Source organism: Hibiscus syriacus, unplaced genomic scaffold (genome assembly GCF_006381635.1).
Source record: "Hibiscus syriacus cultivar Baekdansim isolate YM2019G1 unplaced genomic scaffold, ASM638163v2 tig00002237_pilon, whole genome shotgun sequence".
Classification (NCBI taxonomy): Eukaryota; Viridiplantae; Streptophyta; class Magnoliopsida; order Malvales; family Malvaceae; genus Hibiscus; species Hibiscus syriacus.
The window spans coordinates 12120721-12192809 of NW_024061918.1; the positions used below are offsets into that span (position 1 = coordinate 12120721).

The 72089-nt window shown below is 33.4% G+C and overlaps 2 protein-coding genes across 2 annotated transcripts; one reads left to right on the forward strand and one right to left on the reverse strand.

Moving 5' to 3' along the window:
- Window positions 1-32685: 32685 nt before the first annotated feature.
- On the reverse strand, window positions 32686-33975 carry LOC120139678 (mitochondrial adenine nucleotide transporter ADNT1-like). Its single transcript, XM_039154841.1, has 4 exons — window positions 33857-33975; window positions 33613-33726; window positions 32991-33335; window positions 32686-32909 (listed from the first exon to the last, which is right to left on the reverse strand). Exons 1-4 carry the CDS (start codon window positions 33905-33907, stop codon window positions 32826-32828), a joined length of 594 nt encoding a protein of 197 aa, XP_039010772.1. The 5' UTR covers window positions 33908-33975; the 3' UTR covers window positions 32686-32825.
- Window positions 33976-56992: 23017 nt separating this feature from the next.
- LOC120140836 (protein trichome birefringence-like 23) lies at window positions 56993-59254 on the forward strand. The gene is made up of 3 exons (XM_039155824.1): window positions 56993-57206; window positions 57414-57691; window positions 58394-59254. The coding sequence occupies exons 1-3, from the start codon at window positions 56993-56995 to the stop codon at window positions 59252-59254; spliced, it is 1353 nt and encodes a 450-aa protein (XP_039011755.1).
- Window positions 59255-72089: the final 12835 nt, after the last annotated feature.

Here is a 72089-nt window from a genome sequence, read left to right on the forward strand (position 1 = left end):
GGGTTTAAGTATTATTTGACGTTTGTTGATGTATACTCGAGACACACGTGGATTTATTTTCTGCAAAATAAGGCTCAATCTATCGTGGTCTTTCAATTGTTTCAAAAATTTGTACTGAATTAATTTGGTGTTTCAATAAAAGTGATTCAAAGCGATTGGGGTAGAGAGGACAAGAGTTTATCTTGTTCTTTGCTGTAAGATAGAATCAATCACAGGCTTTCGTTCCCTCACACCTCTTAGTAAAATGGAGTTGTGGAGAGGAAGCACAGACATATCATTGAGTTGGCCCTAGTCTTGTTAGCTCAAGCGTCTATGCCTATACAATACTAGTTTTATACTGCCATGACTACAGTACACACCATTAATAGGCTGCCAACTACAGTATTAAATGATATATCACCCTGTGAAAAACTATTTGGGAGGAAACCTGATACACTTCAATGAGGGTGTTTGGGAGCAAATGTTTTCCCCATCTCAGGTTATTGCGGACTCATAAACTTGAATTCAGGTCTTAAGTATGCACCTTCTTGGGTTATAACTCGCAACACAAGGGATATTTGTGTCTTGCATCAACTGGAATGGTATATGATGTAAGGAAATTCTACCTTCTCGATTGATTGTGGATCTGGGAAGGAAGTAAAACAACCTGCATAAGTGAATGGCTCAAAACAGAAGGTTAAGAGTGGTATATGTAAAGGTGAATAGGTAGGCTATTTAATATTTGAGAGATGGTAGCGAAAGGATTTTTATTTGGCTATGGTTTTGGTTGATGAAATAATGGGATGGATGAGAGGATAGTATCTTAAATAATACTCAAAGAAGAACCAATGCCATAGAGAGCAAAGACTCACACTTTATATTCCTTCTTTAAGGGGTGGTATTAAGGACTTGGACCCACTATCTATATGGAGATAGGAACCACAAGTATCAAGGGGAAGGGGTTGATGCCACAAGTATTAAAATACTTGATAAGTCGATAAAAGTCACCATGACTTAAGAAAAGAGAATAATCTCACTTTAATTAATTAAAAAAGTCTGATTACAAATGAAATATGATCGCCTATTTATAGTTTTTAAAGGGTTTAGGCCGAATAAATACTTGATGGTTCGGCCAAGGTTGAAACCCCTTTGAAAATACACGATTTAAATGAAGATACATGCTCTTGGCCGAATGGTTATGTGTTGGTTCGGACCTAAGGATGTTTGAATGCATTTGGAAGTTATTTGGGCACCAAAATGAAGAGGAAAGAGTCTTTGGCCGAATAGGAAGCATCCCTTGGTGTTTTGGCACCAATTTGATGTCATATGGAGTGCACATGCTTGAATGATGCACATAGAAGCCTACTTGAATGCACATGGGTCTTCTTGCAATGCTTTGGTGAGGTTGCAACCATAGGATGATGCCTTGAAGTCTATGGAATGGAGATAGGCAACAAATAGGCGTGACTTAGCTTCAATCGTGCATCTAGGTGTCATGGTCTTCAATGGGCAGCAACTTGTCATGAAAGGTCACATGTGTAAAAGGTAGCCTTTCATCATTTGAGATACTTTCCATGTGTTTGAGCTGAAGATGAGCTGGCCATAGATAAATTACATGAAGATGAGTATTTGGTCAGCTCCTTGTGAAAAAAATACCTCTTGGGATGGCAACTCTTCACGAAAAGGTACGAATCCACAAAAATTGACCTAGACCATATTTTTAGTGCTCTGTTTGGTGGTAATGATGGTGAAACTCTCCAGCTAAAATGAGACCTCTAGCTAGCTCAAAAGTCCAGCTCAAGTCAGCTATGAGCTCGGGGTCAGCTGGCAACTTGGGCCCAAAATGATCTTGAACTATCTCGGAGTTGTCCTAGTCAAGTTTCCATAGCTCTTGGACTCCAATTCTAGCTTTTAGCTCCCATCATGTGGCCACCTATGTACCTACAAAAGAAAGCATAATATAAGCTAAGTATTTAAATTAAATAACTTATAATATAAAGATGTAGACTATAGGTTATAATAATAACTCATGCATCATATGTTAATGAATGAATATTATTATTATAAATATAGATTATATGCTTGAATATCAATCAATGATGCAAACCATATAATGATTGAATGCACATGTTATGATAAATCAAGTATAGTATAATCTGAAAATGTATGCTTATAATAATATATAGTGCATAAATAAGTAAATATAAGATAAAGTATGCTAGAACTCCCTTAGAACCAGATTTGAATAACATCCATGGTGTGATCAAGTCATGGAGAAAATTGGAGCAAGACAGGATCACATCATCCTCCCATTCTTTTGGGCGATTTGTCCTCAAATTGAAAGGTGACTTCTCCTTAGTGTCCTCCCATCCGATAGATACAACATGGATCTTTATGAAAATATTTTTTCATAAGTCATGTCCTTTGAATAAGTGCTTTGAATGTACATGACCTGAAAAGAAAGATAACTCTCATAAGTAAAGACACGATTGAATACAAATAAAGGAAAATTGTACTTTATGTTGGTGTTTGATGGTTGGTTAAAATCATGTCTGTTGAAGACATGTTGCTTTGAATGATCATGTCCCTTGGCATCCCAAAATTCATGTCCATTGGATCATGAAAATTCACAATTTTATGCTCTTAAAGGGTCACGTCTGTTAAGCCTTTATGATTCACGTCTCTTGGCTCTTTTCCTTGACAAATTGTGTCATTTAAATCATTTTTGCCATCACAAATTGATAAAATAATGCCACATACATGAATCAAATTGCTGCAAAATGAATCAAAATAAGTAAATGAAAAACTATTGACAAGATGAATGGACATATCAAACCAGGGTGGATGTTTAATTGGAGTTGGTTGTTGAATTCTTTTCATAATTGGCAATGCACTTGGAATGTCAACGAACACAACTCTTGGCACTTCAAAGAATGCTTCTTTTGGAACTTCAAATGGTATAACCTTTGAAATATCAAAAGACATATTTTGTGATTCACCAAAACTCATGATATTTGGTTCTTCAAAAGTCACATCTTTTAGTCCTCCAAAAGCCATGATTCTTGAATCATCTCCTCGAAAAGATATGTCTTTTGAATTTCCCTGTAAAACATAAGGAAAAATAGGAGAAGGAGTAAAGTTAGATAAAATTTGTTCAAAAGTCTCATCTTCTGCTCCAATCTCATTCCTCTCATTTTTAATTCCAATGTGTTCTTCATCCACTCTCTGATTTTCATCATTTTCAATGTTTTGTTCAATTTCAAATTGTATTCCTTCACTGCAACTTTCTTCCAAACGTTCTTCTTCAAGTTGCTCCTTCATTATTTTAATGCATTCCCTCAAGGTGTTTTGATCTTCATTTACTCGGCTAAAGGATAATGGGGTCAAGATGATTTTTCTTTTATTATGGTAGAATGAATACCGATTTGTGAATCCATCATACATTGCTCGTTTATCAAACTGCCACGGTCGACCGAAAAGAAGATGGCTTGAATTTATGGAAGCAACAACACAAAAGTCTTCATCTTCATATCTCCCAATTGAAAAGGGCACAAGTACTTGCTCTATGACTTCGAACTCTTCATCTTCATTTAATCCTTGCAAAACTTATGGGTTGGGATGTTTGAATGTTGTAAGTCCCAACTTCTTAACCATGTATGTGCTTGCAATGTTTGTACAACTTCCTCCGTCAATAGCTACAAGACACACTTTACCATCTACATATCAATGAGTGTGAAATGTGTTTGTTATTTGTTGTCTGTCCTCTAATGTTTGGAAAGATGGAAGATCACAAGGCATTGTTAGTAGAAAATAAAGAAAATTTAAGCCTTATCAGTGCACTCACAAAGCCTCACGAGTCACTCAAAGAAACTTGAATATCACTCAATCCGCTCATGTTTGTACTCTAGGACTTCAAGGCTTTTACTTGTCCTCTTCTGATCTCACACATGCTCAAGCCTTTCTCCTCTCGATTCTCTTTATCCCAAGTTCTAAATAACTTTACTCAAACTGTATCAAGTAACTTTTACTTGTTGTGCGTCGGCTGCAAAAAGGTTAGTAGGAATGGAAAGCAAAATATAATGAAAATGGTGGCTTAGAAATAGAAAGAAGAGAATAAAAGGGGTTACTTACACAAAGTCACTTCACAACCTTCTATCACCAAAATTAATTAAAAGGCTTACTTGAATGGCTTGGTGATGAGAATTTTTGTTGTGTGCTTTCAACTTTTCTTTATTTCTTTTCTTTATTTCTTTTCTTCTCTTCTTTTTATGAGTGCTTGATTTTTTTCTTCTTTTGGAGTGCTTCAATTTCTTTTGCTGATTTTTTTATTGCACTTCACTTGCACTTCTTTTTGTTGTTTTTGTTATTTTTGTTATTTTTTTTGTTGCACGTTGCTTCTTTCACCAAAGCTCTGATTAGCGCTTGATGTAAGACAATTCTACCTTTTCGATTGATTGTGGATCTAGAAGGAAGCAAAACACCCTACATAAGTGAATGGCTCAAAATAGATGGTTAAGGGTGGTAAATGTAAAGGTGAATAGGTAGGCTATTTAATATTTGAGAGATGGTAGCGAAATGATGTTGATTTGGCTATGGTTTTGGTTGATGAAACAATGGGATGGATGTGAGGATAATATCTTAAAGAATACTCAAAGAAGAACCAATGCTATAGAGAGCAAAGACCCAGACTTTATATTGCTTCTTTAAGGGGTGGTATTAAGGACTTAAACCCGCTATTTATATGGAGATAGGAACCACAAGTATCAAGGGGAAGGGGTTGACGCCACAAGTATTAAAATACTTGATAAGTCGATAAAAGTCACCAGGACTTAAGAAAAGAGAATAATCTCATTTTAACTAATTAAAAAGGTCTGATTACAAATGAAATATGATGGGCTATTTATAGTTTTCAAAGGGTTTAGGCCGAATAAACACTTGATGGTTCGGCCAAGGTTGAAACCCCTTTGAAAATACATGATTTTTGATGAAAATACAAGATTTAAATAAAGATAAATGCTCTTGGCCGAATGGTTATGTGTTGGTTCGGCCCTAAGGATGATTTGAATGCATTTGGAAGTTATATGGGCGCAAAAATGAAGAGGAAAGAGTCTTTGGCCGATATGAAGCATCCCTTGGTGTTTTGGCCAATTTGATGTCACATGGAGTGCACATGCTTGAGTGATGCACATGGGTCTTCTTGCAATGCTTTGGTGAGGTTGCAACCATAGGATGATGTCTTGAAGTCCATGGAATGGAGATAGGCAACAAATAGGCGTGACTTAGCTTCAATCGTGCATCTAGGTGTCATGGTCTTCAATGGGCAGCAACTTGTCATGAAAGGTCACATGTGTAGAAGGTAGCCTTTCATCATTTGAGATACTTTCCATGTGTTTGAGCTGAAGATGAGCTGGCCATAGATAAATTACATGAAGATGAGTATTTGGTCAGCTCCTTGTGAAAAAATACCTCTTGGGATGGCAACTCTTCACGAAAAGGTACGAATCCAAAAAAATTGACCTAGACCATATTTTTAGTGCTCTGTGTGGTGGTAATGATGGTGAAACTCTCCAGCTAAAATGAGACCTCTAGTAGCTCAAAAGTCTAGCTCAAGTCAGCTATGAGCTCGGGGTCAGCTGGCAACTTGGGCCCAAAATGATCTTGAACTATCTCGGAGTTGTCCTAGTCAAGTTTCCATAGCTCTTGGACTCCAATTCTAGCTTTAAGTTAGCTCCCATCATGTGGCCACCTATGTACCTACAAAAGAAAGCATAATATAAGCTAAGTATTTAAATTAAATAACTTATAATATAAAGATGTAGACTATAGGTTATAATAATAACTCATGCATCATATGTTAATGAATGAATATTATTATTATAAATATAGATTATATGCTTGAATATCAATCAATGATGCAAACCATATAATGAATGAATGCACATGTTATGATAATTCAAGTATAGTATAATCTGAAAATGTATGCTTATAATAATATATAGTGCATAAATAAGTAAATATAAGATAAAGTATGCTAGAACTCCCTTAGAACCAGATTTGAATAACATCCATGGTGTGATCAAGTCATGGAGAAAATTAGAGCAAGACAGGATCACATCAGTCTATGTGTCACATCAGTGGTCTTTGATGAATATGTGTTTCTATTTACAGGTCTAGGTAACAGGGTCCCTACAAGTGGCAGTGTAGTGTCTGGACCAGAATCAGCTGAGTTAGAGGTTGTAACTGATGTTCAGCAATTGCGAGCAATAACAGATGTTGTGGGAACTACTGATGAAATGCATGGCCCTGTGCAAAGTGCTTTAGAAAGCATGCAAGGTGCTTCAGAAAGTGAAACACTTGAAGTCACTGATGAGTATGTTCCTGCTGTGAACTCTGGTGATGTAGTGGTCTCTGATGATCAAACTGATGAGCACATTGATGGTGGTGTCGAGCAAGAACCTTTGGTTTCCAACACTGATGGTAGTGTTATGCAAGAATCCTTAGTGCCTAATGTGCCTGCTATAAACACTCATCCCATGATGACAAGGAGCAAGTGTGGTGTCTTCAGACCTAAATTGTATGTGGTTTCGTCAAAAACAATGGAGCCAAACAATGTGTATGATGCATTGAAGTCTCCTAATTGGAAAGCAGTAGTGTATGCTGAGTTTGATGTGCTGCAGAGCAATGGGACATGGACTGTTATGAAGCTACCACCTGGAAGGTCAATTGTAGGGTGTAAATGGTTGTTCAATCTGGAGACCAACCCAGATGGATCTGTTCAGAGATACAAGGCTCGATTGGTTGTTCACAAGTGCCAGGGAAGGATTTCACTGATACCTTTAGTCCAATAATTAAATTTTCCACAATTCATGTGGTCCTATCACTAACTGTAACAAGACAGTGGTAGCTGCGTCAAATTGACATAAACAATGCTTTTCTAAATGGGGAGGTACACGAGGATGAGTATATACAGCAACCACCAGGGTTCGAGCACTATGCTGAAGATGGCAGCCAGCTTATATGTAAGTTGAACAAGGTCTTGTATGGTATTCGACGGGCGCAAAGGAATTGACAAGAACGGTTAAAGCAGTGTTTATTTCAGCTTGGGTTCATTGAATCTAGGGTTGATACATCATTGTTCATTCGTAATAACAATGGTGTGTATACATATATGTTAGTTTATGTTGATGATATAGTTACTGGAAGTTCAAACACAGTAATTGATGATGTAGTTCGACAGTTGGATCTTGCATTCTCGTTAAAAGACCTGGGAGAACTCAGTTATTTTCTTGGCATCGAGATTACAAGGTGTGAAGGCATTGGTATTAAGTCAACACATGTTTATTCTTGAGTTGTTGACAAGAACAAGTATGGAAAAAGTTGGCTCAGTAGTAACACCTATGGTACTGAGTAAATTACAGTCAGAGGCTGGTGATTTGTTGTGTGATGCAAAAGAGTATCGTAGCATTGTTAGAGCACTGTTGTATGCGTGTCATACTCGGCCTGATATCACCTATAGTGTGAATCAAGTATCTCAGTACATGCACCACGTCAGAGCCATTTTGGTTGCTGTTAAAAGGATACTTCAGTATCTTGCAGGCATGCTTGAGTATGGGCTCGTGATAGTCCTGTATGGAGTGAATGTGAAGATAGTGGCATTTGCATATGCAGATTGGGGTGGTAATCTTGATGATAGGAAGTCTATTTCTGGGCACTGTGTTTGTAGGGGATAACCTTGTGTCCTGGACCTCCAAGAAATAAAAGTAAATTTCAAGGTCCATTATAGAAGTCGAGTATCGCAGTGTAGCTAATGTAGCAGCTGAAGTGACTTGGGTTAATGCTCTTCTGTCAGATATGGGTGTTGTGAGACAAGGAGTGCCAGTCATCTGGTGTGACAACAGTGGTGCTGTGGCCATGAGTAGCAATTCGGTGTATCATACAAAGGCTAAACATGTGGAGCTCGATGTGCATTTTGTGCGAGAGAAGGTGGTTGCCAAACAGTTAGTGGTTAACTATGTCCCAGCAAGCCACCAAGTTGCAGATGGGCTTACTAAGCCACTGTCCAGACCATTGTTTGAAAAATTTAGATCTAAAGTTCAAGTGCTTCCATTTTGTAGAAGAGAAGGAAAAGAGAATAGGGAGAATGTTAGGCCTATAGGCTGTTGTGCAGTTGAGGACGTTGGTTGTTATGTAGTTGAGGAGGTTGAGTGCAGTTAAGGGCTGTTAAGAGTTAGTTATGTGTGCATGTGTGAAGTGAATAAGCTATGTTGTAAACCTATATAAGCATGGCATGGTGCCTTTGTAAAATGATATAATAAACACACTTCTTGTTGTTAATATAGATTTCTTTACATCAAAAAATAATAGCTAATCATCTGGTACGATAACACGAGCGCCATTACGTTAAGTGCAGATCCCATTCTATATGTACAGTCAAAACACGTTGATTTGGATGTTCATTTTGTAAGGGAGAAAATAGAAGCCAATAAGCTATGTGTAAGTTATGTTCCTGCGTCCGATCAGGTGGCAGATAGACTAACAAAACCTCTGTCTAGGGTTGGTTTCGATATATTTTGCGAGAGAGTTAACAATCTCTGTTTACTAAAGGAATGATAAGGAGTAGGGGAATGCTGAAAGATAATATGCATGAAGAATAGGTTTCACGTACATAGTTTGAGTTTGGGTGTATGTGAGCAAAGCCTAGGGTTGTTAGGCTTAACTGTTAGGCTCATGGTTAGAAGGTTAGGTTGTTAGATAAATATTAGTATGGTTTTGAATGTTATAAAAGCAAAGTAATAGTTTGTATCAAGGATGAATAAAAGAAAGGGTAAACTATGCCAACTATCACTAATGTTTGGGTTAGTGTTTGTTTTCACCATTGATGTTTTAAAAGTCACAAATCGGTCACTAACATTTATCGTTTATTACAAATCGATCACTTCACATTAATTGTCGTTAATAGGCGTAACGAAAATCACTGTTGGATCATTATATACTGATTTGGACTCTCATGGTGAACAGTGAAATGGCTCCAACGATTAGTTCTTCTTCTTCTTCTAGAACTTTCTCTCTCCCAAACACTCAATGATTTATTTTGTTTCTTCTTCTTAGAGGAAACATATCTTCAAAGTGTTGGAATATGGGATTTATAGCATATATGTTTTCCCTATCAATTCTCTTCAAGCTTCATCAAAGCCAAAACCCTGGTTTACCCATTGATTTCCCTTAAAACCCCAATTTTTTTAACTAATCCAAATACCCCAATAATCTAGGAGAGATGCTCAAAGTTTTCAACTTTTTAATCATTTAAGCCTTTTTATCAACCAAAACTCAAGACCTAGTTTTTATACCGTGTGATAAGAACAAGTCCTGGTGAATTCTGTATGGGAAAAGGGAAGAAAAATAAGGGGAGTCTATGAGAAAATGGGTTTCAAGAAATGAGAGATTGTGTGGGTTGGGGTATTGAGTTCAAGGGTTTAGGTGTTTCACATGGTTGGCTTTGAACTTCCACATGGTTCATCTTAACTTGGACCTTTCAACATTACAACTTGTGCAGAACTTTCCATGGTGGCTAAGCCACTTTTCGGGATTCTCTCAAATGCTATTTTTATTGGGGGTGCTCATAGAATACCTTATATTTGCATTAGAGGTCAGTTAATACGATCTTCGATTTAAGTTTGCTTCTTGATAAATTTCACTACATTTTTAACCTATTTCTTTTGATTTAATTATAATGCTTGTGCTTTTGATTTTGTATTCTATAGTGCAAACTTTGTTGTTATTTTATTCCTTACTTGGTCTGGTTTCAATTTATTAACATTTTGTGCTTTTGATTATAAAACTTGGGGTCAATTGGTTTTGTTTCCAGTTGTAGATCAAGCATTTCCCGCTCTCATGGCATGTGTTCTTCTCAGTAATAAATGGGCAGCCATTGCTGAAGTCGCAAAAGATGCTTTTGTTACAGAGTATGGCAAAAAAAATCGAATTAGTGGACTTCACTCTTATGTACTTCTTGCTTTTTCTTTACCAGAAAATCTAGTTTAAGGTTAATAAGTGTGGGATTTATACCTGAGCAAGAGTTGTTGCTTTCAAGCACGGATACTGGGGTGGGGAGATAGGGGAGATGGAGAAGAAGGAGAAGGAGGAGGAGGAGGAGAAGAAGAAGAAGAAGAAAAAGTTATCGTTGGAGCCATTTCACTGTCCACCGTGACAGTACAAATCAACTAGATTTCCGTTACGCCTATGAACGACTGTTAACGTGGGGTAACTGATTTGTAACAAACGATAACGTTAGTGATCGACTTGTGACTTTTAAAACATTAACGAACACTAATCTAAACATCAGTGACTATTGGCATAGTTTACCCTAAAAGAAATCAGAAAAGTTTTCATTCTTTACATTTCTTAAACAATATTTTTCTGTTTACGTCAATAAAAATATCTATGGGAATAAGAAATTATGGCTGATATTTTTCTATTCACAATAGTATAAAATAACTGAAAAAATAAGAAAGTATGGTTAATATATCTCTATTTACATAAGTGTAAAATAACTATAGAAAGAAGTATATATGGTAACATCCCCTTAAATTGATGTTAGCTTACCAAAGAGCATCAATTTTCCAACTAGAAGTTGATGGAGTTTTCCAGTAAGAAATTTTGTAAACAAGTCAGCAATTTGTAAAGCAGTAGAAACATGTGGAAAAAAAAGAAATAACTTAATTTTTTAGAGCTTCAAGAATACAGTGATAATCCATTTCAATATGCTTGGTGGGCTCATGATAGACTAGATTAGTTACAATATAAATGACACTGGTATTATCATAATGAAGAGAAGGGGGAGAAAACTGATGAAATTCGAGGTAAAATTGACTCAGTAATGTATATGGGTTTTTTATTTAGCCTAATAGGGTAAGTAAAAATTTATTTTTGAATCTATGGTATTTTCTACAGTGACATGAAACTCGTTACATCTAGGTGACGAGTTTCAATAAAAAAATATTTTTTTATTCTAACTTTTTACCTCAATGTGATAGATTTTAATAAAATAAATAAATTTTATTGGAACTTGTCATCTCGAGGTGACTAGTTTGAATAAAAAAAATATTTTTTATTAGAACTCGTCATCTCGACGTGACAAATTTCAATAACACTGCAGAAAATATCGTAGATCACAAAATATAAACCAAAAAACCCTAATGGACAAAAAAAGCCGAAATTTGAGCTAGTCAAAAAGCCCCTAAACCAAGTAATCTTAAAGCATGCGGCATACATAGTACGGTATTTTGATTCAATGGATGATTTGGACACCCATCTCATTTCTTACTTTTTCATGAGATTAAAAAAATTCCCAAGAAACATACACCAACCTGTAATAATGCAACGAGTATTTGGGCATCTAGTCCAATCAGAATCGCTAAATGCATTAAGTTGCATAAGATTTCAGCATGAAATAATAAACCTCAAAATGGGTGTAACACCCCATACTCGATCACGAAGAATGACTCAAGCATTCAAAGTGCACAATAAATTCCAAAATAAATCAAAAAAACAAAATTCTATTCATGCATACTAAACAAAAACGAATAATGTAAACATTCAACGCGCAACGCATCCTAACATAATAACATAAAATCAGACTTTCAACAAACATATGGCCATGTATTGCGAAAAAAACGAAATCATAAAGCATAAGGGTAAATATGTCATTTCACATGTCATTATCAATTCAACGATAAAAACACAAATCATGTTGACCAATAATCAAAAGTATATGCTTATTAATGAAAACTACATACTATCATACTAATGAAAACTATATACTGTATAGATTATATAATATAAAAATCAAAATTATATACTTAATATAATAATATGTCATCACGCAGATAAAAAAAAAGTGATGAAAACATAATTCGTAATTTTTTATTTATAATGAATATTTATTATTAAATAATTTTAATTATCAAGTAATTATATATCAGGTGAGTCATGATATCTAACACATGCAATTATAGTAAGAGCTTGATGTTCATGGAATAGATAAACCATTGGGGAAAAAAATGTTACCCTTCGCATCCAAGCCGAATTTCATAAGCCCTACATTGTTAGGCCCAATTATTATTGAGAAGTTTTTATATAGCCTATCATTTATTATATAGGATTACTTAGTTTCTATTTTGCTCATTTCACTATTATTCTTTTTCTAAAATCATATATAATGTTATATTTTGGTTATGTTCTGATTACTCGCCGCTAAAAAATTAACAATAATACTAACATGATGTTTTTAATTATTTTTAACGTTGACATGACATTACCTTATAGTAACACGTCAACATTACTTAAGAAATAATGCAATATTTTAGGAGGGAGAAAATGTATTTTCAATCGAAAATATATAAAAAATCTAAAATATATAAGAATTTAAAACTTTCAGGGGATGGCTGCCCTCACTTGCTCCCTCTTTATCTATCCTGACATTACTATTAATATTTTAACGATGGGTGAGTAAAATAAATATTTTTTTTAATTAATTTGAGGTAACTACAAGATAGTATCTTTTAAAATATAACTCTCAACCTTTCGATATTGAGCGTTCACACCCTTGAAATTTATGGTGCTCAGATCCAGATCCTCAATGAATAACAACAATTCCTTTACCAATAGGCTATTTGGTTCGAGCACCAAAACAAAACTTAAACCTAATTTTATATATGATTTTATAAAAATAATAATCAAACAATTAAAATAAAAACTAATAATACGTGAATGATCGAATAAGTAGTTTATTAGATAAAAGATAAAATCGGATGAGATTAGAAGATCTAATCAAATTCAAATAAGGATAAGGATTTTTGTTGAATCATCGCCCAAATTACTCCTTGTCTCACTCTTTTCCTTATCCAAACCATGACTTGCTCACACCCAACTCTATCTATTTGTCAATGGTGATCTTCTAGGTGGAGCTCGCAAGAAATATCTTAACCAAAAACTGATGCGTCACAGCTCTCTCGTTAAAAGTGTCGATGACAAATCATGTACTTAGTGTTTTTAGTTTAGAATTTCATTTGAAACATAAAAAATTCTCAAATAACTCTTTTCATTAAAAAAATTATATTTGAAATATGATTATCAACCTAAATCAAAAAAATTTTAAAAAAACGATATTTTTACATTGAAAAAACTCATCAGAAAATATCATTTGAAAAAAAAAATCCGAGTAATTCGAAACACCAAGTGAAACAAAGAGACCATTAACGGATCATTTATTGATTGGAGTTTATGTAAAACAAGTAAATGGTTATTGAAAAATCATAAATTTATCCATCCACGACCTTGTCCCCTGTTTCTTACATAACATGTCAATCATGTTATAATGAATCCAACATCTAATTTACCTGGTTTTATTATGTGCCTATCATAACATTTTTTCTGTTTGAGAGTAAAGGGAAAGGATGAAAGTGTTGAAGTTTACAGTGTTAAAAAAAGTTATTATTTATCGTAGGTTTGGAGAAAATTGTTTTTATGAATTATTAATTTAATTGAATTTAAATCATCTATTTATTTAAATCAAATGATTATAAATTAACGTAAAATTTATTATTTTCTTATATATATATATTGGAATATATCTAAAATCAATAGTAATTCTCCCCTTTCTTAGTGGGTGATTTTTTTTTTTTTTTGGTTACAAAGGGAAGGAAATAAACTCAGGGATGAATAAGCCTCTAGGGTACATAACGCCCGCATATCTACAGCAAGAGAAAAACAGACGTCCATCGAGGCAAATCAAAGACGTGAGCTCTTCCGTGAGGCTGCAGCCCATTTTTTATAAGACATCTGCACATAGGTTTCCTTCTCGATAGGTATGGTGAAGCAATACAGACCAGTTACGAGTTATTTTCTCGATAAGACATCTACACAAAAGTTTTCTTCTCGATAAGTGTCGTAACCGGTTTTCGTCCGGGCACAAAATTTTTATACTTGGCGGGAAAAGTGATGTGAATAAATGGTTTTTTTTTAAAAGTAATTTGGGAGTCGCCATCGGCCTTTTGGGTCAGGTAGGTCGAATACCTAAAAATCATCTTTTAAAAGAGTTTTTAAGAAAACATCGATTAAAAGATAAACTGATCTGCGTTTTAACCAAAAATTCATTCTTTTTAATAATAAAAGGGATTCGTGGTCGGTTACGTTTAGGGAATGATTAACACCCCTACAACGCCCAAAATTGGTACTTTTTAATTATAAATTGTCTCTATTATTTTAAATTTAAAAATTAAAAGATATATTTAATTCATAATTATGTTATTTCAAATAATTTAAAGAAAATATATTAATATGTATAAATAAAATATTTATTTATTTAGAAATATCAGAAAAGGGCTTCTAGGTGCATTAAGACAGCTCTTTTCTTCGATATTAATAAATAAATAACTAAAAAACATTTTTTCTGAAAAATAATTAATATATAATTTATAAAAACAGGATATTTATTTATTTAAGAATATCAGAAAAGAACTTCTAGGTGCTTTAAGACAGCTATTTTCTTCGATATTAATAAATAAAAAAATGTAATAATTTTTCATAAAAATGATTTAAATAAAAATAAATTATAATTTTTATAATATTTAATATAAATATATTTATAAGACTAAGATAATAATAAAATAATAATTAAAGCCATAATTAAAATATAAAAGTGATAACAAAATAATATTGTAATAATGATCAAAACAAAAGAAATTAAAATTATAAAACTAAACATAAAGTATCAAAAATAAAGATAATAATTCGAAATATTATGAAAGATAATGGTTAATAGTGTAATTTAACCTAATTAATTAATTTTGGGATATAAATATAAATTAATAAAATTATAAGGGATTAAATCGGTTATTTACCCTAAAGTATGTAATTATGCTGAAAAGGACTAAAATAAATAAAATTAAAATTAAAGAACCGAATTAAAAGGATTATAAATTAATTTAGTGACTAAAATGTAAGGATTACAAACTAGGATGGCTGCGGGCAGGGTTTACCCATGATGAAAATTACACGCACACCCCTCCCCCTAAACGACGTCGTATGTCGAAGGGTATATAAATACCCAAATGGCTGGCCCTACGGGCCAGCATCTTCATTCTCTTCTTTCCTCTTCTCTCTCGCCTCTCTCTAGTTTTCTGTCGCCGGCCGGCCACCACAAACGGCGCTGATCACCACCGCCGGCCGCCACCAACGGTGGCCGGAATTCCCAAATTACCCTAGAGTGTGGATCTCGACCTCCTAAGGCCGAATATAGCCTTCGCTTATCCTAAAACGCTTTAGATCGTTATAGATCTAAAATAAATCGAAGGTTTTACCTTCGGTTTTACAATGATTTCGGTGGTTCCAAACGGTTTAGAGGCTTTTATGATGGTAAGATGCTCTTTTTCCTCTTCTTTCTGGTTTTTGGGTGTCGATTTGTTCTCGTATTCTGCTCTCTCTGTTTGGTTCACTGTTCTTGCCGTGGCTTTCTGTTTGTGTGTTGGTTGTCCCTCTGTTTTGGTTATCTCCGATTCTTCCTCCCTCCTCTTTATTTTGCAGGTGAGTCGAGGCTTTTATAGCCTCGATGAAACATTCCTCGGACCGGTCACAGAAGGGTTTCCCGGTCAGTCACCATAGAGCTCGACGTGGGGTATCGGTGTTGTGGCAACAGAGCTTCTGGAGGCTTCTTCGAGGTGGCTTCGTGGCACTGGTGGAGTGTCGGCAACGGACGTGTGGCCTTCTGGAATCAACGGCGGCAGATGATAACCTAGGGTTAGAAAACCCTAGGGCTTCCTTTGCTGGAACCATCTGGGCCGTTGGATCAAAGCCAGATCCAACGGCTGTGAGTTGAGGCGGCTGGCTGCTGGGATGATGAAACCCTAGCTAAAAACCCTAAATGTTTTAAGGTTTTCCTCTGGTTTGGGCCAACTGTAAATAGGCTTTATAAATGGGTTTAGGGTTATGGGCTTCTGATGTATTTGGGCTTGTAATAATTATTTAATAATAATATAATATATATAATATAATAATAATAATATTTAATAATAATAAAAATAATTTTAATAATAATTTAAGTAAAATGAAAAATTGGTGTTTACAGCTGTCCCTCTTTGCTCATTCTTGTGTTAACAAGAATAGAGCAAAGACGAAAAAAAACAATAATTTTTCATTTGACTTCTTTTGAGTAAGACTGAAATGTTGAAAGTATCATTCCAGAGGTCTTAAAAACATCATGTACTGAAGGGTTTTGAAAACATCAAAAAGATCCCGAAGGCTTTTCGGAAACATCATGCACTGCAGGACTTACAGATGACCCTAAGGCTTTGAAAACATCAAAAAGCTCCCGAAGGCTTTTTGGAAACATCATGCACTGCAGGACTTACAGATGACCCGAAGGTTTGAAAACATCAAAAAGCTCCCGAAGGCTTTTTGGAAACATCATGCACTACAGGACTTACAGATGACCCTAAGGCTTTGAAAATATCAAAAAGCTCCCAAAGACTTTTTGGAAACATCATGCACTGCAGGACTTACAGATGACCCGAAGGCTTGAAAGCATCAAAAAGCTCCCGAAGGCTTTTTGGAAACATCATGCACTGCAGGACTTACAGATGACCCTAAGGCTTTGAAAACATCAAAAAGCTCCCGAAGGCTTTTTGGAAACATCATGCACTGTAGGACTTACAGATGACCCGAAGGCTTGAAAACATCAAAAAGCTCCGGAAGGCTTTTTGGAAACATCATGCACTGCAGGACTTACAGATGACCCGAAGGCTTTGAAAACATCAAATAGCTCCCGAAGGCTTTTTGGAAACATCATGCACTGCAGGACTTACAGATGACCCTAAGACTTTGAAAACATCAAAAAGCTCCCGAAGGCTTTTTGGAAACATCATGCACTGCAGGACTTACAGATGACCCGAAGGCTTGAAAACATCAAAAAGCTCCCGAAGGCTTTTTGGAAACATCATGCACTGCAGGACTTACAGATGACCCTAAGGCTTTGAAAACATCAAAAAGCTCCCGAAGGCTTTTTGGAAACATCATGCACTGTAGGACTTACAGATGACCCGAAGGCTTGAAAACATCAAAAAGCTCCCGAAGGCTTTTTGGAAACATCATGCACTGCAGGACTTACAGATGACCCGAAGGCTTTGAAAACATCAAAAAGCTCCCGAAGGCTTTTTGGAAACATCATGCACTGCAGGACTTACAGATGACCCTAAGGCTTTGAAAACATCAAAAAGCTCCCGAAGGCTTTTTGGAAACATCATGCACTGCAGGACTTACAGATGACCCGAAGGCTTGAAAACATCAAAAAGCTCCCGAAGGCTTTTTGGAAACATCATGCACTGCAGGACTTACAGATGACCCGAAGGCTTTGAAAACATCAAAAAGCTCCCGAAGGCTTTTTGGAAACATCATGCACTGCAGGACTTACAGATGACCCTAAGGCTTTGAAAACATCAAAAAGCTCCCGAAGGCTTTTTGGAAACATCATGCACTGCAGGACTTACAGATGTGGGAAATAGTTTACTAAGTAAGAAACTATGAAAATCATTTTCTTACTTTTCAACAATTTCATTTTAAAAAAGATAAAATGAGAAACTATGAAAATCGTTTTCTCATTCTGTTTTTTGAAATAACATGCTGATTGGGTAACATGCCCCAATCTCAAGATAAGGCTGTTAGAAATAGTTTACTAAAAAAACTAAGAAAATCGTTTTCTTACTTTTCAATAATTTCATTTTAGAAAAGATAAAATGAGAAACTATGAAAATCGTTTTCTCATTCTGTTTTTTGAAATAACATGTTGATTGGGTAACATGACCCAATCTGAAGATAATGCTCATTTTTGTGGATTGTGTCCATCTCTTCTTCAAATGTTTGCATGATTCCTGTATTTGTGGTTTTGAATACCTTCTTTGTGTAAGGTATTTTTTACCATGAATCTTCTTGTTCTTCTGAAGATCTGTACAACTTTATGTTTGAATGTACTCGGATGTATCAATGTAATGCATCGTCTATTGTGTAAATGATATTCTTATGAATGCATGAATGTTGATGCAATCTTTATTTGACTTCAAAGTGGTGAACTTGGTCTTCCTTCACTTCATCATTTATTGCCAGGGTTACCTCTGGATATCAGTGTAGAAACTTATGCTATCAAGCTTTCATTTCTGCAGAATCATCTGATCAACTTGTATCTTGGCGTCTTCTTTGTTTCATGAAAGTCTCAGAAGAAATGTTTCATTTGTGGAACTCTTGCTGTAGTCAAAATTATGACCTTGATGCCCCATTTTGTCTTGGATAAAATCAACTTTATTTGCTTGGACTTATGTATAAATCCCATAAAGCTTTCATCTTTGAAAAGAGAATTTATCATCTTTAAAAAGAGAATCTATCATCTTTGAAGAGTGTAGATGTAGATATGCCTGACTCAGCAGGGATTAATTAGGGGAGTAGAGTCTGTTCTGATTTGACTCTTGAAACACATCATAAGGAGAATTTATCTCAATTCCTTTAATGTCCCCACATTTAAATCAGATCTCGAATAAGGCAACTTGGACCATATCATGTCGAGATACTTAACAACAATCTGTAGTTCAACTAGTTTCTTGTTGTTAAAATTTCAGCTCTCCTTCTGTGGAAAGAAATCTTCATCATATCTCAACTTATAATCTTGAAGTTGAAGAAGACAAACTTCATCTTGGATCAAAAATGGAAACCATATGATCACAACATTGGTTCAACATCAGAATAACTAGTTCATAAAACATTTTGACAATATATTCTTCATCTCATGTGGTTTCAGCTCAAATGTTCGTAAAGCATTTGACAACACATTCATCATTTTTTATGGCTTATGCCAAGATTTTTCAATCATTGAATCTCTTTGCATGGTGTTCAAAGTTTTTGTATGATGTCACAAGACCATTTGAGAACAAAACTCAATGGGGATTCAAGTGTGATGTTGGTATGACCAAAAAGTTGGTTAAATTCACAAGATATGCTGGTGTCGAATTGAATAGAAGACACTAATTACTCTTGATATCATCTCGGGCAAGGGCAAATGTAATACTGATCACGTTTTGTTCTGTAACGAGCATTGTAGAAAGTAGAAACACTTCAGCTATAGGATCCATGTACAGAAAGATATCCGTAGAATTCTTGCTTATGGGGATGAAACGCAAATGATAAAACCCAAAATAGATGAAAACTCAATTCATCTTGGCTAGCAATGATGATCCCATAACAACGGGAATAACAGTAATATAAGTGAATCGAGTCTCCTTTTCAATGTCATCAAGTAAGCAAAAACTGATGTGAAAACAACTTCATAATCTCAACTTTATGGTTGAAACTAACTGCCAGGAATCTCAAAGAAATATTTCCATCATCACCGACACACAGAATGCAAAATTCAAGCTGAGATCTTGAGGAATTGAACCCTGGATCGAGTAGTCTACTGGGGACCATCTTTATTCATGCAACCGTGATGTATCTTAACAAAGAACTGATATCATGTGAAACACGGTTAAGAAGATTGGGTATTTGAAAACATACTTGTTGAGTAGATATTTGTTCAACAACATGATCATAATGTAACTGCCTGATGAACGAAGCAATTATGTATAATCAACTTGACTGTTATTGTTTCACCATTTTCATTCTTCATATTTTTCTGTCTCATTGGAATATCTGCCAAGTCAATGATTTTTAACACATGATGATGTGGGCCTTCAGCATGCCCCAACATTAGCTAATACAGTGTTCAAAATGCATCAACAGTCCTGATTCTGATTGAAAGGGGCTTTCAGCATATCCCAGCATTTTGCTGATATAAATATTCAGAATACTTCATTTCCTGATTCTGATTGAAAGGGGTTTTCATCATGCCACAACCTTCGCTTCTTGTTAATTTGAGCCTTCAAAATGCCCCACATGGATCTGTCTGAAAGAACCTTTAAAATGGCCCAACATTTGCTGATACAGATGTTAAAAGTGTGCTCAACATTATTTATTGTTGAGATGAGCCTCCAAGAATGCCAAATATTCATATTGCTGTGAGCCTTCAAAATGCCCCAATATTCTATTTCTGGTTGAAATGGGCCCTCAAGATGTCTCTCTAGATCTGTCTGAATTGGCTTTCGAGATGCCTCAATTTTCTATTTCTGGTTTACTCTCGACGTCTGTTTGACTTGAATATCATGATCCCTACAAGGTTCAATTTTGACAATGCACTGTGGTGGATACTTGTGGCTTTATTCGTGCTCCAAATCTGTTTATTTGAATACTCTCATTCTGGTGTCATTAAACAGCAGTGTTGTCAGGTAACTGGAAGAATTCTTTCATGTTGTCGCAAACTTAAGAAGTACTCATCATTCTGACAAAACGTCTGAGATATGTGTCTTCTGAATGAGGTGACCATTTTATGTATCTGGAGGGATTTAGTCAGACAGAGCAGTATAAAGCTTGGTAATTCATTCCAGCTTACCAGTGGCTTATCATCTTTCAGTGAAGGCCATCTCTGAAATACTTTTCCGTAGGAGAGAACCATTATGCAAACAGTAATCTGATCACTGGCAATACTACATATACAATGGTACATGCTCTTGAAAAATCCACACCTATGCAACATGTTGATTCTGATAACAACTCATCTGATTATGAAGCGATCTTTCAGGATAATTTCACAGATATTGATAGTTCTTTATGATACCGAGGAAATCCTGAATTCTGATTCTGATGAGGAGAATAACTATTATTCTTGACGAAAATGGGTACTCAGAAGTTGAGGCTTCAATACCATGGAGAGATATGGTCTGGATTCATCAATTGCAGAGTGACAGATTTTATATGTGCTGCTCAAATGGCTAAGGCTACTGACGCATTCTTATGGTAGAAGATAGGAAGCCATTAGCAATGATCCCAATTACAAGCAAAGGCGAAACTGGGCTATGATTTTTGAAAAGGAAGAACAGAGGAAGCTTGAAAAAGCTATTAATGAGAGATCATGCAGTTCATCTTTCAATTCCAATGATTGGTTCTGGGGTTCCTACCGAACCAAATCAGATAACTCAAAGAACACTTCCAGAAGATGCTATTGGTCTCCTTATTTCTACTATACAAATTTATCTTTCAATCTAATGATTGGTTTTGGGGTTTATACCAAACCAGATCAGATAACTCAAAGAACACTTCCAGAAGATACTATTGGGTCTCCTTATTTCTACTATGAGAACGTGGCACTTGCTCAAGTTAATGTTTGGACTGGAATATCACAGTACTTATTCAATGTAGAGCTAGAATTTTGTAGATTTGAAGCATTTTCATACTGCTACACTGAAAAGGGGCTATATTCATAATCTGCCAATTGAGAATAGATTTACTCTTATCATGTTTTCTCCATGCACTATACATGATATTTTTCCATTGACAAAGAAATGGTGCCTTCTTGGGATCCAAGAAAAAAGTTGAACTATTTACAAACACGTATAGGAAGTGCTAAATTGACAGAAATGAGCTGTAAGGTTCTTGAAGCTTATGACGATAAGCCACCTTCGAGTGTCTAGAAGTATGTTCTTGATGAGGGCTGAAAATGGAATCTGGTATAGGTTGGAAGGAATAAAGTTACTCCACTTGAACCTGATGAGGTGGAAATGCTTCTAGATTTCCCTAAAAATCATACACGAGGAGCTGTTAGAGACACGTTTTCCGGTGATATCCATGTCCTGTCTTTTTTTTTCCTGGGATCAGTGATGCAGAGGTCGTCTTCTACTGTCTTAGCATATCTTTGAAAACAGATGTGCAAGAACTGAATGATGATCGGTTGGAGCAATTGATGAGTAGATTTTTCGAATTCGACCTTGTTGTCGGTGGCATCCAGCGTAACAACCTTACTGGAAGAAATAAACATTATCAGGATGAATTAGAAGATTTTTGTTGGTGTATTTTCTTGCAATGACTGCTAAAATGACTGTCTCTTCTGCTGCTCCAAAATATCCTACTCTTTTTGAATCATGGAACGGTTTAATTGATGGTAAAACTGGTTATCTCGACTTTTGGAATCCTGTACGGCATACAAATGTAGAATTTGTTCCAATGTCTTATTCTGTGCCATATGTTCTCAAATTCGAATTCAGCAATCTTCTGAAGTACATAATGGATATAATCTTGTCAAGGAAATTGATTAGCATGGAAAAGGAAACAATGTTGTATCAAGACTTGAGCCAGCATCACGGTATAACCAGAGTGCAGGTAGTGACTTGTTCATGGCTCTATGATGTAATCTTCTAGAAACATGAATTGATGGTTGGGGAAAATAATTTGTCTGGTGAGCTTATCGCCCTCAACATGAGATAAACGATAATCTTTCTTATGAGCTGCTAATAATGTCATAGGAGAGTGTCACAAGTTCAATTCTCCAGACTGGCTCTATGATGTAATCTTCTAGAGAACATGAATTGATGGTTGGGGAAAATAATTTGTCTGGTGATGCTTATCGCCCTCAACATGAGATAAACGATAATCTTTCTTTATGAGCTGCTAATAATGTCATAGGAGAGTGTCACAAGTTCAATTCTCCAGACTTTCTGGCTTATTGGACCACTTGTCTTCAAAAATGTGAAGTGCATCATCATTCTGGCGTCTTTTTTTTTCTACAATAGAGGTAGATTAGGCAACAACTTGCTTTAAGGACCTTATCCATTTGAGACTGTCCTGTTTGAAAATGTTTTTCCTTCTTTCTTTATTGAAGAATGAAAGAATTTTGTAGAATGTTGCCTATCATAGGTTCACAATAAAATCAAATCATAAGCATGAATTCAAAGAATATCAAAGAATCAACAACTGTAATGTTTGAGATTATAATTCTTTGACAAGTATCAAGATTTGGTTTGGTTTCAGGATGGCCTTCCTATTTTCTATGGTTACATCTATTTAAGATGTCACTCATCTCTCGCTCTTTGTGAACTTTGTCACATGTCTCACTTTGAGGACTTGGTATTTTAACCGGATGCATACAAAATGACGCAACTAGGATTGCCAATCACTAGACCTTCTAGAATTCTTCCATTTCAATTCTCTGGAATCTTTCATTTAGACTCATCTAATCAAAGTAGTGCAAAAATATCGGTCTAAAAATGAAATTTCTGAGTGCTTGTGTGAAGTTGACTATAACAGGTGTTTCATAACTCCCTTAGTCCATTTGTTAACATATTTGCAACTTTGGCTAGCTGAATTCAGCTTTATTGTATATAATAATATAATCACCTTTATCAGGTTAATTGAAACTTATCCATAAAGCCGGGGCGATTAACCAATTGCTCTAGGGACAGTTTATTGCATATAATAGTATAATAGACTAGCTGAATATTATCCATAAAGCCAGGGCGATTAACCAATTGCTCTAGAGGGACAACTCAAGCTTTATTGTATAATAATATAACATGGGTGTTCAAATCCAATTTCTTAAGCTTGTTAAGAAGAACCTGTTATAGTCTAGGTGTTTTGGTGGAATTCAGAAAATCTCTTTGTTAGAATTCAATTCTCAAGCAACTGACTTAAACTAGATTTACCTATTTATGAAGATTACGTTCATCATTGAACGTCATCAATAGAAAAATACTCTAGTCAGTTTTGTAATGTAATACACCAATGATGCCCCATGTTGTACGCTCCTATATATAAATACCAAGCCTTTTTGTAATTCCTTTCAATAGGAGTAGGCTATCTCATATTTGTAATAGGATAGTGTTTGGGTGTATTTCTTCTGAGGTAAGGTCAATGGTCCTTGTTTTTCTGGTTTTCAATCCTGATATTCTGTCAAAGATTATAACTCTAATCATAAAGAACTTTTTAATCCAGTTGATATTCAAAGAACTGCAAGATTACAAAATTGACTCAATGCTCATAACCTTAAAAGCAACACAAATTTATTTATTGCACAAAAAGCGGAGAAAGGAACGAAAAAAAAACAAGTTCAAACAAGATGCTGAAAATAGAAAGGTACTACAGTGGTAGATAACACTTCCACTTGTTTATGCATCATTACTTCTCTAATGTTGGGTGTGCAATTGGAACATAGTTCTTGTCCTCATTTGCACCCCATTTCTTGATCATTTCTTGTGTCAAAACCCCTTTGTCAACAAGCATCTCAATTTCTTTCAACAGTGGCATACAATTACCAATAGAGTGTCTAGATACCCCCAAGTGTAAATTACAAACACTATCTTGATCATAGCTATGAGCAGAAGGGTTTGGTGTCACTTTCGTTGGTCTTGGTATGATGTATTGACCTTTAATCAAATGAGGGTACAAGCCTGAAATGGAGGTTTGGAATACCTCCAAAGTATTTCTTGATCGCATGACTTTCTTTGGTCGATCTGAACAACTATTTGCTCATTTTCTTTTGCAATTGCGGGGACTTTGGATGTGATACTCATTCACATTACCAACTTTAGCTCTCTGATCAATCGGGCTATTGGATGTGACTTTTGAGTTTATTTCAATGATTACATTCTCAATTAAATCTCCACTTGTCATAAGATTCTTGAATTCCTTCGTCGGATTTGCCTGCATTAACTCGCAGAAAGGAGCAGGAATGGAATCCCGAAACATATGTGATATCTCTTCTTCTAACATATGAGGTTGAACTTGTGCTGCCACTCCTCTCCATCTTAAGGCATATTCTTGAAATCTTTCATTGGTTTTCTTCTTTACTCTTCGAAGATCCATACGTGTTGGAGCTAAGCCTTTAACATACTGATATTGTCCCAAAAATGCATCAGCTAGATCTACCCATCTCTTGATCTGTTCTTGGGTCAACTGATTGTACCATACTACTGTTGGGCCAACAAGGCTATCATGGAAAGAGTGAATTAACAAATCATCAGAAATTAAATATCCTTCCATTTTTCTGTAAAACATTCTCAAATGGATTAAGGGACAACTGGTTCCATCATATTTTTCAAAATTTGGCATTTTGAATTCATGGGGAATAATCAAATCTGGAACCAAGATGAGCTCTCTTGCTTCTAATTCTTTGTGGTAGGCACTAACATCTTTCATGTTTCTGATTGCTTTCTCTGTCCTCTTGACTCTCTCATCATATTGTGAATAATTAATGAGGCTATTCTTTGGGTTTGAGTGGGATGCCCCAGGGTATGTTATCTTTCTCGACTCTTCAATCTATTGGCACGATTTCTCTTTAGCAGTTATCTCTTCTTTATCAAATTCCATTCCCTGAATAATTTGATCTGATCCATCTGGTATTGAATCTGACGCTTCTTTCCTTGTATCCTGAGGTAACCCTGTCAATTGTTCTGGCCACTGGTCTTGTAGTCCCTTATAAGATTGCTCCATTATTTTCATGATGATAGTGAAGTAATATGAATGAATGGTCTTGGTTTTTTACTGTTACAAAACCTTTCATGAATTATTTACATGTTTTTTTAAATTAAAGTAAAACATACTTAAATAAAAATGTGAAAAATGCATAAATGGAAAAATAAGAATGCAAAATGTGCAATTCAAAGGCAAACATAAAAGTATGAATGCAAAATGAAAAATGCAAAGATGCAAAATTAAAATGCATACATGAAAATGTGTTACTCAAGAGTGATCATCTTAGAACATATTTCATTGAACCACAAAGTCTCCGTGTATTAAACAAACTTTACATATAGGGGAACTTTCAGTCCTAACTTCAACAAAACTTTACATATAGGGAATAACTTTGTTATTTTCTTCTCTAAAACCAAGTTAGTTTATCAGCTTATGGGCCATATTGCTTGCCTAGACTACAACTTCTTTCATGACATTCTGGTGTTTTTTCATCTCCTATGTCAATTCTCGGAGTTGCTCATTTTCCCTTGTGAGAGAACATTTGTGTTCAAAAAGTTTTTGGACAAGATCTTAATGTATGTTGCAACTCTTTTTCAGTTTGGTGACCCCTGCTATCCACTCTTCTGGGGTGTTCCCTATGCCAGCATTTTGAAAGGCTTGACGGACCTTCTGGAAATCTTCATGTATGGTTTCCATTTTGGTGCTCAATTATCGTTTTCAATCTTCAAATGACGTATTTGAGCTTCAAACCTCAGCAAATCTTCTTCTCTCTGGGCGCCCCTACTGATATTCTTACCTTTGAAGACTTTTGGTATTAATCTAGCAGGTCCCTCGGTTACCAAACTAGGTCGATCATTTACCATAAATTGTAAGGTTCCATGATCCAAAAGACTTTGGACTCGACGTTTGAAGGCAAGACATTTCTCGATGGTATGTCCTTGAGCTCCGGCATGATATTCACAATAAACGTTGATGTTATACCAATTCGGATACGGAGGTTGGAACGGTTTTATATAATATGGATCCACTTCTCGTGCTTCAAGTAACTTCTCATACAACTCTTTATATGATATAGGTATAGCATTAACATGAGAACCGCCTTTTGTCTTGGATTGAACCTGAGTTTTAGATGCTGGGTGCATACTAGACTTCGATGATTTCAGGTTACATGATCTCTTCTCTTCTCTGGGAGTTTTTACAGTGGTCACCATTTCTTTGGTATCTCCAGACGATTTGTGAATACGAATGATGACTGTCTGCAACTTCTGAAATGGTTAGGATCAGAAGTCCCTTGCATATCTGAAATTGCATGATTATCTTCATTAAGCTTCTTCTTTCTGCGCAGGAATCTCTTCTTTTTGACCAAAACAGATTATATCCATCATCTTGGTCATTGCTCTCTTATCTCACGTATTCCTTTTGATCTTTAATGGGCATACGATCTTTGGGTGCATAGTCTCCTCTATCCTCGGAGTTCCCTCAGGATGCCATTCCACGGTTGCGTCATATTTTGTTCGATCATAAAACTTTTTGTCCATTTATGATTTCTTTCCAATTTGATGAACAGTCTTTTCAGTTAACACCTTTTGGTTATGCCATGATCATGTAATGCAAATAAAAGAAATCAATATGAACAGATTAGAGCAATGTAATATGCATGAAAAAAAAATAGAATAGTTAGTACCAACTAATGGAAAAAAATCTATCTATCAAGGTATAAATCTTAACCTTATGCTTTCTAGTTCCATGCTACAAATTTCGTCATAGTTTCAGATCAGGAGAGTTTCTAGGGTTTATTATATGCAGGTTTTCAGTTCTAGGAGTAAAGGTACTCGAATTGTCCTTGTTGATGCCCCCTTGGGCTGTCAACCCTCAATTCTAGTCCATTACAGACTTAAGCGGATCGAGTTCAACTCGAGGGGATACATTTCTCTATACCTGACACGGAGAATAAATTCTCATGAAGACATAGAGCATATGAACCCCGAAAGTTACTTGCTAGGTCTGACACGGAGAATAAATTCTCACGAAGACGTCGCTTTCACTCCCACTTAAATGGGACAAACTCAATTATAGAGCTTTATGTTATGCAATACAAGTGTTGTGTGTGAGGATAAATGTTCAAACCTCTAACAGACAAATAAAATAATTAATACCTTCATAAATAAAAAATATTAATAATATAAAAATAATAAGTAATAAAATTTGAAAGAAAAGAATTAAAAATTAAATAAATGAATTTTTAATTTCTAATTAATAGAGACAATTTATAATTAATTTTAAAATTTGACGTTCCCCAGGGGAGTCGCCAAGCTGTCGTAACCGGTTTTCGTCCGGGCACGAAATTTTTATACTTGGCGGGAAAAGTGATGTGAATAAATGGTTTTTTAAAAAAAAAAAGTAATTTGGGAGTCGCCATCGGCCTTTTGGATCAGGTAGTTCGAATACCTAAAAATCATCTTTTAAAAGAGTTTTTAAGAAAACATCGATTAAAAGATAAACTGATCTGCGTTTTAACCAAAAATTCATTCTTTTTAATAATAAAAGGGATTCGTGGTCGGTTACGTTTAGGGAATGATTAACACCCCTACAACGCCCAAAATTGGTACTTTTTAATTATAAATTATCTCTATTATTTTAAATTTAAAAATTAAAAGATATATTTAATTCATAATTATGTTATTTCAAATAATTTAAAGAAAATATATTAATATGTATAAATAAAATATTTATTTATTTAGAAATATCAGAAAAGGGCTTCTAGGTGCATTAGGACAGCTCTTTTCTTCGATATTAATAAATAAAAAACTAAAAAAACATTTTTTCTAAAAAATAATTAATATATAATTTATAAAAACAGGATATTTATTTATTTAAGAATATCAGAAAAGAACTTCTAGGTGCTTTAAGACAGCTATTTTCTTCGATATTAATAAATAAAAAAAATGTAATAATTTTTCATAAAAATGATTTAAATAAAAATAAATTATAATTTTTATAATATTTAATTTAAATATATTTATAAGACTAAGATAATAATAAAATAATAATTAAAGCCATAATTAAAATATAAAAGTGATAACAAAATAATATTGTAATAATGATCAAAATAAAAGAAATTAAAATTATAAAACTAAATATAAAGTATCAAAAATAAAGATAATAATTCGAAATATTATGAAAGATAATGGTTAATAGTGTAATTTAACCTAATTAATTAATTTTGGGATATAAATATAAATTAATAAAATTATAAGGGATTAAATCGGTTATTTACCCTAAAGTATGTAATTATGCTGAAAAGGACTAAAATAAATAAAATTAAAATTAAAGAACCGAATTAAAAGGATTATAAATTAATTTAGTGACTAAAATGTAAGGATTACAAACTAGGATGGCTGCGGGCAGGGTTTACCCATGATGAAAATTACACGCACACCCCTCCCCCTAAACGACGTCGTATGGCGAAGGGTATATAAATACCCAAATGGCTGGCCCTACGGGCCAGCATCTTCATTCTCTTCTTTCCTCTTCTCTCTCTATATGAGAGAGAAGAAAAACTCTCTCACCTCTCTCTAGTTTTTTGTCGCCGACCACCACCAATGGCGCCGATCACCACCGTCGGCCGCCACCAACGGTGGCCGGAATTCCCAAATTACCCTAGAGTGTGGATCTCGACCTCCTAAGGCCGAATATAGCCTTCGCTTGTCCTAAAACGCTTTAGATCGTTCTAGATCTAAAATAAATCGAAGGTTTTACCTTCGGTTTTACAATGATTCCGGTGGTTCCAAACGGTTTAGAGGCTTTTATGATGGTAAGATGCTCATTTTCCTCTTCTTTCTGGTTTTTGGGTGTCGATTTGTTCTCGTATTCTGCTCTCTGTTTGGTTCACTGTTCTTGCCGTGGCTTTCTGTTTGTGTGTTGGTTGCCCCTCTGTTTTGGTTATCTCCGATTCTTCCTCCCTCCTATTTATTTTGCAGGTGAGTCGAGGCTTTTATAGCCTCGATGAAACATTCCTCGGACCGGTCACATAAGGGTTTCCCCGTGAGTCACCATAGCTATGGTGGTGACTCACCATAGAGCTCGACGTGGGGTGTCGGTGTTGTGGCAACAGAGCTTCTGGAGGCTTCTTCGAGGTGGCTTCGTGGCACTGGTGGAGTGTCGGCAACGGACGTGTGGCCTTCTGGAATCAACGGCGGCGGCTGAGGACTTTTGGAGGCGGCAGATGATAACCTAGGGTTAGGAAACCCTAGGGCTTCCTTTGCTGGAACCATCTGGGCCGTTGGATCAAAGCCAGATCCAACGGCTGTGAGTTGAGGCAGCTGGCTGCTGGGATGATGAAACCCTAGCTGAAAACCCTAAATGTTTTAGGGTTTTCCCCTGGTTTGGGCCAACTGTAAATGGGCTTTGTAAATGGGTTTAGGGTTATGGGCTTCTGATATATTTGGGCTTGTAATAATTATTTAATAATAATATAATATATATAATATAATAATAATATTTAATAATAATAAAAATAATTTTAATAATAATTTAAGTAAAATGAAAAATTGGTGTTTACAATAAGTATGGTGAAGCGTCACAGACCAATTGCGAGCTATAAGACTCCGAATATTTCATTCCAAGTAAATGTGGTGATGAGGAGTTATTTTTTTTTCTTGGGGGTTCATCTTGTAATTTTAATATACGACTTTGTTTGAGTATTTTTCTTTAAACGAGCTCATCAAACAAAATTGTTCTTCAAATGAGCTCATCAAACCAAAATATTATTTTTTTAATTTGAGTCAATAATCACTTTTCAAATAGTATTTTAGGGAGAGAAAAAAAAACTTCCCTAAATATTTACAAACGGTCCCTAATCGCATCGTTGGTCCTCCTCATGATTAGGGTCAAAAATAATACAGTAACTACTTGCAAAGGTTGTGTGCGACCCACGCATGTTCTATCAGTAGGTGAAAAAAAGAAAAATGAACATATGAAATCCTAGTAGTAAAACATGGTTGAATTAGGGGTATGTAGATTTGAATATCGGGTCTAATCTAAAAATGTATATATTTAAAAAAATTATACTTAAAATAGTGATTTGTATCTGATTCAAGAAATTAGATATCCGATTCAAAAAATTACTATTTCAATTAGAATTAGGGGTATGTAGATTTGAATATCGAATCTGATCTAAAAATTTAAATATTTTTAAAAAATTATACTTAAAATAGTAATCTGTATTCGGTTCAAAAAAATTGAATATTCGAATTTTTTAATATTCGAATCCGAATTTAATTTGACAAAAATAATTATATATTTTATATTTTGTGATTTAGTATAACTTATTCCATACCTCTTATTTATATATATATATATATATATATATATATATATATATATATATTTAATTACTCACAAACAATAAATAATTAAATATCCTAATTTTATTGGGTTAAAGCTTTAATAGGTTGATGGATTATTCATTTATTTGGCTAAACAGTATCTAAAATTTAAAAAATCAATTTTTTTCAGATTTTTAAATAGTCTTGAACTTTATCCGATCCGTATCTAATCTGATTATTCAAAAAAATTCAAATATTCAATCTACATTATCCAAAAAAACAGATTTGATATCTGATTGAATCGGCAAATCAGATCATATCTTTTTGCACACAGAATGGTGCAAAACCCGGGATTAGGTAATTGAAACGGGTACAAGGTATGCCCCTGCTCTGCTCTCTTGAACATTCCTAGATTTCAATAAAGTATTTTTGCCATTGTTCCAAAGCTAACTTCTTCATGGTATTCGATAAATGATGGATGCTAGTGGGCGCGAACGCTGGATTCCTAAAAATGAACAGCATAGAGGAAATAAATTAGGTATTTTTCTACATTTTTACTGATATTCCAATTATGAGTGTCTTCCATTTTTTCTTCATCATAGGTATCTGATTTATTTATCAGCTATTTTAAATCGGATTTTACATATACCTATTACAGAAACCATCCTCTCAACCTAATTTGTTCCTTTAACAAACACCAGGATTCAAACTTCTTGATCCACACAACAAATCAGGGCTGAAATGAGTCGGTCAAAGGAGGAAGTGCTTGAGAAAGAAGAGGAACACTTGCCCCCCCACCACACACAGTTACACAAGGTGCATGGGAGTCTTTCATCTGCTCGGATAAAAGACCTTGAGGCAGAATCGGAAATGCAGCTCGAGAGAAAAACTCGAGCCATTTCAGATTCTGTAATTGACATAAAAAAGATAAAGACATGGTAAGCATGACTGAGGATCAGAAGAGAGTTCTGCAGGTGAAAGGTTTGAGATCTAAATTTGAAGAGAACAATGGAAGAAAAAGGGGTTGACACAGAACTCCAGGAAACACATGCAAGTTCAGAGAATGGAACTTCTTCCCAACAGCCCTAGTGCTGAAGGCCATAATCTGCAGGAGCTGAATTCGTTACAGACCTAAAGAAATGCATTGGTGTTGCAACTTGAGAGAGCAGAAAGAAAATTCATCAAAAAGATCAAATGAAACGGAGAACCAGAAGTATGAACTAGAAAACCAAATTGCCAATCAGCAGAGAGAATAGAAGAGGGGGAGATATAAGAAGCTGGCCGAGGATTAAAAAAAAAGTTTTTTTTTTGTGGGATTGGGGGGTCGCTTATACCTACAGTGCAAGGCAAATCTTTAAGTTGCAGAAAGAGAGATGGAAGAAACATAAGGAGAATTCCATAGAAACAATTAATCTGATCTGAACCAAAAGATTGAGGACCTTCAAAGAGATCTGAAAGTAAGAGGCGAAGAGAAAAATGACTTCGTCAACTCATCAGAGAATGCTAAAAGAACAAGAAATGCATTTAACGAGCTATTCCAGGAGTACAAACAACTTGAAACTTCATTCTAGGACTGCATGGCAATTATTGAAGTCAGAGAACAGAAGATGCAAGAAATGGCTGGAGAGCACAATAAGAAGGTTCAATTTAATGGTCAAATGGTGGCCGATTTGGAGCAGAGTATTGAAGACATGAAAAGAGACTTAGAAATGAAATGAGAGGAGCTCAGTACATTGGTGGAGAAAGTTCAGTTTGCATATGTATTATTTTTCACTTATTTCATTTTTCTTCTCACTCAAAAGTAGGGCTGTCGATGTAAAACCATCCCAAGAAAATGTTTAGTTAGCATATGTCCCATAACCCTTGGTTGCATGTACTTATTAGAAAAATTATCACAAACAGAACTTGGAAACAGAATTTAAAATTCGCTAGAAAAGAAATCTATCGGAATGTGCATCGGCTGCATCATTTCTTAATAAATATACTATTTTCTGATAACCCTCTGAAAATACTTATTGGCAAAAGCACATACGAATACGAAAACTGTAAACCTAAGGCAAACGAACACGACGGCTATAAGTGAGGAAGAAATATAAAAAAAGCTAAAAGTGAATGTGAACACAATTGACCAAACTCTTGGAAGTTCCTTCAGTCAGATATCCTTAACTCAACTCCGAGTACATCCTTTACCAACTCGTATGTGACGAATGCAATTGCTATCGATGGAACCACCTAAAGAAAAAGGGGAAATACTTATTATGCAGTCCGTGCACATAGGAAAGTTGATTGCCGAGACTAAGATGTTACAATAACCTTCACTGAATTTGGAACCAAACCCTTGTATAATGCTCCAAAACCTTCATACCGAACTGTTTTCCTGAATGCGTCAACCATACCAGTATATTCAACACGGACCTTACTCTTCCCATCACCGGTGACAACTGAGGCAGCATCTTTCCAGCCCACCATCTGCAGCCTACGCCGAATGACATCAAGAGGATAAGCAACTGTTTGGCCTACAGTTCCAGCAGCAGCCCCACATGCAAGCCTTGTTGTGACACCTAATTCAGAGTCCTCAACCAGCCCAAATGGTTTGCTTTTGATCAACCAATCTTTCAGAGATTCGTAAACCGCAAAGTTAAGACCCACATAGGGTACCTATAAAAACCATTCATGCTTTAGCATACAGACATAAGGAGAATGATCCATAATCAAAAGTCAAAAGAGATGCAAAGTCAATGGAACAGACATTTGACTTCATTGTTGACTAATGAACAGCTTGTGCAATTAGGAAACCAACACACAAGCACTAATTTTGGGAGAACAGAAACAGAATTTATCATCCTAGAAGATGTCTACATCCATCTGAACAGATCCCTAAAGTGAAATAAACAGGAAATAACGCAGGTATCAAGACCATATTTGTTTTACTTACAACTCCTATTACAGATGGTAACCAGCCTTTGTACAAAGCACGGGGTCCTTCTTCCCTTAATACTGTTGAAAGAGCATGAAAGATTCCTCTATACTGGCGAGGTGACTTCTCAGTCTGCAAATGTATAACACATGGACATTATCCACCAAAGTGATAACGGGTAGCAAGCCTGTCCCCCCGGGAAAAAGATAGTTGATTCAACGTAAGTCATATCAATTAAGGTCAGAAATATCTCAACAAATACCTGGACTGTTAGACGACCTCGTACCATATCCATTGGATAAGTAGCTGACATGGCAATAATTCCAGCACACGCGCCAGCTCCAAGGCGTAGAACTGGAGTGAGTTGCGCATCCTCTTCAAGTCAAAGTTAAATCAAGAAAGAAATAAGTAAACATGCTATGAAGAACAGCATAATTACTACAGATGGCAAACTCATCTTATGCCAATCAAGGCCATAAAACGGATTTTGCTTTTCCCCATTCAACACTATTCTAGAGTTTTATGAATTAGTTTAAGGAAGATAATAGCACTAAAGGAACCACTACAAGATTCATTCACATACTTTACTGGTACCATATGCAGACAGAAACACAATGCATAGCCTTTGTCAACACCATCCAGTGCACTTTTTTCAACACACAGTTCATTAGCAGGAAAACTTTGCCTCAATGATTGCATGACAGACAACAAAATTGAATCATCCCAATCAGCTTCAAATCTAAAGAACATTTACAAGTGTAATGCTACTATAAAGACATACCATTTCCTGATTGCTGCCGGTAAAGGTATAAAATCCCCCTGTATTCAGAAAGAAACAAAGAGGAAGCTATTAGTTCAGACTTCGTACTGTGATAACAACTGAAGGGTAATAGTGAAGAAAGGAATTGCAAAGGCTTACTTAGAGGCTTCCTCATAGCTGAAAAACTTCACTGCTGAGTTTGGAATAATCCGAGCACAATTGGTACCATTGCCTTTAAACATTCCCCTGAAACCCTCAGTTCTCCATATAAATTTCAAACCCTGTATCGTTCCATTGTACTTTATACTATGCGGATTCTGAACCTGCAGGCTCAAAAAAAGGAAACAACTAATACACAATACAGATACTCTACGGAACATACAGCACAAGTAAAGTTCTAATTATCTCGATCACTAACAAAACTGAGAATAGATAATGTGTTGAATCTTCACCCTAGGAAGAATGATGAAATAAATAGTGAACTGGGAATTGGCTATAGCCTAATAGCATTACAAAAAAAAAAATGAGAAACTAATGGAGAAAGACTGAATGATGATGGTAAAAAAACTACCTGGAGTAAAATTTTTAATCTTTCTAGGCGCTACGTGACCTGAAATAGATACAACACACATTCAGTAAAGCAAACTGGATATGGAAATGGAAATGGAAATGGAAAGTCAGGCATAATCCAACACGATACAGAGAAAAAAAATATTCCACGAACATAGCAGAGAGTGCAAACAGGTCAAATGAAGAAAATCATCCAAATGTCAACAGGATAATATTTCTCCCACAGATCTTCCATAAGGTTCCCACCAATTCCAGGACAACAAAAGTATTTTGGTTTAGCCCATTCAATCTTCACCTATCAACATCAAAAAAATCAATCCTCCCCCAGGCAACAGCAGTTAGCATCAAATTTCTCCAAGCATCAAAAGCCAACATGGTAAACACCTCAGACGTTTAACAACCATATCTCTTAGTGGGAGTCGAAATATACGAAAAGCGGGGAACCATATCCAAAATGCATCACAACTTATTAATATACTAAAACTTTTCCCCTGAAAAATTATTGACGTTAAACTATTACTCTGTGACAGATTAATTGTTAATTTAAACAAACATTTTGCATCTACGAGAATTTCCACATCATTAACAATAAATACCAAACAGTGATTCATATCGATATCATCCCTTTCTAAGAAGTACAAAGGAGGAAGAGATCTCAATACAATATTTATATAATCAGAGTATCAATGGTTAAAAAAAAAGAATCAAAACCCTAAGAGTTGCAACAGAGAATTAAAAATACAGAAAAAAACATTTTTATCATAAAAAATAAAAGTAATTGAATTTTAACAATAAATGCATATTTTCTAGGATTCCACACAATAGATGAAAAAGAAGAATACTTTGTTAATTTCTCAATCCTCAAAAAGAACAAGTTCCTTAAAAAACACTGCTTTCCAAAACAAGGAAATGAAATGGATTTATGAAAAAATCACATCATTTAAATGCTTTCTACAAGTGGAAATTATAAAACTGAGCTGAACAAGAAAAAACGAGGACCGAAAAGAAAGCACTTTTATTTTTAGATGAAGTAACTAGAGGAAGATAAAAACATTCGGAACAATGTATAAAGATTATCAAACCACTCGAAGATTAAAAAAAATGAAAAAAAAATGTGGATCTTAAGAAACAAAGGGACATACACTCCACCAGCGACGCCACCAGCAACAAGAGACTTGCAAATACTAAGGAACGCGTGGCTTGGCGGTTTAACTCCTTCTCTAGCCATCTTGGCTTCTTCCGCCAGATTCACGATCGTTGAAACAGCCGACTCGCTCCTTTTCACATCCTCAGACGCCATTGTTTTGGGAAGAAATAATTATTAAATTAAATTAAAAAAAAGAGCAACCCAGATATGTATTATCGGAACCCTAGGGGTATCCGGTCAAAATATGGGATTGACCAGACTCCGGTGATCGGAGAAGAAGTGATCCTCTTTCCCGTGATTACAGAAATGAGTGAAAGTGAGCAAGCATTGGCTAAGGGGCCAATAAGCAAAACAAATAAAAAAGGCTGTTTGGATGAAAATATAAGAAAAGGGACTTTGCCCAAAAAAAGAAATTTCCATATAGAGACATTGCCTCTCTTCTTATTCTACAACTAACCCTCGTTTAGGGATGAGCATGGTTTTCATAACCGGACCGGTTAGTAGATCGATTAACGAACCGATTATGCTATCGGTTCACTGATTCAATCGATTGAATCGGTTTGACTGGTCAGAAGAATCGGACGACGTCATAATTATTTAAAAAATTAAATAAAAATACCAAAAATATTTAATAAAAAATAATTTTTTATATCACAAGTCATATTCAAAGCAAGTCATAACATATATAAGTTAAAAACTATAAAATCAAGTGAAACAAAATTATTCAAATTAACTACAACATAATATTTAAGGTAAAACATATTAAATAATAAATATAATTATATAACTATAATTAAAAAATAAATTTGGGGTTAAAAAATCATAACAAAATGATATTGTTTGGTTTAATTTTTTTAAAAAAACAATCTCATATGGCTAAGAAACATAGAAGAGCATCCCAAAAGTCTAAAGAGAAAATATGAGAACAAAACAATCTCACATTGCTAAGAAACATAGAAGCGCATTACAACTAACTTCTATAAATAATAGAGGTAATTTGGCATTCAAAATCATGGAGCATTTTGGTGAGCATTGAGTGAACTATTCTTTCACTTCAATCAAGCTCGAATTTTAGAATTCAATCGAGCTTCTAATTTTTTTTTAAGTTCAAGCCTTTTTGAGTTCAAGTTTCAGTATTATATTTCGAGTTTGAGTTGAACTTGATAATTTTTAGCTTGTGAGTTTGAGTTGAGTTGAGCTTACTTTTAAAGTTTTCAAGTTCGAGTCTAGCTCAGCAATACTAGAGTTCGACTTTGCTCGTTTAACAAACGACGTTGTTTGGTTTTAAAAAAAAAAATCCTAGTTTTTCCCGATTTTTCCCGGTTTTTTCTGGTTTTCAGCCGGCCCGATTCGAACGGTTCAACGGTTCTGGCCGGTTTACTAATAGCGGTTCAACCGATTTAGATTAAATCGGACAAAATAACGATTCTCGATTGAACCGGTTGAACCGGCCGATCCAGTCCGATTTTTAAAACAGAGGGGATGAGTATCAGGCCCAATAAAAAAGTTTCAAAATATTTTTTGTAGTTTTCCTAATTTTATCATTTTGTCCTTATTAATTCTAATAAGTTTAAATTACAGATTTGATTTTAATGGACATAAGCGGAACTAATATTTATTATGTGTGTTAATTAACACCCCGAAATTTTCAAAAAATAATTGACTTAAGGGTCATAATTTCCTTATAATAGACTAAAATTATTATTTTTGCCTATACCGTATTTTTTTATCAATTTAACACTTAAAGTTATTTAATTGCATCATTTTATATTTTTTTCCTAACTTAAAACCTTAAATTATAAATTCTAAATTAAGATTTATACTTTAGAGTTTATGATTTAGAGGTAATAGGGTTATGGTTTAGGTTTTATAATTTATAGTTTAAGTTAGGGATAGGGTATAGAATGATGCAGTTAAACAACTTCGAGTGTTAAATTGATGCAGGAAATATGATAAGAGATGAAAGTAATAATTAAATCTACTACAAGGACAAAAATTACCTAAAAAATCTATATAAATTTAATATATGCAATATAAAAATTGATACTTCATCCAAAAAAATATTACACCCTTCAAATAAAAAAATAGGTCCACTTTTTTTAAAAAAAAGCCTAATAATAAAAATTTTAAAATTTACCTTTACTACATAAAAAAAAAAAGTTAACACCCAATTTTTCTAAATATTTTATTTTTTAAAATTTAACTCTAACCCATCTTTACCCTCACTTTAACCTTACCATTTTATTTATAAAATATTTAATAATAATAAATTTAAAACCACCTTCTCAAGTTTTCAATCCATAACACTCATCCTTCTCTTGCACAAAATTTTCTTTTCTCTAAGAACCATAACCCACAGTCTTCATCATTTGGTAGAATAATATTATTTTTAGATTAATAATTTTTAATAACTTTTAAGGAAAAAGACGAATCACGTCATATTCTAAAATTGAGGTAAAATTAATTAAACTTTATTATTGTTTTCTTTGATCTTTCAGTTTTTCAATATTTTTAAAACTATTATTTGATAGGATGATTCTTCTACGTCGTTAAAATTATAAAGTATTCAATATATAATTATAGATTATTTAAAATTTCAAAGGTAAATTATTTAAGGGTAAACTATACTATTGACCACTCAATTGTTTAGTCCTTTTTATTTTTACCATCGATCTTTTAATTTTATCAATTAAACCACTTAACTATTTAATTATATTCAATTAAGCTACCCACCGTTAATATTTAACAGAAGTGCCAACGTTGCAGTTAATAAAATTAGTATAATTATATATTTAATCTTCAATACTTATATATTCTATCAATTTGGTCATAATTTTAATTTAATTTTATAAGTTTAATTCTCTAATCAAATTGTGACATGTGTCAACATTTTATTGAAGATTTTTTAGAATTTAAATGTATTTAATTTAATTATTTTTCTACCACTTAGATGGTGATACATGTCAGCATCCGGTTAGATGAAAAAACAAGTATAAAAGCCCAAACAAAATTAATAGAAGATAAGGGAATCAAACCCAATTTCACAAGAATGTAAGCATCGACTTTTGCCACTAAACCAACTTAAACAGTTGTGTTACACGATACACGATAACATACATATTGATTAGCATTGACATATTTAGAACATTGAAGCAAATCTTAAATTTTGATATCAATTGCATATATTTTATAAATTAGTTAGTAAAATATTAAAAAATAAAATTTATGATTTATATATTTTATAAGTTAAATTTTTAATGTTTCTTTTTTCTGACATTTATAATTTAATGGTTATATATACAATCTTAAATTGAATATTTTTTATTTTAATTAATAATTATAAAAATATTAATATTAATAAAATTAAATATATTTAATTCAAAATTATTTATATATTCATTGAACTATAAATGTGAAAAGAATATTAAAATTAAAATATAAAAATCTTAAATTTATGTTTTAATATTGTATGAAATAATATTTAAAAATATATAAATCTATACAACAATTAACAAAATTTAGGATCTACTTTAATGGTTTAATATCATATTTTTAGCTCATGTTCAAATCACTTCATTTCCATTTTCCTTTCTTTTTTCTAGCATTATATATATAAACCAAATGATATGGTTGATTCAGTGGGAAATTCTTGCATGTTATATACATTACACCTAGGTTCGATTCCCATGAACTCCTTTTATACACTATTTTACTATATTAATTTTTCCCTCCAATCAGATGGTGATACAAGTGGGTCAAAAAATAATTAAATTAAATAAATTTAAATTCAATAAAATAGTGACACGTGTAAAAAATGATTAGATGATTAAATTTATTAAATTAAATTAAAATTATGACCAAATTGATAGAATATATAACTATTGAGGACTAAATGTGGAATTATGTCAATTTTGTTAGCTATCACATCAGCACTTTCGTCAGCTGTTAACGAGAATTAAATAGTTAAGTGGTCTAATTGACAAAATTAAAAGATCGATGGTAAAAATAAACTAACTAAACAATTGAGTGGTCAATGTTTATAGTTTACCCTAAATAATTTACATTTAGTTTTTTAACTAATTTATAATTATACATGAGCCCTTTAGAATTTTAATTTTTTTATAATTAAATTAATAATACTCATCGTTAGTGGTTCATCGGTGCTCGTCGAGCATTGTAGAATTTTCCTATTTGATATTGATAATGAGTTTGTGTTTTTTAATGTTTGAAATTATTAAAAATATTGGGTTGTTTTTAAATTTTGATACAATTATTGTTATTGTCTATTATAGATTAATAAGTTCATTGTTTCCGTTCGAAGAGTTGTGTTAACACTATGTAATTTTTTATTGCAACAATGCATATTCACTATTTTTAATTTTTTTTCCATTTGTTTATTACAACTTACAAGAAAATATATGGGTAATGTAAATTTATTTTATAATTGTTTAATAAAAATGAAGAAATATTTAAAAAAGAAATCAACTTCTGATATAGAATATCAGGAAAAAAAAGAGTGAACGTCTAAAGTGAGATACAAATAAATTTGAAAAAAAAAAGTCAAGAAAATCATATTGAAAAAAAAAGAGTGAACGTCCAAAGTGAGATACAATTTTCTGAAGTTAATAAGCTTTGTGATATAGAATATCAGGAAAAAAAAGAGTGAACGTCTAAAGTGAGATACAAATAAATTTGAAAAAAAAAAGTCAAGAAAATCATATTGAAAAAAAAAGAGTGAACGTCCAAAGTGAGATACAATTTTCTGAAGTTAATAAAGCTTTGTTCAATTCTAAAATTTATTTTGGACGATAATTAAATTAAGAGAGAACTTTTGTTCGATCAGGAGATACTCGTTGGGGATCACATCATGGTACGCTTCTAAGTATAATCAACATGTTCAATTCAATAGTTGATATTCTTGAAATTATAATAGATTATTGATTAAGATCCGAATAAAAGGAAGAAACTAATACTTGTTAGATTTGATACAATCTGCAACACTCTTATCACGTATACTATCTCATATACGAGGTAGAAATATCACATCAAACGTATAAAACATATAATGTTTAAAAATCAATAAATTTTTATTTCATTTAAAATCGGCAATAAAATAAATAATTGCATTTAAAAAACCATAATATAGAATAATTAAAATACTTTTCATTTATCATATTATCAAAAAGAGTTCAGACATATTCGAATCAGATCCTCCAAATAAAAATATACATGCCAACTATGAATATAAAAAACATAGGAAATATATCATATTGATTTTGTATATTTGAACTGGTCTTCCAAAATGTTGGATTCTGCCGGTCTCCCTACTCTATTGACTTTGCTTTCCCTACGTGTGAACCAATCACACGTTAAGTATTCCACTTAGTAAGGCAACATAAAAAAATAAAGAAAATGTTTAATGAATCTAATTAGCCATATAAATTTTTTTACTAAATATATATATATATATATAGTCGCAAATATTTGATTTAAAACCACTTTATAAGAATTTTCATAAATTATTCGTACTAAATTTATTTTCGGGCGTATACTTTTCCATTTCAAAGCAGATCAATTCCATATTTTATTTAGATCAGATCATTACTTTGCCAATTATATTATTATGAAAATTTGCGGTACATGAATCAGATAACGAGTGAGCGCGCTGTATACAAATTTATCGTCAGAACAAATTGCTCCAAGTCACTCCACCTTAAGTACCACTAAGGCATCCAAGTCAGTCCACGAGTGACCTATCTTGGTGCCATATAATGCACATATAAAACTAATCAGATGCACCAGATCACTCCACCTCGTGCACCGCTAAGGTATACTGAGTTAGACCACGAGTGAACCACACAGGTGCTATATCATAAACATATTCAGATTCACTCCACCTCATGGCATGCCCTTGTACCACTAACCCTCGTTTTCATACAATGGGCTTTGTTATAAATAAACGACTAATTTGCATATAAAAACAATTCAGATAATTGATTATAAAATCAGTCTCACAAAAATCCTAATTTTGGGCAATTTATACCCAAAACAACCATACTAAAACAACTCAACGTCAAACACTACTTTAAAATCTTCTCAATTAAAACAATCGAGGTTGACTCATAGCAAGTCTTCCTTGTATTATATATTATAAAAAGTTTAGTCGCACTCACCTGTGGCCTCACTAGCTTATTTGATACTATCAATTTACTATTGAACTTTATCCTTTCCTTTTATCTCGCTTTGAACTTGTGAACGATCACGATCTACACGAATATCAATTATCCCGACATAACAAATTTCGAACACGAATTAGTATTGTAACTAATAATAATAAACTTGATTTCTAATAAAATTTTGAAAATTACCATCATCTCATATTCGATACTAATTTATCTCCCTTAATTTAAATCAACTTTATTTCTTTTAATATTCCCTTCCAAGCCCTTTTTAAATATCATTCTTTATCCAATATCCCTTTAATTCGACACTTTCCCCCATTTCACCACCAACTTCCTTCAAACTTTTAATTGAGTCCTTAAACTTATAAACTATTTCAAACCAATCCAATTTACTATTTGTAATACTAAATTTCAGAATAAGACCTTAACTGCTCAATGATTGCACATTAATCCTTTAAATTGTCACACTATGTGAAAAAGCCCCTTAAAGTCTAACAAAGTTCCAATTTGGTTCCAAACATCATTTCAAGCACCTAGAATCATTTCTACATTCCATATAAACCATAAGGAAATTTTTACAAAATTTTATCTTAATTTCTCCCTTAGGCCGAAACTTTGCAATCTTCACCCTAATGGTCTCCAATTTAATTCATTTACAATTTAATCACCAACACACCATTTACATACCATTCCAATCAAATTCAAAACAAAGCAAATCAAATTCAACCAAGTTCCTAACAATTTTATCAATGGCCGAAAATCTCATCTTGCTCCCTAGATGGACTTTAATTAATTGTCCTACTTGATTTCAATTCTACAATATTATTAACATCCATTTCCAACTTTAGTCCTAAATTGCACTATTCCATTTTATAGTGCAATTCTCACAAAATTCCACAAATCCAAGTTAAATTCCACTAATTAAAAATATCCATATAATTTTTCTAACCAAAAACTACCTTCCTTCAAATTTTTGTAGACTTTTGATTCGACCCGGTTATCCGCGTATTACACTAATCTTCATCCTTTAAAAGGCTTTTATGCAAACTCTAGATTAAAAATTTGAAACCCACTAAAATAGTTGTCTTAGGATAAACTACTTATTTACAGACCCAAAATATAACTTTTAAAAATTTACACTTTTAGTCCTTCAACTTTTACAACTTTACACTTTAGTCCCCAAACTTTCAAAATTTTACATTCCAATTACTAGTACAAAATTTGGGATATTACACAATCATTTGAATTTTTTTCTTGCATTTAATGATAAGAGTGTTAGGAATCACAAATGAATTGTCTGAAACACTTTTAAAGAAAAGATCAAGATATCGTTAATACCATGTCATTGATCAGGATTTCAAAAGAGTAGTTACATAAAGTTCGAGAAGATAGATGAGATTCATTACTTCTACAAGTATCATCATTTTGTAAAAACACGAGTTTGATGTCCTTATTATGGATGATGCATTTATTATCAAAGAAAGCTCACAAGGTAACAAATATATACCATTATCGTGTGAGGTTATTTTATACCGTTATAGATATGCAACTTCAATAGCTTAATAATCATTTTAGTGAAGTAAATACAGAGTTGTTGTAATATGCTTCTTGATTATGCTCGAATGATGATTTTGTATCTTTTAACATAAAGAAGTTGATTTATCTTGGTGGAATTTATTCTTCTGAGTTTTCTACCATTGAAGCTCTTGCTCTTGATAATCAATTGGAGACATACATCATTGAAATGTGTTAAAACAAAGAGTTCTCAAATTTAAAAGGGATTCAAGACCCTTCTATAAAGATGATTGATTTAAAAAATAATATTGTTTATCCTTTGGTGAAGCTTGCATTGATTTTATCGGTTGCTACGATAAGTGTGGAAAGAACATTTTCTAAAATGAAGATTGTGAAAAATCACTTGCGAAATCGAATTGGATATCAATGGATGAATGTTTGTTTGGTTAGATTGAGAAAGATATATTTAATAGCATCAACAAGGGAAAAATAATCCAATGATTTCAAAACATAAGAAAACGTCGTGAACAATTATAAGAAAAATGTATTAGTTGTTGAACTTTATTTGATGTTTATATTTTACTTTAGTTAATGTCTTAATATATGGCTTTATCTAGATTCCATAATTTAAAATTATGACACCACAATTTGAAACCCTAGCTCTACCCCTGTTGGTGGGCGAGTCTCTTAGCGGGGATTTCAGCATACATAAAGACTCAAACTCAAGCCTTGTTTAAGCGATATCAAGCTACTTACCACTTAAATCAACCCCCATTGGTATAATTTTGAGTTATTGAAGTTAACGAGTTATATTTTATAATTTAAATTTTATTTAAAAAAATTGAATTGAATCGAGATAAGTTCTTCAAAATTTTATTTAAATTTAATTGTATATATTTATAAAGTTATGATATTATTTTTTTAGTTTAAACAATTTTCTATAATTATATACGATATATGCATATATATTTTTCATATGTGACATATATATATATATATATATATATATAGAGTTGAGAGATTCAACTCGAACTTAAAAATTAATCTACTAATTACTAAAAATTTTAAATTATTAGAGTTCTATTTTATAATTTAATTTTAATTTTAATTTTTTTAATCAAATTTATTATATTATTAGTCAAATCTGGATAAATTTTTTAATGTTGAATGAAATCGAAAAATTAAATTTTTGGAGTTGAATGAAATTTTATTCACCCGTCCCTTTTTTTCCGTAGAAAATTTTAGAATGACCATCATTAATGGAAAAGATTGTTATAAAAAATAATATTTCTTTTTAGAATTACATACTCATATTTTTTTTATTCTCATCATGGAAAGTATAATAATAGTGTTTGTTTGTCAAGATTACAATAATATTATTTTTACCAATTATTATTATTTTGATTAAAAATAATTTTAAAATAATATATTTTATGTCCATTCATTTATTTTATATCTTTCAATTAAATAATTCATAAATTAAAATTTATATTTATAAAATATTTTATTTTATATTAGTTTAATATTTAAAAGGCATAATGCTAATATTATCCTCTACTATTTATCAAAATGATCATTTTAGTCTCTATTATTTTCATAGCATTTTGATCCTTAGCGTTTTATTTTGGGACAAAAAGCACCCTTTATATCGTTAGTTAACACACGATGAACACTCCAAAATAGGAGTCTTTATTGTCCTAAAATGAAATATTGAGGGTCAAAATGTTCTAAAAAAAAGAATAAGGGCCAAAGTGACTATCCTGTCAAATGTTAGGAGCATTTTTGTTATAAAAATGAAACATTAGGGGTCAAAATGCTCCAAAAAAGAATAAGAGCTAAAATAACTATTTTAATAAATATTTGATGCTAATTTTCACATTAGCCTTTTAAAAATATTAATTATGTTTGTAACTTTTTAATTAAAATATATTATTATAAAAAATATAGAAATGAATATTAAATTTTGTTAAAATGGTATTTTAAACCACTAAACTTTCAAAAGTAAAAAAATAAATTTTTTATTTTTTAATTGATTATAAAATGGACATTACAACCTTAACTACAATTAATTTTAATAAGGAAATGATGTGATATATTAAATTAATAGATATTGTTTCAATTGAGTCTTCAATTCTAACTAAAATTTTATTTTTGAATTTTTCGATCTAAGAGATTATCTATTCTCGGAAGTGAATATTTATTCTTGATAGTCGATTTATTAAATTGTCTATAATCAAAGCAGGGTCTTATTGAGTGTCTTTTTTCTTTGCAAGCATAACTTGAGCACTCCAAGGTAACATATTAGATCGTATGAAATCTTAGTAAAATAACTCCTGAAATTGAGCTTTCAACTCTTTCATTTACGTTGGGGACATACAATAAAGTGTAATGGGAATTATATTACTTCCCGGTTGTTGATCAATACCAAATTCAACCTCTCTTAGGAAGTAGTCCTGATTGTTCGTTGTAAAACACATGTGGAAAATCTCAAACTGTATGAATAGAGTCTATATTAAAACTAGACATGTTGAAATTAATAACAATAGCTAGAAAAGCTTCCATCCTTGTACATCTTTTCAACTTTGAGTGCTGAGATCACGAACGTAGGAAAATTGACTCCTCTGTTAGTTACCAGAATGAGGTTTGAACCCAAACCATTCAAATTCAATCTTTTTATGGAAAAATGGTAAATTTAATTGATGTATTTAATATTTATATTAAATACATGTTACTTTTGACTGCTACAAATTAAAAGATATTTTTAATTTGAACATTAGTAGGATAATTACTCTTTGAATATGTCAAATTAAAAAGATATTTATCTTTTTAACTTTGAATATTAAAGATAATTATATATTTTATATATTTCAAATTAAAATAGTATATATTTAAGTTTGAATGATAAAGTAGTTTATTTTTTAAATATTTCAAATTAAAAGATATTATTATTTTCTTAAAATTGAATATTAAAAGATATATTGTTGGATTAAATCTCTATTAGAAGCCCCCCTATAAAATAGTGAGTTAACCTGCTAGGTTAAACACAAGTTTCACAACTTGAATTCTGAATGGGTCATATGAGATTTCAAGAACTTTTCTTATCTTGAAATTCTTTTCTCTTCCATTAGTTTTCCTATGATAGACGAAGGAAAAGATAGTTCATGATCTTTACTGTTGTGCTACTATAACTTATCATATAGTTGTTATATCATGGGAGACAAATGACCAATGAACTCGAGCACCAAAGGAGTGGACAAAAATTTGTCTTAAGGAAACTATTTAGTGACAAACCTCAATTGTTTCTGATCACAAGATCAAAATAAAAATAGTATTTCTCTTTCTATTTAATTTTGATTTATTTTAAGAAGTTTAACTCCTTTGTTTGATTTTCTTAGGTTTGATTTCGTCTCATATTGTTATTTCGAATAACAATCTTAAGATAGATGAAACTCGTTCTATCCCTTTGATTTTATAATGATATTTAATTATTATTTTTCCTATATTAATCTCGGATTAACACAATTTTTCTAACAATCTTAAGATAGATTTTCATTCTTTTACCTTTATTAATCCAAGATAATTCAGAATTGTGGGAAAATGAGATAGCAAACAAATTTGTTTCAGGACTTATCCTTTCGTCTTAACGGCTTTGCTAAAATATCAAAGTAGACAAATCTGTGTAACAAAAATTTTCATGAAAGTAACTTTGGTTACTAATTTTGTTTTAGAATGTTGATTCTGTTCGATAATAAAATCAAAAATAAACAAGAATTAATTTTCTATTTATTGGAATCTTTGACGATCATAGAAGGATAAACCGATGCTAGTTGAAATTTGATATTTGAGATATCAACACAAGTGAATATGTTTCACATTGGGAAGGAAAGTCGTGTCATGGAAATAATTAAGAAAAACGATTATAACTAAATCCTCAATGGAATATGAGCTTGTAGCTTTAGACAAATCTAGGAAAGAAGCATAATGGCTTCGAAACTTTCTTGAGGATATTTCAGAATGGCCGAAACTTGTGCCCACAGTATGTATATACTGTGACAACTAAACAATAATTGTGAGAGAACAAAATTTCATGTATGATGGTAAATCAAGACATACGGATCGTCAACACTATACTATTAGATAACTAATCTCAAATGGAGTTATCTTTTATTGATTTTGTAAGATCAAAGGATAACCTAGAGGATTCGCTAACCAAAGGGTTAAATCGAGATCAAGTTGAGAAAACATCTAAAGGAATGAGACTAAAGCCCATGAAATTTAAAGGTGTTATGTGAAGGAAAATCCAACCTTTTTTACTTGAGATCTCAAGATCTAGGTTCAAAGGAATAACCTAATTGCATAACCAGTGTACGGTCAATGTGGAGGTTTCTTATCTCAATTTTGCTCTTATGATGTAAACAGTGATCAAAGTGGTATAAACTAAGTAAAAGCTTTTAATGACCACTGTGTGTTGCGGTGAGTCGAGCGACATAAGTCACCTATATGAGAGTAAAGTGGGATTGCTTCTAGGAAACTATTAGGCAAAGTTCTTTCAAGCTCTTGTGGAATCAGACGATGTCCATGACTTTAAGAACATACCCCCATGAGAACTAAATTCTTGTCAGAGGGGTAGTTGTATGAAGTATGTCACCATTTTCACAAACAACAGAACAATTCAAAGACATCTACTGTTTAGCCAATAAAGTAAATAATGTTCAAAGGAGTACACCTACATATCCTATGCAACTATCGATATAGTGGCTACATCACACCGAGTCAAAATGTTTTTGATGAAATCATCAATTTTATTCATGTGGAGGATTATCAGAAAAAAATGGTGAACTTAATTGATGGATTTAATATTTATATTAAATTCATATTCCTTTTGACTATTGCAAATTAAAAGATATTTTTACTTTGAATATTAGTAGGATAATTACTCTTTGAATATGTCAAATTAAAAAGGTATTTGTTGTATTAATGATAAGTATATACTTTTTTATATTTCAAATTAAAATAATATATATTTAAGTTTGAATAGTAAAAGGAGTTTATCTTTTGAATATTTCAAATTAAAAGATATTATTATATGTTTACAGTTGAATATTAAAAGATATGTTGTTGGATTAAATCTCTCTTGGAAATCCCCTATAAATATTGAGTTAATATGCTAGGTTAAATACAAGTTTCAAAAGTTGAATTGTGAATAAGTTTTCATGTGAGACTTCAAGAACTTCTCTTATCTTGAAAAAAATTTCTCTTCCAATAGTTTTCTGGTGATGGACGAAGGCAAGGATAGTTCGTGATTTCTACTGTTGTGCTACTATTACTAATCATCTAGTTGTTGTATCATGAGAGACAGACGACTAACAAACTCGAGCACCAAAGGAGTGGCCGAAAATCTGTCTTAAGGAAACTTTCTCAATTTTTTCTGATCATAAGAACAAAATAAAAAAATTATTATTTTTATTTAATTTTGATTTATTTTAAAAAGTTTAACTTCTTTATTTGATTTTCTTAAGTTTGATTTTGTCTCAAATTATTATTTCGAATAACAAATCCGAGACAAAATAAACTTCTCCTATCCATTTGATTTTATAATGATATTTCATTATTATTTTTCCTATATTATTCTCAAATAAACGCAATTTTTTCTAACACTTTTGTAATGACTGTCAAATCAAGTCTTGTGCTTGTCGAGTCAGTCTAATTCCATAATCAAATCGAACTCACGGAATAATCGTTCCAGGAGATCTACAAGAAATTCATTCGCTTGAATCCTCAAAGGATCGTGTACACACTCAATTAATTGAGCATAAGAAAATAAATTAATTGAGCATAAGAAAATAAGCTAAGTTTTAAAGATACTGTTAAAACATCAAATTTTCAATCCATCATTTTACTAACAATTTCGGAGTTCCCTAAGGCGATACTCTAATCCATTTGAAACTTTATTTAACCAATTTCATGAAACTAAGCTTTGAATTCTCTTGGCTTAATCGGAGCTGTTCAATGTAGAACAATCATGACCAGTATAGTCTTTGATTGTAATTCAATTCTAACTTCTACTAGAAGTAACTCCGATGATTTCTCTTAGAACACATGAACACTTTACATCAACTATTGACACTCAGTGCAAAATCCAATCTCTACGTGGCACTTATTCTTTTATGGATAACGGTTTACTTATTTTTTTTTCCATCTGGCATTTCTTCCTTATCACATTGATTCTAGGGTCTTCTTGAACTTTAGTCGCAATAAAACGGATCTCCTAGAAATATAACAATTATGAGTGGAATCAAATTAATAAAATTACAAATTGAGTCGTACTAAAAAGTTAATAATTTTTTTTATAGAAAAGATGACTCATTAAAAATCACCTTCATACCATGGAAGGTTGGTTTTTTTAAAATATTTGGGGTTGATTGGGGTCATGTTTTTTTAAAGGTGATGTTTGGGCCGAGTCGAGTTCGGGATTCGGGAGAAAAAAATGATCCGACCCAACCCCAAAAAATATATAATTTTACATTATATATTTAGGGATAATTACAATAACACCACTATATATATTATTTTTCAATTAAATTCCTATTTTTATTGAATAAAAATAGTATTTTTATTATTATTTCGGTTCAGGTTAGGTCAGGTTCAGATTTTATCTCAAAAAGTTGGGTCGGGTTCGGGCCGGGTGGAGGGAGTAAAAATTTTAGGTCCGGTAGGTTTTTTTTTTTAAATTTTAGATTCGGGTCGGGCTGAGTTTTTGTAAAGGTGATGTTTGTGTTAGGTCGGGTTCAGGTTTAGGGTGAAAAACACCTAACCCGAACTGACCCAAAAAATATATAATTTTACCTTATATATTTAGAGATAATTACAATAACACCCCTCTATATATTATTATTTTTCAATTAATCCCTATTTTTATTGTATAAAAATAATATTTTTATTATTTCGGGTCAGGTCGAGTCGGGTTCAGATTTCATTTTAAAAAGTCGGGTGGAGTTTGCGTCGGATAGAGGGTGTATATTTTTCGGGTCGAGTTGGGTCGAGTGGAGTGTGTAAAATTTTCGGGTCTTGTTGGCTGAAGGCGACCCAAACCCAACCCGTGCCGATCCCTACATACAACATTAGACAAACCATATTTGGGCCTGGGCAGGAGACGCACCTGCCCAAGGCCCATAACTTTTATAATGTATTATACTTATAAAAAATATTTTTTATTAGTTATATGGTCCAATTATTTTTAATGCTTGTTATTAAGGGTTTAATTTTTCTCCAATATTTATTATTATGAGCTCAATTTTTTCTAATATTTAGTAGGGACCTACTCTTATAATTTATTTATTTTAATAATATTTGTATAAGTGTCCAATGTTTTGCTAATATTTTTTCTATCATTTGTTATTAAAGGCCTAATTCTTTTCCAGTACTTATTATCAGGGCCAAAATTTTTCAATATTTGTTATCAGGAAATTTTTTTCCACATTTATTATTTGGAAAAATTACATAAATAATAGTTTGTAACCACGAAAAATAAACGTTATATAGTGGTAACGACATCGTCTATAACTACTATATCCACAATCGTTATGTGCATAATAGTGTATGTTATTACAAATTCAAAACCACAATACTTACAATAACTGTAATATCAACCGTTATATCCAAAATAGCGATAAACACAACGTGACCGAAGACACAAATACAAGCTGTAATTTAAATTTTCGATTAGGGTTGTAATACCATAATCCAATCCGACCCGAAGATCCATGGATTATGATGTGACACGAAGCCACCGATATGGTCAACCCGAAAATTTCTTTTAAAACATTTGTAATCATCAAAATAATTCATCACAAATTTGCAGCAGAAATCAACTTAACATTTACAAAATATAGGAGTCCTCCAAAATATGCACATCACAACCATAAAGTTTAAAATCAAAGTAGATTTATAACTCGATTATACAAGGTCCATATAGAATACATGCCCTCTACAAATACTCAAGACATACTCTGCAAATCTTATGGTCTAGAATGTATGGATGCGATAGGCTCCTCAACGATCCCCTACTAACTAACCTGTGCACAGAAACATATACAATGCATTGAGCTCACAAGCTCAGTGCCACGAGAATTACTATACAATTTTCGACACTTGTTTTTCGTCCCGCCATTCTATATTATTATTATTATTATTATTTACACTTTTTTATTTCTTTTTTTCTTTAAGCCATATTACAACCCAATTGGGCCCTAAGTTACAATCCGACCCAAGACCAACATATCCAAAACCCAAAGCCGAACAACCTGGCCCACGTATGAAGACCCATTGAATTAGGGTTTCATCCTTAACATCTTAGCCGCCGCTCACCCTCAACCATTGGATCTGGATCGATCCAACGGTCCAGATTGATCAACAGTTAGGATTTTACCTTAACCCAACCACTGCCGCTCACAACCCAGGCCAACTCCTTGTTGCACCACTCCCCGGCCACTATCGCTGGCACCAACTGAATCCCCTGTAAGTGTCAAATTATCCAAATCAATACTCAATCTAAACACCACAGGCAAACATTATTTGTAATCATTTTCATATCCGAAAGAAAGAGAAAAAAATGTTGTAAAATCGGGGTTATATAAACCTGAGAAAATCATGTAAAAAGGGTCGATCTTTTCTAGATTGAAAAGGAATAAAATAAAGCTTTGAGGTATCATTTTTTATCTCGTTTTTTCGTGTGTTTCGAAACAAAAATAGAATAAAATAAAAACCATTTTTTTGATTTCGAATATTGCATAAAACCAAAATCGAAAATAGGGGGAGTCAGGTGGTTTACCTTAGTTAGGGAGAGTCGAACCGGGGCTGATCTGTCGTTGCCAGAGCTCACGAGGAAGCCCAAAAGCCAATTGTTCCATGCTTGTTTTGGGAGTGTTTAGGGTCATTTTAGCCTAAGGTATTTGTCTAGGGCTGTACATCTAGGCTTGGGGGTTATTTTGGGTCAATTTGGGAAATTCGACCACCGTGTGCGGCAGTCAGAGCGGCGGTTGGAAGCGGTTTGAGACTCCCGATAATGGGCTGACCGAAGCTTTTGAGAGAAAAAAAAGAAAGTTTTTTTAAAGTTTCGGTTAAAATAAAAAAGGGCTTTTAAGTTGTATTTATAGGGTAAGTTAGGGGGAAATTTCACTTAGGTCCCCCTAACTTACGCGCCTTTTTTGCAAAGCGGTCATGTGTGTGGACCTTTTTTGAATTTACTCAATTTTGTTTTTACTATATAATTTTTGATTTAATTTCTATTTAGTTCCCCTAGTTTACCATGTTTTTGCATGTTAGTCACATTTAGGGATTGTTTTTGTGATTTACCCTTTTTTATAAATGTTATATATTTTTAGGGTTATTTTCGGTTTAGTTCTTGCATATTTAGCATGTTTTTACATTTTGGTCATGTGCAGTGGCTGTTTAATTTTTTTAAAATATCTAGGGACCCATTTAGTAATTTACCCTTTTATTTTTTCGAATGTATATTTAGCCTAAAAATTGGAATATTTAAGAAATAGTCCCTAAAGTTTCTACATGTGTATATTTTGAACCTCAAATATGTTTTTTTATTTATTCTAATTCAGCCATGTATTTTTAATTTATTTTAATTTAGACCCATGTTTTATTTATTTTTCATCCCTTTTAATTTTAGCACTAAATATTGAAAGTGTTCATTTTAGTCACTAGTACATTTTATTTTGTTTTAATTTTGGCATGATGGTTTGATGTGTTTGGTTTTAGTCCTACTTTCATTTTTAATTGAATTTTTGCATGTTGTTTGCGTGTTAGTTCATTTTAGTCCTAATTAATTTCGCATGATACCCTCATAAGCATCACTTGACTCGAATCAAAATTAATCGACTAAGGGTAATATTCGATCATTTTAATATTGTCGTAAAGTGACTGGCTTAACGTATAAGAAAGTTACTTTCGATAATTTTAAAATGAAAGTTTATCCCATCTAGCAACACGAATTAAATCGAATTCATTTTAAAATTTGGGGATTGGGAAAAAGATCATGTTCTTTTAATTAAATTCACCGAGAAAAGACTGTTAGATTGAATCTAAGGTCTCGTCTTGAGAAATTTAAATAATTGAACATTCTTATTCTCATTAAATATCGGTAAAGTAAATAATTAATTACTTGTTTGTTATGCTTTTTATTTGGTTTATTTTTTACATGTGTTTTCTGATAGATTTTCAAAACAATAACATTTGAATCGACATTGAGAATAGTAATATCTTTTTGTTTCAGTCTGAGTGATAAATGATTGCTTTAAGGTATGAGAGGTCATTTATTCTCGATTGGAAATCATTAGATATTATCATTTTTATTCGAATCGTTATGTAATTTTAAGAAGAAATAGTAATATCTCTTTATTTCAATTGGGGTAATAAATAACCATTTTAATGAACAAAATGTCATTTATTATCAATTGTAAATAATTAGATATTATCGTTTTCAGTCTTAAAATTATTTTGAGTGTTATTTTTTTGAAATTGATAGTGAAATTTCGAATGGAATTTTAATATTTCTTTATTTCGATTGGAGTAAGAATCGATTGCTTCAAGGCATGAGAGATCGATTCTTCTTGATAGGAAATAATTAAATATTATTATGTTTCGTCCAAAAATTCAAAGAATGTTATTTTAGGGGATCTTAAATTAAATTAGACTCGAACTTGTAAATTTTATTGCAAAGACAATTAATTAATTGACTAGGTACCGATTTAGGGCGTTGTGGGGTGCTAATCCTTCCCCACAAGTAACTGACTCCCGAACTCAAATTTTGGAAACGCAGACCACAAGTTTTTCGTTTTAATTAAAATAAATATTTTATTAAAATGGAAAATATGTTTTGTTACCCAATCACACCGTAATCAAAGATTGGTGGTGACTCCTCAAACCACGTTTTATCATTAACTAATCACCAAAAAACTATTTTCGAAATGAGACCCTTTTCCCCTCCGAAAAAGACCATTTTGACAGCTTGGCGACTCCGCTGGGAACTTTTGAGAGAGCCAGGCCATTGATCGACTAATTATTTGTCTTTGCAAATGAAAATTACAAGTTCGTTCAAATTTGATTTTTGATCCCTTGTGTGGGTTGAATAAAATTTTTGTAATTTAATTAACCACTAAATAGTTGTACTGATCTGTTTGCTAATGTTTTCAGAGTAAATATTTGTACAGGGTTTTAAGTTTTCTGTTTAGTGTTGTTTGCTTTGTTTTCACTTTTCCTCACACACTGAACAACTGCATTTGCATAACATGAGCTAAAACCCCGCTCCATCCTATTTAAGTAGAAGTGAGAAATTACTCCCTCGTGTGGTTTTCACCTCTGTATGGGATAGTGAATCGCTTCTGGGGCTCATGACTTATAGTTCTTGTGATGTTTTCACCTCTGTATGGACATAAGGAGGTGTATCCCCTCGAATTTAACTCGATCTGAAAGCCTTTGATCGGCCAGAATTGAGGGTTCGGTAGCCTAAGGGGGCACCGACAAGTACAATTCGATTACCTCTTACTTTAGAACTGAACCCGACATGTAGTAAACTTAGAACCCAGATAGAGTATTACCTAGATCATAAGAATCCTGTGAGGAGAGTATACAAGAAAAATCCTGTTTGAGCCTTTTAATTTTTGTAGTGTAATTTTAATTTCTGAATAAATGCATGCGAACTAGATATTATGCGGTTAGGTTCATTTTTTTAAACAAGCATGCGAACTAGATGATACGAGGTTAGGATTTTCTATATACAAAGCATGTGGGTAGAAATCTTGTTTGGGTAGGATCTAATAAAGCGTGATTGGGTAGTCAGCATGTGGGGTAGGTTTTATTGACAAGTTATATTATATCTGACTAATTCATTTATGATAACTGACTAATTTTCTCTTATCCTTTTGCTTTATTTTGTTCTCATTTTTTGCGCTGCACTACTCATCCAATTGGTGTTGATTCGTTACCGATGTCTATATAGAAGGCTATAATAGGGTAAGCTAGGCTTTTAATGACCATTATATGTTGCAGTAAGCCGAGCAACATAAGTCACCTATGTGAGAGTGAAGTAGGGTCGCTTCAAGGAGACTATTGGGGCATAGTTCTCCCAAACTCTTGCAAAACCAGACGATGTCCATGGCTTTAAGGACATACCCATGAGAACTAAATTCTTGTCAGAGGGATATTTGTGTGAAGCATGTCATCTTTTACACAAACATCAGAACATTTCAAGGACATTGCGTCTACTGTTTAACCAGTAAAGTAAATATACTATCACAAGGGAAGGTTCAAATGATGATACCTACCAATCCTATGCAACTATCGATCGTAGAGGCTATTACCACACTGTGTCAAAATGTTTTTTTTATTAAATCATCAATTTCTTTCATGTGGGGGATTGTTGGAAAAAAGGTGAATTACATTGATGGATTTAATATTTATATTAAATTTAGAGTCCTTTTATATATTGCAAATTTATGGTTTAATTTTAATATTAGTAGGATAATTACTCTTTTAATATGTCAATTTAAAATTATATGTGTTACCTTTTTAACTTTAAATATTAAAATATAATTATATACTTTTATATATTTTAAATTAAAAATAATATTTATTTAATTTGAATAATAAAAGCAATGTATATCTATTTAATATTTTAAATTTAAAATACATTATTACCTGTTTAAATTTAGATATTAAAAGATATTTGGTTGGAGTAAATCTCTTAGGTTTAATATTTTAAATTTAAAAGATATTATTATGTGCGTAAATATAGACATTATAAACTGTCTCGAAGATATTAGTTCCCCTATAAATATTTTAAATTTAAAAGATATTATTATGTGTTTAATATTTGTTTAACCTAACTATAATCTTTCAATCTATTTCCTGCTACTATAAAAAAGTACACATACATTTTACGTTCGCCATGTATGATCCAACATGATTATTTTAATGAAACATCCTTGTAGAAACATTAATTGTAAATTTGTTCATTCACTTCTTTATTAGGAACAATCACCTCCCACGACTATAATCCATGGATATCAATTGTTACAAAATGAGTACTTTATAATTGTGGGAGGGAAAAGTAAAAAAAAAAAAAAAACTTGCACTTCCTGTCCATCAAAACCCAATGAAGAATCCAGCCATTTCAGTTCTCTGAAACAAACCGCAGGAAAAAAAGGGGGGAAGATGATTGTGAAGTGGAATTCATGGTCATTGAACAAGCATCATCACATACTAATAAAGTTTGCAGTTGCCATTCTCTTTTCGGGTCTTACTTTTAGGCTTTACGTCGCTCATTATAATGGATTTGCATCTGATTTACAATCTTCTATGCCTGAGAAAGATCAAGTTCTAGAACAAAACGTTGCAATACCTGAAAATAAAGAACAGATACCAATCGGTAACTGCATTTTGATCATTCCTCTCTTTGGATTGTTTTTTGTATTTTGAGATCCGCCGATGTTTTTCCATTAAGAAGATTGAAAGTTTTGATGGGTGTCTTCCAAGTTTATGAACTATTATTTGTATCATTGCACTGAATTTATTTATTTTGTATTCTTTTGGTTTTAATTTTGTGTCATAACTATTTAAACCTATTCTTTTACAGAAAAATGTGATCTTTTTAAAGGAGATTGGATTCCCAATCCATCTGGCCCGATTTACACGAACGAGAGCTGCCGCTGGATAGAAGAACATCAGAATTGTATGAAGAATGGGCGCCTTGATCCTGGATATCTTTACTGGAAGTGGAAGCCTCGTGACTGTGAATTGCCTCTTTTTCATGCAAAGAGATTTCTGGAGCTGATGAGGAATAAAGCTTGGGCTTTGATTGGTGATTCCATTTCTAGGAACCATGTTCAGTCATTGCTGTGCATGCTGTCAACAGTATGTGATCGGTTTTAGCAAATTTTAACTGTGTGTCTTGTAAACTAGATATTCCTCAATCATAAGAACAATATTAGTATGATCTGCATACTTCATTGTGTATTAACATGCTAATGTGCTTTTTTCGTTCTCAATTGCATCTGGCGCTGCTTAATCACTCCATCTGATATGCATCAGCAACCCATTATGTTATTCTCTTATAGCAAGAATAAAGGCGGTTAGGGCAGTGGTCCCCGAAAATTTCAAATTATTATATATTTTATATAACCCTTTTTCGTTCTCTAAATTTTTCCTGCAAACATAAAATCATGGGTTCATCCCTAAGCTCGTAGTATCCGTTAAAATATATTGTGCTAATCAAAGCCCAATATTTTCTCTTTTATGCAGCTTTGTTTATGTGTTAAAATGGATGAGCTTCATCTGTACTCGTCTTAATAGCTATTAATTCTTGCTCTTTTTAGTTTCTATTTCCATTCTCTGTAAGTTTATTGATTCAAATCCGGATCATCTGGAAAAATGCTTGGCTAAGCAAGTAACAAAGATGCCTGATTAAAGGGTTTTGGATAAGAACTTTTTGTTAAAGTGAAGATTTTTACTATTTTAACAGCAAATTGTTCTGTTTATTCTTATCAGGCTTCGAACTGTCTTGTTCATAATGCTTTGTAACTGTTGGTGGGTCATTAATGACTGTAAAACTTTCAGGTTGATCGAGCTGTTGAAGTTTACCGCGACGGAGAGAACAAATCAAAGAGATGGCATTTCCCATCGTACAATCTCACAGTATCAAACATTTGGTCTCCTTTTCTTGTAACGGCTGCTATTTTCGAAGATATCAACGGCGTTTCGACGGCCGAAGTTCAGTTGCATCTCGATAAACTCGACAAGGCATGGACAGATATCTACCAGAGCTTAGATTACATGACAATCTCAGCTGGACAATGGTTTCTCAGGGCTGCAATCTACCACGAGAATGACGCCATTGTCGGATGCCATTTATGTCCAGGAAAAAACCTGACAGAATTAGGATTTGTCTATGCCTACAGGAAAGCCCTGCACTATGTCATGGACTTCATTGTGAAATCGAAGCATAAGGGGTTGATCTTTTTCAGGACGTCGACACCGGATCACTTCGAGAATGGCGAATGGCATAACGGAGGGACTTGTCCGAAGATGAGTCCGAGTAAAGCCGGAAAGGCTGAAATGAAGGAGCTGAGTAAAATTCTATACGGCATTGAATTAGAAGAGTTTGACAAGGCATCGGCAAAAGCAGCTGAGTATGATGTGAATCTTATGCTGCTCGACTTCATGAATCTCTTGTTATCGAGGCCGGACGGACATCCAGGTCCATACCGACAGTTCAGACCGTTTGCAGAGAAAAAAGCAGCAGTCGTTCAGAACGACTGTCTACATTGGTGTATACCGGGACCGATAGACTTCTTGAATGATGTGATTATGGACATAGTGGTTAAAAAGAGTTTGCATTATCCGATTCGGAGGTCGGTTTGTGTTGGGATTTCTCGCAGTTGTGAGGCTGAGACGAGTCATCTTCCTGGCTATAACTAGTAAACGAGCATCGTATTTTGTCGTGTGAATGTCGTTCTCTCATCTGTTTCCCTCCACCGGTCTGGTTTTTTTCTACGGATATTACAGGGATGAATTGATAAACATATTGTTTGTCATTCTTGCATTAACCATGGTAACTTGTATTCTTAAAATGAAACATATTGTTTGTCATTCTTGCATTAACCATGGTAACTTGTATTCTTAAAATAAACTCAAAATTCAAATTTGAAGGAGATTTCTAATTTGGACATTCTAATTTATTTATTTTATCTGTACAATTATTCTATCTATTAGTTGAGTGTTTATTTTAGTTTCAACAAAAAAATTAATAAGAAATTATAAAAAACTTGAGGTATTATACAATAAGAAATAAAACTCTAGATGTGTGCTATACTTTCCGAGAAAATCCTCTTGAAAGTATTAGAACTCTGCCAATGAAAACCCATGTAGAACTACACCTTTTGAGCTGAGCTGAGCTGAGCCTCTAGAAGTTCTTTGGAAGCACTATGTCATCTCTAGAACCATCCTATGTAGTTAACATTCTATGTCAACTCCAGAATCATCCTATATTAGGATTGTTCTTTAGAATTCATAATCATCAATCTTATACATTACCTTTGACATCAAAATTTAATAGTTGACATACATATCTGCACATTTTATCATGTTATTAACAAGCATGATGCCTTTAGGTCTGATACCAGTCACTCTACGATCAATGTATATATAACCCGAGGAAAGATAAAAGAAAGGGCTTCTCTAGAATTTTGGTATCCTTTATCTAAAGCAATCAACTCTCCATTCATGTCACATTTCTCTTCCGGTCTCTCACAAAAGACTACTAGCTAACGACCATCTTTGCATTACTCTAAATTTAAAGAGGTAAACTATTAAAAGTCTATGCATTCAACTTCTTCTCGTCAACAACTGGTGTCGAGTGTGGACTACTTCTGACTTTCAACTATCAATAAAAAATGAATCCCAAAATCAAAACAATCAAGTCAATCTACCTTCTTCTTCTCAAAGTTCTCTTAATCCAACCAATCCTCTTGATTAGGAACAACGAAACCCTTATGTTCTGCATATTCGACATATTACCAAAATTATTCCGATGAATAGGACCAGTATGGCCAATATACATGCTAATATTATTCTAAATATGATCAATCTTATGGCTAAAAAATCAACACATTTAGAGCCTACTAAATGAGTATTGCTACTTGAATGCACATTTTCAATCCTCTTAAGCAGTTCACTTACAACTACACCAACAGAATCAACAACAACAAGAGTCCATACAAAAAACTCTCTAGGAATTGTTGAGCTCCCAACACTCAGGAGGTATACGATGAGGTAAAGGGGAAGATAGGGCTTCCAATTTCAAAAGCTAAGGAACATCGCTAGCAGGAGAAAATTCCTTAGGGGGACAATAATAAATATATACCTTTACCCATTGAATCATGTCAAAAAGAATGGAAAAATTAAATAGTGGTCATACGAAAACAAATTGACAACCTTAGAACCTCTAGTAGCTCTGGGCTATTTGGTTTACGGAGAAATAAAACCTTCTCATGCCCTATATACTATCCACATCTTATCCCACGGTTCAAGCTACCAAAAGAGGTATATGATGGAAGTAGAAACACCATATACCACCTATATCAGTACATGCATTATATGGATATCACGGGGGCCTCTGACGAGTTAAAGTTCAAGATTTTCCCGACCATTAACCGTAAGGGAGAGAAGAACTGTTATGACTCCCTACCAGCAGCGACTATAATAGATTTCAAGCAGTTTTCATACATGTTTGTGTTAGGAAGAAACTGAACAACCAAACATAAGCGGAAGCACAATTGGTGTTCTTTCTCTCCCTATAACGTCTATTGATAATTATAGCTAATACAATAGCACTAAATATTTGCTCTCTAGCAATACTAACTAATCAAACATCAACCAATGCAACCACAAAATAAATAAATTGACATGCATAAATGTTTACGTAGAAAACCCCTCTAAATCAATGGTAAAATCCACGAGACTTTAGAGTCCAATAAAAAGCTCCGCTATCATCAAGTGTTCAAATAAAAGATCACAAAATTAATCCTACAAAAAGTATTCAAATCCAGCAAGGCTAACAACATGTAATCTTTAACAAAAGAGAGAAACTAGGAGAAAATCACAAAAAACGCAGTTGCTGAAAGTTGATGATTCTCCTCGCTACAGATCTCGGATGAAAAATCCAACCATACAAACTCAAGAACACTAAGTCTCCTAGCTGCTATCTAAAAATCAGCTCAATCGAACCACGGAAGGAGCTCCGATCAAATAGATGATCATTGTGTTGCAAACTTCAGAAAAACTATTTTTTTGCTCTCTTTTTCTCTCGAACGTGAGCCTCTCTCTTTTTCAAATCTGATATATTTTTTTCTGGCCCCACATTTTAATACAAAATCCAAAGATAACTTTTCACCAAAAAGGTCAAAAGACAAAAGTACTAAATGCATGGCAAAACCCTTTTCAACAATCAACCAACCTATTTTATGTTGCCATTTTAAGTTGCAACCTATTTTATGGTTGCACCACATTTGTAACACATTTTAGGTTGCAACCCTATTTTAAGGTGATGGGTTCCCCACATAGTGGGACCCATATCTTACAAATCTTCCCTCCAATTATGTGAGGAATGCCTCCATGCCGGAGGTCAAACAATATGCCTTAAACTTCGCTAAGGGTAAAGCTTTCGTCAACATATCAACACCATTATCATCGGTGTGACTCTTTTCAAACTCTAACAACTTAGCTTCAAGAACATCTCGTATCTAGTGGTACCTCACATCATTATGCTTTGATCTAGCATGAAACGTTGTGTTCTTACCAAGATGAATCGCGCTCTAGCTATCACAATACATAACATACCTTTCTTGAGTAAAACCAAGTTCATTCACAAACTTCTTTATCCAAAGCATGTTCTTGCATGCTTCGGTCGCTACAATGAACTCTGATTCAGTGCTGGACAATGCAACACACTTTTGCGATCTTGATTGCCATGCCACAGCTCCCCCTACATAAGTGATCAAATAACCTGAAGTAGATCTCATCAAGTCAATGTCTCCATCCACATCTGAATTTGTATATCCAACAAGAACATGTTTCTTATTACCAAAACAAAGTTTTAAGTTGGAATAACCACAGAGATATCTCATGATCCACTTCACTATATTCCTTGGAGCTTGCTTCAAATCATACAAGTTTTTCTGCAACCTATACATGTATTCCTCTTTCCCTTGTGTAACAAATCCCTCTGGCTGCTTCATGTAAAGCTCTTCCTCCAAATCACCATGAATAAAAGCAGTTTTCACATCCATTTGCTCAATCTCTAAGTCATAACAAGCTATAAACTCAGTATAGCTTTGATAGAGGACATCTTCACAACCGGAGAAAATATATCTTCAAAATCAACCCTTTTTTTTATTATAACCCTTGACGAACAATCTAGCTTTGCATCGTAGAGATGAAGACTTATCTTTTTGCTTTATCCTATAAACCCATTGATTCTTCAAAGCTCTTTTACCCTTTGGCAGTTGCACCAACTCAAAGGTATGATTTTCATTCAAGGATTGAAGTTCATCTTTCGTCGCTTCAACCCATTGATCTTTGCATTCACTCTCTGTAGCCTCTTTATAATACTCAGGTTATCCCCAATTAGTCAAAAGAACATACTCACTAGAAGAATACCTGACAAAAGATTGTCGATCTTTGAAAGACCTCCGAAGTGGAACTGCTCGTGTAGTTATAGGTGCTTGTCGTTGATCATCCACAATATCATCCATGGGAGCATCAAAGTCACCTATATCTTACTGGTCATCGTGAACATCTCCATGCACGTCATCCTGAACATCACCGTGCACATAATCCTGAATAGGATATGGTGAACGGTCTAAGGGAACCAGATTCACATCGATTAGATCACCACTTTCTTGTGAATCTGCTTTATCCTTCTTATCAATGTCATCAATGGTCTGGTCTTTAATGAAGATAACATATTGGGTTCTCACGAGTTTCTTCTAAACTGGATCATAGAGTCTATAATCAAACTAACCATCTAGACCATAACCAATAAAGATGCATTGTCGAGTCTTGGCATCCAACTTGGATATTTAATCCTTTGGAACATGAACAAATGTTTTACAACCGAACACACGATGGTGATCATATGACATATCTTTATTAAACCAAACTTTATCTGGTACATCACCTCGCAAAGGAACACTAGGAGACAAGTTAATCACATGTGTCATTGTATTCAAAGCTTCAACCCAAAATGATCTTGGCAACTTTGCATCTGACAACAAACATCTGACTCTTGCAATCAATGTTCGGTTTATTCTTTCAGTCAAGCCATTCAATTATGAAGTCTTCGGTGGTGTCCTCTAATGTCTGATTCCCTGCCATAGACAATACTCATGAAATGGCCCTGTGTACTTGCCACCATTATGAGTACGAATGCACTTCAACTTCTTCCCTGTTTCACTTTCAACTGATGCTTGAAACTTTTTAAACGCCTTTAAAACTTGGTTTTTGACTTCAAAGTATAGACCCACAACTTTAAAAGTCAGAAAATAAATGTAATACCCCAATTATCGGGTTAGTGACTAAAGTGTAAGGATTTAAAATTTGATGGTTTAATTTGAATAAATTGAAAAGTTCAAGGACTAATTTGGAAAAATTTTAATAGGACTTATTATCAAAGATTGAAGAAAGGAAGGGAATTATGATCTTTTAGCAGTAAATGGATTTAATATTCATTTTAAGGATATTTAACATGTGATTAAAGAGGGGAAAAAGAAAAAAAAATCTAGAGATCATCTTCTTCCCTTCCCTTTTCTACCGTGAGCTACCATTTTGTTAAGGTAAGTGATTGAAGCTTGTTAATTCTTTCATTTTTGAGTTGGTTTTTGGTTCATAGGTAGTATAGAAACTTAAGGAAGATTTAAGATGAATAGAAACTAAGAGATTGGTGATTTAATGGTGAATTAGTAAAATGGGGTTTTAAAGGAATTGATGAAATTTGAGTAATTATTGTATTTTAAAGGTATATTTGACTTGTCAAGGGCCTAATTAAGGTGTTTTAAGTATTAGAAAGGATTAAGAACAAGTTAAAAAGATGGGTATGATTTTTAGCTTAAAGTATTCTATGGAGAATTTTGGATGTTAAAAGTGGATTAATGGATATAAGTTGTGTGGTATAAGATATAAGTTGTGTGGTATTAGATATAAGTTGTGTGGTATAAGTGTTATTAAATTTAAGGACTTGAATGGAGTTAGTGGTATGAGATTTAGGTGAGCTTTGAGTAAAATTAGAAATGAAATAAGTGAAATATGGGTAAGGATATAAGTACTGGAAGAAAAATATCGATACTATAAGGTTAAATTGAAGGAAATAGTATGAATCAAATGAACAATATCGATACTTGTTGAAGTAGTATTGATACTGATGTGGAGCTATCGATACCAAGAGTGAGGTATCGATACTGTCATTGAGAATGAAATTCCAGAATGCTAAAATGGTATCAGTACTAAAGTAGGTATCGGTACCATAGAAGAAAAGTATCGATACTGTGGGTAAAGTACTGATACTATTCAGTCTAAAATTTTAAATTAGGTGATTCATTTTGTTTATATAAATACTAATTGGTTATTTTCTAATTGAGATTCGGTATTTATATAGAACATGTTGTTGTGTAGATTTGGATCTAAAATTCTACGTGAAAAATGTTCTATGAGAATATGTGCTATGTGGTTAAGAGATACTTTGAAAAATGCAATGAAAAAATATTTATATGGTTAAAGCCCAAAGTATATGTATGAGAATTAGAGGTATAGTTGGCATGCCAAGAGTCGAGGGTTCTATGCGATCCTTCGGGACAAATTCTATATGGTCCTTCGGGAAAAATTCTACGTGGTCCTTCGGGACAAAACTATGTGACACTTCGGTGCATATTCTGCGTGGCACTTTGGTGTAAATTCTATGAGCAGTGGTGACTGCAATTATAGTGCACAACCTCAATGTACTCACATACCTTGAGTTCTCAATAATATGTGTTGGGCTAATAAAACAAATTGATATAATTTGAACAATGTATAACGGTATCCGATGTTTTCATGAAGTGTATATTAGTGTCTATATGAAATGTTTTTAATGAAATGTATAAGCAAGTGTTTTTAAATGTTTTATTATGCTCAATATGCCTCACTAAGTCAACGACTTAGCGTGTGATTGTTTCATACGTAGGATCGAAGAGAGCTGAGGAGTAAAGCTAGGAAACAACAACATACATCTGAAGATGATCAGATCAGAACTATTTTAATTGTAGGTGTTTTTTGTTATTTTGTAACTTTGTTGGCATGTATCATCAAGGTTTCAATTGAAATGTTCTGATCCTTTTTGTAACCATACTATTTTAAGTTTATGTAAATATATATTAAGCATTTATTTTCATTATGAATTATGAATTTTCAATATTTACTTTTGGTATAAGGGTTTCACCACAAAATTTTAAATAAAAGTTTAAAATGTTCAAACGAATTTTCAAATAGTCAAAGTTTTGTAAAGTCAATATGACACATCATATTCATTTTTGGGTCGGGTACGGGTCGGGGTTGTTACATTTATTGGTATAAGAGTTATGGTTTAATTGATTTTAAGTTTGAAATGAAGTAATTTATGTTTTAAAAAGTATATATGCCAACGAAATGTTAAAAATCTCTGATCTGATAGGAGGTTGAGTATGTTGTTCTTGCTAATAGAGTTAGTGATTATATCTTAATAGTTGTCAGACTACGAGGGCTCCTGAAGTGAAGTGGGAGATGGAAATGAGGGAAGTAGTAATTTACCTGCCCCAGTTAGGTAAGGAGAAGAACATGCGCCTCAGGGAGTGTCTGTGCAAGATCAGAGAGTCTTTTTCAGGATGGTGGACACAATTCTGATACGTTTCCAACCGTATGCTCCCCAACTCTTAGAATGAATGTGGATAAAGAGCTAATAAGTTTAAAAGCACCTGAATTTAAGAGAGAAGCTGAGAAGCTAGAGGGTCTCTATTATTCTGAAATGGAGAAACTGGATGGAATAGTCTCATTGCTACAAGGTCAAGCACGTATATGGTGGACAAATATGATGATGAGAGCTCCTAGGGACCAAGTGACATGGTCGTTCTTTCTAGAATAGTTCAAGAACAAATATGTAGGTGATCAGTTCATTAGACAAATGAAACAAGAATTCATGAATTTGAAGCAAGGGAATCGCACTGTGTATGAGTATGAATGTGAGTTCAAAAAATTGAGTAGATTTGCAGCTGAGTTGGTCCTGACTGAGAAAGATTCATGTGAATGGTTTGTGGAGGGTTTACACCCCAGATTGAAGGAGCTACTGTTAGCGCTGAACCTTTCTACATTTCAAGAGGTGGTGAATCGATCTAAAGCTTTGGAGCGAGCTCATAATTAGAGATTTGAGGAGAAAATGACTTAGTTAACAAATAAAATGAGTGCCGCGTCAAGGACGTCACAATCAATGAAAAACTAAGGTGTGGGTTTTCGACCTCAATCTAAATTGGAGTCAACTGCATCCTCAGGTAGATGATCAAACCCTGTGAGATCTAGGCATACTCAATCAACTGAATCAGGAACTGGAAAACCAAGCCATTGTCACCATTGTGGCAAAAATCATAGTGGCGTATGTCTAATGGTCTCCGTAGCATGTTTCAAATGTGGGGACACTAGACATTTTATTCAGGATTGACCTCTAATGGTCGGAGAGCCTGCATAGTCTGAAAGATTCGCTACTGGACTTCAGAGAGGTAGAGGACGAGGAAGAGGAGGAAACTAATCTGAATCGGCCACTCAGCCTGAAATTTGCTCGACTACTCAGGTTTACAATCTTAAGACTAGTGAAGATCGTGATGATCCGGAGATCATTGCAGGTACTTTACAGTTAGTTTATAAACCTGTGTTGCTTCTGATTGATCCGAGATCAACTTATTCTTATATCATAGTAAATTGGTGAGAAATTTGAAAATCCAATTGGAAACTATAAATTGTAATGTGATTGTGACTAACCTGTTAGGGCATAGTGCTCGTGTGAACCAGATTTTTTGATGGTGTCCCATAAGGATTCAGGGAATTGAATTCCCTGCTAATATAATGGAATTACCCTTTGAAGAGTTTGAAGTTATTTTGGGAATGGATTGGTTGTATCGTTACCATGCCAATATCGATTGTTGATTGAAGCGAGGAGTTTTGAGAAGTTCTAATGGATCAGAAGTAATTATGGTCAGCAAAAGATTTAATCCATTAACTAATGTGATATCGATTATGTTGGTTAAGAAGTGAATGTTGCAAAGATGTCAAGCTTTCATATCCAATGTGATCGATATTCAAGCCACAAAGAGGAGTTTGGAGGACATTCCGACAGTCCGAGAATTCTTAGATGTGTTTTCAGATGAGTTACTGGGATTACCTCCAGATAGAGAGGTGGAATTTCAAATTGAAGTTATGACTGGAATGACACCAATTTCGATGGCTCCTTATAGAATGGCCCTAAAGAAACTAAGTGAGTTAAAGGCTCAGTTACAAGAATTATTGGATAAAGGATTCACCCGACCTAGTGTATCACCTTGGGGTCCGCCAGTGTTATTTGTAAAGACGAAAGACGGTTCGATGCGTCTATGTATTGATTATCGATAGCTGAACAATGTGCTTTTTTGTAACTTTATTGGCATATATCATCAAGGTTTCAATTGAAATTCTCTGATCCTTTTTGTAACCATACTATTTTAAGTTTATGTAAATATATATTAAACAATTATTTTCATTATGAATTATGAATTTTCAATATTTACTTTTGGTATGAGGGTTTCACCATAAAATTTTAAATAAAAGTTTGAATTTTTTAAACAAATTTTCAAAGAGACAGTTTTGTAAAGTCAATCTGACACCTCAAATTTGTATACGGGTCGGGTACGGGATGGGGTTGTTACAATAAAGTGCACCGCCATGTGACCTTACCTTTATCGAACCACAAACATCTAAATCAACCAACTCTGATATTCTATGAGAATGACGGCTTCTAAAAGAAACTTTTATCTAATTCCCCGCTAGACAATGGGCACAATTTTTTAGTGTAGTATTCTTCAAATCCGAAAGTTGATTATTCTTGGCTAAACAATTATGCTTCTTCTTACTCATGTGGCTAAGTCGTTTATGCCACATGTAAATCCCTAAAACATAGGTTAGTAGTTTGAGTCAACTCGAGACCTATAGTTTGAACCTAAATGGTTATTAAAGGATGATGGGTAATTTATGAATTGTAAAGTTGAGGGATTAAAAGTGCAATTTACCCTTGTTTCAAATTAAAAGCTAAAACTACTCCCCCATTAGCTCGCCGAACTTTCTTCTTTTTCCTTCCATTATTTTCTTTTCCTCTTTCTTTCCAAAGTCAAGATTTCAAGCATTTCAAATCTAGTTTGGCTTAACTAAGGTGAGATTATAAATCCTTATTCTCCTAGATTCAATTCAAGCTCTATTTCTCAAGTTTTTAGCCTTAAAACTAAAAATGGGTTATTAAGAGGTTTATGAAAATCTATGGATTCTACCTAATTTTAGTAAGATTCAAGTCTTAGAAAGTGTTTTCAACCTCAATCCAAGTATTTAATTGATTTAGTAAACCCTTTTCTTACCTTTTATTTAGTGAAAGAGGTTGAAGAAAGCTCAAATGCTAGAGATAAAGGAAATTTAACCCTTGGTTGAGTTGGGGAGATTTCTAGTATCCAAAGTGATAAGGAAACACACTCACAACTTATTCATACCTTTTGTGAGTCATTAGAATTGCAAGATAGCTTAATGATTGAGTTAAAAACATGTTGAGCATGATCATGGTAGAATTCATTATTTTGATGTTTAATCATGTTATAAAGCCTTATTTATAACCCTTTATGATCACATAAGACATTAATAAAAAATGGGAACCCCAAAGTATCAATATAGGTAAGGTTGAATGCCTGAAAAAGGCATTCACAAGTCTGAGTATCGGTACCAGAGGAACCAATACAAATATTGTTATTGTTTCAGGCTTAAAATACATAAACATTATAAGGGAATTATCGATAACGCTTGATGAAGAAGTATCGATATTGGGGTTCGATATCGAGATTGGAGGCTTGATATTGAGACCTAGGATAGTATCGATACCCTCATTCAGTTTTGGGATTAAAATCAAAAAAAAATCTAGAGGCAAGTGAGGTTTACCAAAAAACTCTAATTACTCTCAAATAAGACTTCAAGTAGAACAATAATATTGTTTAATTACATTTAGAAACACGATCAATTAGGGTGATATAAAACTAGCCCTGATTGATGCTCGGCAAATGATAAAGACACCCAAGTTCCTTTAGTAAATAAAAGGTGACGAAGTTTAGAAACAGTCTGAATATCCTTAGGTAGTGCACAAGGCACTTTAAACTGACTAACTAGGGCACAAGGTTCAAAACTCATAAGGGTTGGATTAGTTGAGGTTGTTTTGTCCCATACAGAGATTTCGGGCCTCATCATCGATAGAATAGAGGGGTGTGTAAGCTCTAAGATGCAGAAATACCTTAGCTGCACTATGACATTTTCCATAGAGTAAAGGGTAAGTATACGAGTATACTTATCATTTCATTTTATCAGTTGACTTGAGAATTGTTTTTAATAAACCCTTTTGATATGACTTAGTTGTTTGTGTGACAATGGGCTAATTAGCTCAGCATTTGAAATTTTTTTCCTTATGCAGATTCATAGCTGGAGCTTTTGTTCAGACTAGATCCAGACCAGATTCAGAGCAGAGTACGTCTCGAGTTCTTCTTATAGGGCATGTATATTAGTAAACCTCGTTTTGTATATTCGAATCATAACTTATTTTTAAATGATGATATGTATATTTTGATTTATTATTTTTGGATCTCCTGATTGTAAACAGTTTTATATAAATGTTTTCATTTTATTTCATGATGAGTATTCTCCAAATGATTGTTTTAATTGAGCAAGTAAAGAAAATTTTTGGTAAGACACTCTTGTGGTTCTGAGTGGCACTTCGAATGGTCGACTGTATGTAGTACTGGTTTAGGGTGTTACACCACAACTCAGTTGAGTTGTCATTCACTGTCACATAAATAGTTTCTCTAGAAGTCGAAGCTTGAATCAAGTACAAATTTGAGCACTTCTTTCCTCGATCCATGACCAAGGATCCTTTAGTTAGATTCTGTTGCCCCTTACTAAAGGTGTTGCAAAATCCTTCGTGTAATACCTCGAATCCCATGTCAGTAGTTCAGGTAAACCCGAGACCCACAAGTTGATCCCATTAGATCTCCTAGATTAGTTTGGACCAATTCAAAAGTGTATTGGGCTTAATCTCTATTACTTAAGCATCAATTCAAGCCCTAAATCTTAAGTTTTGGTCATGGTTTTCTAAAATGGGTTTTTGAGGGTTTTAAGAAAACCAAGTTATTCAAGTTATTTTGGGTAGATTTGAGTTATAGGAGTTGTATTTATGTTTTATCCAACCCCTAGTTGAGTAGTTATCCATTTTTTTTTGTTTAGGTTTAGTTAAAAAAGTGGGAGAGAGTTCCAAGGCAAGAGATAAAGAAAAGGTGATTCATAGTTGAGTTGAGAAAGATTTTAGCAGCCAAGGAAGATATGTAACACACTCATAACTTCCTCATATCAATTTTGGGTCATTAGAAATGAGTTCTATCTTGAGAGTGAGTTTGAAGCATGTTAAGTAAGTTTTCATGGTAGATTTAATGTTTGATATTATTAGCATGTGTAAAAGCCTTATTTATGACCTTTAAGATTCACATAAGACTTAATAACTCATGGGAAACCTCAAGGTAGTAAAAATTAGGAAGTTTAAGGGACTAATTTGTGCCTAATTAGGGAATGTTTAATGGTGAGTATCGATATTGTTCATGTTTTAGGCATAAAAGTGAGAGTTTTTGAAGAGTAGTATTGATACCCCTTAAAGGAGTATCGATACCGAGGGTTTCATATCGAGACCAAGGGGCTTGGTATCGAGATCGAGATTCCAGTTTACCATCTTATATCGGTACTCTAGTGAGTATCGATACCTAAGGTCCTAGCATTGACACTTTCCCTTTTATTTTAAGGCAAATCAATATTGGGGTATCGATACCTTGGGTAGGGTATCGATACTTAAGAGATAGCATCGATACTGCTAGTATTGATACCAAGGTTATGTTTTGGGCTTTAAATCAAGAGAAATTAAAAAGGCAAGTGAGATTTCCCAAATACTTTTAATTACTTCCAAATAAGACTACAAATGAGAAAAATAATAATGCTTAATCAAATATAGAAACGAGGTAATGTAGGATGACATAAAACTAGCCTTATTTTAACGCTCAAGAAACGATTAGGTCACCCCAGTTCTTTTAGAAAAGCTAGTAGTATCGAAGTATAATATCAGTCTGGATATCCTTAGGGAGTATGCAAGGCACTTTAAGCTGACTAACTAGGGCCAAGGCCCGACACTCGCAAGGGGTGGGTTAGTCGAGGGTGTTGATCGATGCAGAGATTTCAAGCAATCAACCTCGGTAGACTAGAGGGGTGTGTGGTGCTCTGAGATACAAAACCCTCAGCCACACCATGATGTCTACCATAGAGTAGAGAGTGGATACAAGTATACTCACTAATGCAGTAGACTTGATAGCCTGAGCCTTTCAGTGAGACACTTTTAGTATGTTCTAGTTGTTAGTGTGGCACTAAGCTAGTTAGCTCAGTGTTTGGA

Bases quoted from the DNA above. Each gene is read 5' to 3' on its own strand.
- LOC120139678 (XM_039154841.1), bottom strand. From the start codon at position 33,907: ATGTCAGCTACTTATCCAATGGATATGGTACGAGGTCGTCTAACAGTC. The intron at 33,727-33,856 runs GTATTTGTTGAG...ATACATTTGCAG, and splicing joins GAGGTCGTCTAACAGTCCAG to ACTGAGAAGTCACCTCGCCA. The intron at 33,336-33,612 runs GTAAGTAAAACA...TGGTTTTTATAG, and splicing joins TACCATCTGTAATAGGAGTT to GTACCCTATGTGGGTCTTAA.
- LOC120140836 (XM_039155824.1), top strand. From the start codon at position 56,993: ATGATTGTGAAGTGGAATTCATGGTCATTGAACAAGCATCATCACATA. The intron at 57,207-57,413 runs GTAACTGCATTT...ATTCTTTTACAG, and splicing joins TAAAGAACAGATACCAATCG to AAAAATGTGATCTTTTTAAA. The intron at 57,692-58,393 runs GTATGTGATCGG...TAAAACTTTCAG, and splicing joins TGCTGTGCATGCTGTCAACA to GTTGATCGAGCTGTTGAAGT.